Source organism: Danio rerio, chromosome 3 (genome assembly GCF_052040795.2).
Source record: "Danio rerio strain M-AB ecotype USA chromosome 3, GRCz13ab, whole genome shotgun sequence".
NCBI classification, from domain to species: Eukaryota; Metazoa; Chordata; class Actinopteri; order Cypriniformes; family Danionidae; genus Danio; species Danio rerio.
The window spans coordinates 16973526-17045614 of NC_141023.1; the positions used below are offsets into that span (position 1 = coordinate 16973526).

General features: G+C 36.0%; 3 protein-coding genes and 1 long non-coding RNA gene across 4 annotated transcripts in view; 3 read left to right on the plus strand and 1 right to left on the minus strand.

The window, feature by feature from the left end:
* The window catches only part of kcnh4a (potassium voltage-gated channel, subfamily H (eag-related), member 4a), a 53495-nt gene extending 48786 nt beyond the window's left edge, over nt 1-4709 (plus strand). The window contains exons 14-16 of the mRNA NM_001322433.1: nt 915-997; nt 2360-2436; nt 3840-4709. Coding sequence (NP_001309362.1) covers nt 915-997; nt 2360-2436; nt 3840-4709 — 1030 coding nt within the window. The remainder of the gene's footprint in view (nt 1-914; nt 998-2359; nt 2437-3839) is intronic.
* Nucleotides 4710-19400: 14691 nt separating this feature from the next.
* Nucleotides 19401-55735, plus strand: rab5c (RAB5C, member RAS oncogene family). The gene is given in 6 exon segments (NM_201501.1): nt 19401-19556; nt 38603-38947; nt 44318-44469; nt 51108-51230; nt 51796-51889; nt 54360-55735. Coding segments are annotated over 5 exon segments (666 nt in total). The 5' UTR covers nt 19401-19556; nt 38603-38778; the 3' UTR covers nt 54488-55735.
* Nucleotides 55736-57628: 1893 nt separating this feature from the next.
* Nucleotides 57629-72089, plus strand: part of kat2a (K(lysine) acetyltransferase 2A) — a 26387-nt gene continuing 11926 nt past the window's right edge. The window contains exons 1-7 of the mRNA NM_001423774.2: nt 57629-57944; nt 58816-58939; nt 63941-64086; nt 64183-64272; nt 67422-67603; nt 68742-68933; nt 69022-69128. Of these exons, the coding sequence (NP_001410703.1) occupies nt 57726-57944; nt 58816-58939; nt 63941-64086; nt 64183-64272; nt 67422-67603; nt 68742-68933; nt 69022-69128 (1060 nt within the window). The 5' untranslated portion in view covers nt 57629-57725. The remainder of the gene's footprint in view (nt 57945-58815; nt 58940-63940; nt 64087-64182; nt 64273-67421; nt 67604-68741; nt 68934-69021; nt 69129-72089) is intronic.
* LOC147845577 (uncharacterized) lies at nt 57662-62042 on the minus strand. Its single transcript, XR_015480620.1, has 3 exons — nt 61335-62042; nt 60510-60876; nt 57662-59965 (listed from the first exon to the last, which is right to left on the minus strand). It is a non-coding gene; the product is annotated as an uncharacterized LOC147845577 (long non-coding RNA).

Sequence of the window (72089 nt, forward strand, 5' to 3'; positions counted from 1 at the left end):
CCCACCTAAACAGAGCTGGACCCACTTTCCTGACTTTTTTCAAACAGAGGTGTGAAAACACCCTGCTGAGACAGGGGGGGTTTCATGGCCCTTTAATTTATCTAACATGTGCAAAACTGGAATATCGCATATAAGGTTTATGAATAAAGTACCGTTTTCATCCAATAAGTTGAAGAGAACACAATTGTCACAAATAGGTGGCAAATATTAATAAAAAATAAAAAGGGAATTGGCTCTGGAAGGAGAAGCTACTGTGAACCCTCTTTTTGTGGTAAATTACTAGCGCCTCAGAACCGCTTTGATGACAGACTTTGGCTTAGGGATATTAAAATGAGCAAAACAACATTCAGATGTTTTACAATGTTGTCAGACCAATGGTAATTAGGCAAGTTTGTTCTGTAGACAATCGAAAAAATATTGCTTAAGGAGGCTAATCATACCGGTCTTAAAATATATTAAATCAATTAAAAACTGCTTTTAATCTAACCGAAATAAAACAAAAAAAACTTTCTCAAGAAGAAAAAATATTATAGGAAATAATAAAGATTTTTTGCTCTGTTTAACATCATTTGGGAAATATCTGATGATATAAAATATATATAATAATTAAATATGTATAATAATATATTATATTTAAAAATATATAAAGAAATAATAATTTTGACTTCAGCTGTATGAAATTTATGGCAGGAAAAAAATGTAATGTGATTGAAATTTACAAACACCAATGCAACAATAGCAACACTTACAAGTGTATTTTGGATGTTTTCTTTACTGAAGAGACACACCAAAAGGCCGTATTTGCAATGAAACGACCTCTAGTAAGAGGAAACCATCTTATAAAAGTATTGTTGAAACTGAGAGCTGATTATGTTGTTTACTGACGCTCTAATGTCCTTGTGTCTGTCCTGTAGGGTCGTCGATGGCATTGAGGATAATGAACATGCCTTTCACTTTAATGTTGAGCACAGTGAATCTCCTAACACGGAGGTCAAGGGTGAGTTTTTTCTCTCTTTTTGTTAGATAAGTGTTTTGTGGTTTTGTTCACTGCTTCTCAAACATTTCCATGCAAACAAAGCTCCCTCGTCGTCTGCCAGAGTATTTAAAGTGAAATGAAAATAAGGTTTTTTAGATGTTAGTATCAGTATGTTAGTTTTAAGGATATCTATAAGCTAGTGTGCTCCAAAACAGTGACAAAATTCAAGTTTAGAAGATGTAAAAACATTTCAAAGTTTGCAGTTTGTCACTTCTGCTTCTCATCAAATCTTGCCAATGAAATGCCCTCTAGTATCTGATATGCCCCGCCCCCTTCTCATTTACCTTTCTCTTGATGTGCTTTGATGCTCCCCTCTCACTAGCAGAGCTGTGATTAAAAACAAATTACTATTGGCTGATTTTAAAAAAGGTTAAGGGCTACTATGTGTCCCACCCTCTCTTCATGTTTCGGTTGAGATTACAACAAATATTGAATAAAAAATGCACAATACAAAGCACTTCGTCACAATCACCTGTGATCTAATCATTGCAGCTCACTGGTAAAAACACAGATTGCTAAGAACTACAAAACTGCTGTTACATGGACTACCGTTGCAGTCATGCACCACACACATACACCTGTTCCGGATCCGGATTAATTACACTCACACAGCTGAAGCTGCTCAAAGACTGATTAGTTGGACTCTTCATACAGCACACATACACACAGACTTTGCTGAGTCTTGTTACACTCTTAGTAAACATTACAACGCATTTTCTTTGTCTTGCCTTTCGTGTTTGGACCTTGCTTTGTTTTGTTTGTTTTATGTTGTCTGCTGCCTTCCTTTTTGACTATCCGCCTTTACGACTCTGGATTTACATTTGTTTACCTCTGTGTTGACCATTGCTTGCCTGACCATCTCTGTTTACTAAACCTGCATTAGGATCTGCACTTCCCTTGTCAGCGTCACTTCACATTCATGTGACTTTTAAAACCATATTAAGTCTTAAAAAGTACTTTTTAAAGGTATGTTTTAATCAAGTTCAGAACTGCCTTTATTTAATTAACTGGTGTTTTTTCAGTTATTTTCGATTGTTATCAGTGTTTTGTTGTATTTCTATGGTTGAACACACTCATCATTATGCACATTTAAGCCATTAATTGTGCTCTTACTGACTCTAATTACACAAATACATTTGCACAAATTATTATTTGCAAACTGCAAAATAACTAATTGTTCCAGCAAATTTAGTCATTTTAGGCAATTATAAAAATAATTAGTAGTAATGTATGAAAATAACTGTCAGATCACAGTGGAGCTGATGTATATGATAATTATGTCTCTTGCTGGAACATGTTTTCTAATTGTTTTGGATCTTTTAGACCCATTTCAGGTTGGAGCAAACCTTCTCCTCGAGACCGAGGAGGTCAGACAGAGCCTCCGTCAACTCAATACTGAGGTATGAAGATACACCCACTGTAATTACTAGAATATATATATATATATATATATATATATATATATATATATATATATATATATATATATATATATATATATATATATATAGCTTCTTAAGGGATCTTAAACTGTATTATTTATTATTACTTCATTAAGATTTCTGAAGTAGTCTTATAATGTTAGCAAACATTTCACATTGAGATCCTTTCCTAATTTAGCAGTAACAGACAATTATCTGTCTGTTTTTTCCATCTCCTTGAAACATTGTTGTGATAGGTGTGTTTACACTAGTGTGCCTATTTTAATTTGTTTCGAAACACAATTTTTGAATGATGATCCTCCTCGTTGCGTGTTTTTGCAGTATTTCAGAAACCGTCTCTATCGCCACGACACAACCTAAAATGGTTGATATGTGACCATTCATGCTCACCAGGCACATTAGGGTTTTGCGATGTCGACCAATTTGGCATCGTAGGATGTCTAATGTGAAACATCGCGATGGACGATGACATCGTCATCGTAAGCAGCAATTAATTAAATATTTATGAATAATTTATTCTTTCATAACTAATTAATTATTTAAAGCCTACTGTTTCAGCTACCTGATCCACATGCTCTTTGTTTTACCCATAACCAATCCAAAAATAAATAAAGATAAGTTACACACAAATTACCACCTGTCAATCACTTTCTCCGCAGGACTTTGGCATGAATAGGCAGAGTGATCTGTGTTGTAATAATGGCGTTGACAAACTTGGTTGGTAAAAAAGGTGCACAACCAACCAACAGTATCTGAGGTTTCCCTAAAATACCTAAGTACAAGCGTGAAAGCGAAAGATTGAAGCAGTGTACTGATGCTGTGACACGTTACCTGATTCAAAAGACCAAAGAGTCGTTAGATAGAGACAAGATTAATTAAATATCACATTTAACAACCATAGTGAGATGTGATCCAGCGGTGCATCTTTGATAAACTGTCCAACGTGCACTGCTCTCTGCGGTTTTGTGCTCAAAGCACTTGCTTACTGCCTGAAGCTCAGACATGCACATACGCTGCAGCACATGACTGTGTGTGTGTGTGTGTGTGTGTGTGTGTGTGTGTGTGTGTGTGTGTGTGTGTGTGTGTGTGTGTGTGTGTGTGTGTGTGTGTGTGTGTGTGTGTGTGTGTGTGTGTGTGAATGACGGTTGGTTTTATGGGTGGGGTTTGCTGCCACATCTCTTTTTTAAAATTTACGTCTGAACTTGTACGAATTTGTACGAATTAGCCACTAAACTGACAAATCATAAAATAGTTACGTTTCCTCATGAGATCAGGCTAGTTCACCGGAAGCGCTGAAAATGAAAAGCCTTCTGCGTATACCCTATTCCCACTTCAAATTTTGACCTTTGATTCTCTTCCAGATGAACCACCTGAATCAGGAAGTGACCTCGCTGACCAAGGAGCTTCACGAAATGATGCAGTTCCTACACGCGCACGTGACCCAACCACACTTCCCGTCCTCTTTCACCCCCTTCGCATGTCACACATCATCCAACTGCACCAGCGTGGCCACTTCAACCACCGACTGGCCGTCTAGGCTGTCCTACAGCATGCCTTCGGGTCCTTGCCTTCAGGCGGAGCCTTCCCGCAGAGACTCATTCACACCCAGACACTCATGCATTTGCAGCGGGAGCCATCCCCAGGAAAGAGGCTCCATCCTCGGACAGGAAGGTGATTTAGAGCTCCTCAATCAAGCCCAAATCCCTCACTCAACATATTTCCCATGCTGCCCCGACCAGGAAAGAGTTGCAACGTTGGGTGTGGAGAATCAAGCAAGCCCATATCAGACTTCTAACACCACACCAAACTCTCCTTATCTAGGACACCGTCCTCCTCACGCTGCCTTGACATCATCTTTCCCATCCAGTGGTTTGGTTCCTCAGGTTAGAAGTGCAGTCGCCCCGAGTAATGCGTTGCCTACGAGCGCTCATAACATCCAAAGTCAATCGCATGGGTCCCTAAACGTTCAGATGATCTCTGAAATGCACCCCAGGGCAACACCTACACCCATCCATTTATCGGTTACGCCGACCGGTCCACCTCAGCCTCTCATTTCGGTCAGTTCCATTATGCATTCTGGGATTTGTAGTTCCAGCTTGCTACATTTCCCCGCAGGCCAGAGACAGAACGACCTGGTGGGATCAAGTCCGGTTCACACGCTTGAAAACATTGTGGTATCCACTGAAAATAATTCAGCACCTGTTGAGGAGCAAAACACAGTCGCTCAGTAGGATATCTTTAAAAGAGTATTTTAACATACTCTTTGTCTCCTGCATGGAACATAATGTCCTCCTTTATAGGGATAGTTCACCCAAAATGACCCATTTACTCATCACTTCAAATTTTTATGAGTTTCGTTCTTCCCTTAAACACAAAAGATGATATTTTGGAAAATGTTGAAATCCTGCACTGTAAAAAATGCTGGGTTCCACACAATTGGTTTGTGTTGGTGCAATATGAAAGAATTAAAGAGTCGTCCAGAGTGTATTTTTAAGAATTGTGTTTATAAGATGCAAAGCAATGTGTGCTCATGCTTCACTTGTAGAAAATCACATTATTTTTTCATATATCTTACTTCGATTATATAAAGCTACTCAGCTGACATGAAAACGACTGTCATATTTCTTAGTTCCTCTGAAAGGCCCGCCCTCAAGAGGCTCTGATTGGTCCTGACGTATTGTGCTTGTGCTTGTGCTGTGATTTGCTAATCTGCTCCACGTCACGTCCCCTAAAAGCCCACGCTTTTGCGCTGTGCAAACTGTCCAGTCAGAAATGAAGAGCACACGGCTCACGCCTGCTCTCTAAATAACAGCTGACAAGTTTTTTTCACATATATTCGGGACTGCATGTGTAAGTAATATAAAACGTCAAATCTCTCATATCTCTTAAAAGTTCATGATTTGAGATGTAGAATGCACAGAAAGCAGCCGCATAAAGAGACACTGCAGCGCTGCTGAAGATTGTGTGTGTTTACAGCGGTTTGACTGATAAACATTAATTTGTAGCTGAATTGTTAGCGGTGCCAAACAGCATTTCCTTTTGTTTACATCCTTGTTTACGTCCTCGCTACAGCAAAGTGTAAACGCTAAACTGTGCCTGTAGTTGATACATTTTAACAAATAAAAATACTTACAGATTGTGGCTCACAATCCACAGCTTCATCTGTTGGAGGAGTTTTAGCTGAATTCAGCACTGAACTGAGAGACATTCTGGGAGTTCATCTTTGTCAAATGCTAGCCATATATATATATATATATATATATATATATATATATATATATATATATATATATATATATATATATTTTATAATTTTCTGGAACATAATTCAAATTAAACTGTAAGCACTTCTCTATTTGTGTCCTGTCTTTTGAAACCCCAAATACAGAAACAGACGAAGCTCTGTAGAAATAGCAGCATTTGGACGGCATTTCAGCTTTCACTGCTTTAACATTACAGCGCCTCTGACCACGCCCCTTTACTGCGCAGAGTGTGTGCGCAAGATGTATGCACATAACTAGAAGCCCTTCTCACTAACCCGGATGTTTTTTGTTTTTTTGTTTTTTATTTTGTAGTCCCCAAACTTTGTTCACTGTAGGCTTTGCTAAGTTAACTCTATAAAAACCAATGTCTCCTTTGCATTGAACTTTGAGCGTCTTACATTCAGAGATGTTGTTTATATTCACACAGCTTCATCACACATCAACTAAAGTTTTAAATATGATGTCATAGTGGACCAGCCCTTTAAGTTTGCTTATTAGATTATAAATTTAAATAGATTGAACATCAAATAATCAAGTTGCCCCCCCCCCCCCCCCCCCCCAAAAAAAAGTAATTTTGTAGTATCAGCTAATTTTAAACAAGTAGTTTGAACAAATAACACCCCTAGTAGCAAAGAATTCTGGCCCAGATTTGGCAAAAAGCTGGCACAGCAGGCATTCATCCGGCACTGGCATACAGCATGTGGGCCAAACATGGCCCGGGTTTGGCAGAGGTGGCACCGTTTTTAAGGCGGCACACAAGATTTGGGCCAGATGAAAAATGTAGTATTTGGCCCAGATTTAAAAATTTGATAAGTGGGCCATGTGAGTTTGGCCAGTCTTGACCCACATTTAAAATACACTAAAATCATTTTTGAGTAAAGAAAAAAAAATTCTACCAATCAGGTCACTTTGAGAAAAAGCGTGCCCATAGTGTGCCTAAAGCGCATCACTCCATGGGTTTATCAATTTCATTGCAATCGTGACACACCAACCTATCTGGCCCAGTTCAGGCCCAGTTATGAGTTATTAACTTGGCTGAGACTTGGCCCAGATATGGTCTGTGTTTGGCCCTTGTCTGGAAGCCAGATTTGGTCCAGTCATGTACCGTAATTCACTGCGGCATGTGGGCCAGAGCTGGGCCAGAGAAATTTTGCTATGTGGGACACATCATTTATGGATGTGCCTCCATTGACTTCCATAGTATTTGTTTTTCTACTATGAAAGTCAAAGGTTACAGGTTTCCAGCATTCTTCAAAATATCTTCTTTTGTGTTCAATGGAAGAAAGGAACTCATAAAGGTTTAGAACCAATTGTCCATTTTTGGGTGAACTAACTCTTTGAGTCAAATGCAATGCATTGTGGGTGTATGTGGGTTATGCTAGATATGCACGAAATCGTGCAGAACTGTGCCTGTTGATTCAAAAAGGCCTCATTTTTTGGGATTAAAGTAGAACTTTAAGGTCTGTACGTGTCATGCTTAATTGTATTTAGGTTAAATCTGTTTCCACTTATTTCTTTTTAATTTATGTCTTTATTTTTTAACTCCACATGGCGTGATTGTTACATTGGCAGTTTCACAAGTGTAGGTTTGGTTGGTTTTAAGATGGTGTCCCTCGAGACTGAGTCATAGATGATGAAGAGCCAGAATTTCCAGGCTGTTATCACACTGATTCTTTCACAGAGCCTCTTTTTAAAACTCTTTCAGCTTGAGAAACTTCCAGATTAACCTACAGAATTGTTTTGTTTTACTTCTCTGACTTTTTTAAATGAGTTAAATGGCAAGTCCAACCAAAAATGTCAGTTCTGTTGCATCTATGTCGAACTTTCTTACAATAAAAGAATACATTTAAAGTAGTTTTTTCATACGGTTAAAGTTACCAGAACTGTTTGTTTACCAGCATCCTTTAAAATAACTTATTTTATACAGTAAACTATTAAAATATACCGTATAATGGAAGAATTTTCGATTTAGAAAGGCATATGCTTTTAAGTGTTTAACTTATGATTACACAGAGTATTTATATACGCATGTGCAGAGCTGTATGAATATATTTTTGTTGCTGAGCATCTTTTCTTTTTCATTGTCAGAATAATGTTTGGGGGAAAAATACTGGTTTATTCTTTCTCTACGAATGTCTTTTATGGGCTTCTTTCTTGCCTGCATTGTTAAATAAATCTTCCATTTACTTTATCTCTCAGCTGCTGCTTCTTCCTAAATGAAATGTCTTGCAATTGTAAAAATAATAATAATAAACTGACTTTTGAAAATGCCCTCTTTAGAGAATAAACCATAAATTTGCCTGCCATCCACTGCTTATTTAATGGCAGTAGATTTGATCAATTACATAAGAAACCAGGCTGTCTTAGATAGATAGATAGATAGATAGATAGATAGATAGATAGATAGATAGATAGATAGATAGATAGATAGATAGATAGATAGATAGATAGATAGATAGATAGATAGATAATGGATGGATGGATGGATGGATGGATGGATGGATGGATGGATGGATGGATGGATGGATGGATGGATGGATGGATGGATGGATGGATGGATGGATAGATAGATAGATAGATAGATAGATAGATAGATAGATAGATAGATAGATAGATAGATAGATAGATAGATAGATAGATAGATAGATAGATAGATAGATAGATAGATAGATGATGGATGGATGGATGGATGGATGGATGGATGGATGGATGGATGGATGGATGGATGGATAGATGGATAGATAGACAGATAGATAGATAGATAGATAGATAGATAGATAGATAGATAGATAGATAGATAGATAGATAGAAAAATAGATAGATAGACAGACAGACAGACAGACAGACAGACGAATGATAGATAGATAGACAGACAGACAGACAGACGATAGATAGATAGACAGACAGACAGACAGACAGATGATAGATAGATAGATTCAATTAACGTCCACTTCCAGTTGATGTCACCTATTTTCCCTTATACTAAAGAAGTCAATGGTGACCGTTCATATACATCTATACTTCAAAATGACACATCTATGTAAATGAATCATTAGTGAACCAAACTACTCCTTTAAAACTATATTAAGTTATACTTGTCCCTAGAAATGGTCCCGAATCAGCCTGGTAACTTTTTATTATTCAGATTGGAATGTATTTATTATCATGAGGAAACAAGAATCCCTGTACAATTGACAAATGTTTAAAGAAATCAAGTCTCTTAATGCACCTTCAAAAACCCCACACAACATCACAATAATAAAACTTTAGAAGTAAGAATGTAGATTATGTAAACATGCCAGCTAACGACTGCAGCGTTGGAATATGCATATAACCTCACATCCAGGCGGATCTGTGTTGCGCAGATCTTCTCCACAGAGATGTTTTCTTAGACGCCCACCATCTCGCTCTCTTTTGGTCTACAGTACATCAGGGCTACAGACACATCATTAGCCGCAGGAGGCGACCCACACACGTTGCTCGCTGGTGGGATAATCTTACTAACAACCTGTTATCTCTCAGCTCCTCCCCAGGACTCATGTCAACATTTCAGAACGGAGATCTATTTCTATATCTGTAAATCTGGCCGTCTTTTGTTTGAAGAGTACTGTAGCTGGACCACTAGATGATATGGTTAATGAATGATGTAGAATAATGAAATATATATGCCTAAATATTTGGGCCATAGTGGAAGATATGTGTTTTTTTTCAGGGGCTTTTGCATATTGGATGTGTAATTCTTTTAATATTGTGGGAGTGTGTGTGCGTATGTGTGCGTGCGTGTGTGTGTGTGTGTGTGTGTGGTGCATCTGGAAAGTATTATTATTATCTCCACTTTTTTTCCACCTTTTTTATGTTACAGCCTTATTCCAAAATGGATTAAATTAATTTGTTTCCTCAAAATTCTACACACAATACCCCATCATGACAATGTGAAAAAGGACTTTTTGAAATTGTTGCAAACTGAAAAGCTGTAAAATCACATGTACATACCTGTAAGTATTGACAGCCTTTGCTGTGAAGCTCTAAATTGAGCTCAGGTACATTCTGTTATCACTCAGCATTCTTGAGATGTTTCAGCAGCTTAATTTGAGTTCACCTGTGGTCAATTCAGTTGATTGGATATGATTTGAAAGGAATACACCTGTCTATTAAGGGTCCCAGGGTTGACAGTGCATGTCAAAGCACAAACCAAGCTAGAAGACAAAGGAATTGTCTATAGACCTCCGAGACAGGATTGTCTCCAGGCACAAGGCTGTGGAAGGTTACAGAAAAAGTTTTGCTGCTCTGAAAGTTCCAATGAGCACAGTGGTCTCCATCGTCCGTAAGTTCCTCGAGCTGGCCCGCCATCTAAGCTGAGTGATTAGAGGAGAAGGGCCTTAGTCAGGGAGGTGATCAATAAGCCGATGGTCACTCTGTCTGAACTCCAGCATTCTTCTGTGGAGAAAGTAGAATCTTGCAGAAGGACAACCATCTGTGCAGCAATCCACCAATCAGGCCAGTATGGTAGAGTGGCGAGATGAAAGCCATCCCCGCCTAAAATTTGCCAAAAGGCATCTGAAGGACTCTCAGACCAGACGTAACAATTTTCTGGTCTGATGAGACTAAAATTGAACTCTTTGGAGTGAATGCCAGGCGTTACGTTCGGAGAAAACCAGGCACCGCTCATCACCAGACTATTACATGGTGATAAAACATGGTGGTGGCAGCATCATGCTGTGGGGTTGTTCGGCAGCAGAAACTGGAAGACTAGTCAGGATGAGGATGAGTCAGGATGAGGGAAAGATGAATGCAGCAATGTACAGAGACATCCTGAATGACAACCTGCTTCAGAGTGCTTCTAACCTCAGACTGGGGTGACGGTTCATCTTCCAGCAGGACAATGACTAAAAGCACACCGCCAAAATATCAATTAAGTGGCTTCACAACGATCGGTGAATGTCTTTGAGAGCTCCAGCCAGAGCCCGGACCTAAATCCTATTGAACATCTCTGAAGAGATCTGAAAATGGCTGTACACCCTCGCTTGCCCTTCAACCTGATAGAGCTTGAGAGGTACTGCAAAGAGGAATGGGCAAACATTCCCAAAGACAGGTGTGCCAAGCTTGGCATCTCATTCAAAAAGATTTGAGGCTGTAATTGCTGCCAAAGGTGCATCAACAAAAAAAAATTTCACTTTGTAATTATGGGGTATTGTGTGAAGAATTTTGAGGAAATAATTTAATTTAATTCATTTAGGAATAAGGCTGTAACATTTAAAAAAATGTGGAAAAAGTGAAGCGCTATGAATACTTTCCAGATGCACTGTATATACAATGAATCAAGTGTGATATGCAAAATAAATGAGTGTGAGTTTCTTCCGTTGCACAAAATAAAAAAAACTAAGATTATATTTGCTGATAAAACAGTTATATGATAGTTTATATATTAGATGGCTGCCTAGTTACTAGCATGCCTTAAAACAGGGGTGTCCAACCTCGGTTCTGGAGGGGCAGTGTCCTGCTAAGTTTAGCTCCAACCCCAATTAAACACACCTGAACCAGCTAATCTATTTCTTTAGGTGTACAAGGCTACGTCCAAAACCGCATACTTCCATACTATATAGTACCCTAAAATCAGTATGCGAGCCGAGTAGTATGTCCGAATTCATAGAATTTGAAAATCAGTATGTGAGAAGTACCCGGATGACTTACAACTTCCGGCGAGATTCTGGAGTGCGCATCCCATGCATGCTGCGCTATCCTATGATGCCCCGCTAGCGAATTCATAAATGGGAGTAAAGCGACGCAATTGACGCAGGTAGGTCACGTGACCATGACAAAATGGCAGATGTATTACGTCCGAATTCCATTCATATTTTTCACGATCATACTGTATAGAAAGTACTTTTCTAACGACTGAGTAGTATGTTTAAATTCAAATGCAGTACCTACTGAGTAGTAGGCGGTTTCGGACGCAGCCCTAGAAACTTCCAGGAGGCATGTTGAAGAAAGTTGGAGCTAAACTATTCAGGACACTGGCCCTCCAGGACTGAGTTTGAACACCCCTGTTCTAGTATATCTAAGAGCTTGATTAGCTGCTTGATTTGTTTAATAGGGGTTGGAGCTAAACTCTCCAGGACATCGGGCTGTCCTGACATTTTATCCTACCCATCAGATTACGCTACCAACACTGTATTCAAATGGTTCTGAGGTTGGGGTTTAGGATTAGGTAGGTTAATGTGATAGCAAAGCTTCATATCACACTACCCCACATTCAAATTTACACTGGTAGCAAAATCTGATGGGTAGCATATTGTGTCATTAGAATGTGATACCTTTTTGAATGGGAAGTAGGACAATCTGATAAGGTAGGACAAATCTGCCTTCCAAGACTGAGTCTGGACACCTCTGTTCTAGTACTGTATATCTAGTAAGAACTTGATTAGCTGGTTCAGGTGTTTTTGGTTACGGTTAAGGCTAAACTCTCCTGGACCAATAGTATCTGCATGCAGCCTTTATGATGCAATCGCTGAGTAATGTCAGACACAATGCACTCAATGGAGTGAGTGACGGTACTGTGACGAGTACAGGGTTAGGGGTGGGGTTAGGTGAACCCATTAAAAAGCATTGGATGCAGCTCAGATTGCACTGCACCAGGTCTGCATCCAGACCCCTCTCTCCGTGAAACCAGCCCTCCAGTACTGAGTTTGGACACCACTGCCTTAAAGTATATACATTTCTTTTCAACAGAAGAAAGAACTTCAAACTTGAGGGTGAAAACTGTATTTTTTGTTGAGCTTAATATAGGCTGACACCTACTCAAATACTTCCTATTTAGAAACTAGTGGCTTTGTGGTAAATAACACAAAATATGCTGGGTTGTTGTAGCCCAATGTTGGATCAAATATGGAAACATTTCCAAATTCAACATTGGGTTATTTTTTTTTTCAATTAAATTGTAAAATTAAATTAATATTTTAACCTAATGTATGATTTTATATTTGACCCTACATTGGGTTATGACAACCCAGCATTTTTTTTATTGTAGTTGTAATAATTTAGCAATATTTGTATACATCTATATAATATCTATATAATATTTCAGTGTAGCTGGAACACTAGCTAATGTGGGAAAAATGCTGGGTTACCCAACATTTCTTTTTGTAAAATATAGATAAAGCTAGCTATTGAGTTAAAAAAGTGACAATTAAATTTAATTGAAAAATATTTTCTCAAGTTCTCACCGTAGTGTTTATCCATATTTCATCCAACGTTGGGTTACAACAACAAACCAGCCTTTTCTGAGTGGTCAGATTTAGAATATGATTCAAAGAAATGTTCTGCAGAATTCTATTAATTGGGCCACAAGGAAACAACGTTTCATTCAATTGTAGCTACTGTAGCCTACAGTATATTGGGTGCACATAATAACAGTTGCTGTCTCTGAGAGAAATGTAGCGCGGTTATTAACGGCATGAAACAGTTGTTGGGAGTATGACAGCATATGTGTTGTTCTCGCCACCTACGCACAACTTTAATGATCCTGCTCATGATTGTTCCACATACACCCCTGGGCGGTATAATTAGCAGGTTTATAGCATATAACACTCTGCAGAAACAATCTGATCTGATCTGACAGAATTAAGTGACGAAACAATAGTTATTGATGATTGAATAGCCCAACCTCTTTATGATTAATTTAATGGATTTTACTCTAAAAAACAACATGTAACACTCTAAGGTAATATTTTCTCCCCTGATTGTTTACATTTATACAGTTTATTGGTCTCAAAAATGTGTTTAAAAGACTAGTTAGTTCCCCCCAAAACTGAAAATTCTGTCATCATTTACTTGCAAATTTACTTGTATCAGACTAGTTTTTACAAACTTTTGATTGCTGAACATGACAATTTTTTCCCCTAAAAACTGGTAACAATTGACTTCCATGTTATTTGCTTTACTATAAAAGTGAGCGGTTACAGCTTTACATTTTACCCCACTGCGGAAGTGTTATATGGTTTTCCATTTTCTTTAGATTCTGAAGAAACTAAAAAATATTCAGAAATTATTCACAAACGATGTTGTTCTGTTGGCTTCATCGAACATGGACCTTTAGCATGCACTGGGGCGGTTTGTGGCCGAGTGTGACACGGCTGGGATGAGAATCAGCACCTCAGGTCCGAGGCCACCGTGCTCCACCGGAAAAAGATGGCTTGCCATCTCCAGGTTGGAGGAAAGTCCATATCCCAGGTGGAAGAGTCCAAGTATCTTGGGGTTTTGTTCATGAGTGAGGGTAGGATGGAACGTGAGATTGACAGGCCGATCAGTGCAGCAGCAGTAGTAATGCGGTCGATGTATTGATCCATTGTGGTAAAGAAGGAGCTGAGCCGAAAGCCAAAGGTCTCGATTTATCGGTCATCTTTGTTCCTACTCTATGGTCATGACCGAAATTAGTTATGAGATGCGGAGCTCTGTCACCCGGGAGGAGCTCTGAGTAGAGCTGCTGCTCCTCCACATCAAGAGAAGTCAGCTGAGGTGGCTCAGGCAACTGTTTCAGATGCCTCTTAGGTAGGTGTTCCAGGCATGTCCCACTGGCAGGAGGTCTCGGGGAAGACCCAGGAGGGACTATGTCTCTCGGCTGGCCTGAGAACACCTCGGGATCCCACGGAGGAGCTGAAGTAAGTGTCTGGGGAGAGGAAAGTCTGGGGTTCTGTGCTAAGACTACTGCCCCCGCAACCAGGCCCCGGAAAAACAGATGAAAATGAATGAATGAATGAATGAATGAAGAATAAAGAAGCCACTTGAGGGAGAGTCAGTAGTAAGTAAATACTCATTTTTGGATGATCGATCTCTTCAATGTGTAATTGTAGCCTAATTAAGGGATTCACCAAAAATGAACTATTGTACACACAAAAGGATATATATATATATATATATATATATATATATATATATATATATATATATATATATATATATATATATATATTTTTTTTTTTTTTTTTTTAAAGCTTATAGGAACTATTGATTTAAATTCCCCCATAGCGTGTAAAATGTTCAATTGTCACCAACATTTTTTTTCTGAATATCCTTTTTTTTTTCAACACAAAACTCATAAAGGTTAATAAGTATCTCAGGGCAAGTAAAAAAAAAATATATAAAAATAATAAAATATATATATATATATATATATATATATATATATATATATATATATATATATATATATATATATATATATATTATTTTATTTATTTATTTATTTTTTTTTACAGCTTACAGGAACTATTGATTTAAATTCACCCATAGCGTGTAAAATGTTCAATTGTCACCAACATTTTTTTTCTGAATATCCTTTTTTTTTCAACACAAAACTCATAAAGGTTAATAAGTATCTCAGGGCAAGTAAAAAAATATATATTTATAAAAAAAAAAAAAAAATATATATATATATATATATATATATATATATTATATATATATGTATATATATATATATATATATATATATATATATATATATATATATATATATATTTTTTTTTTTTTTTTTTTTTTTTGAACTCTATTCGTTTAAAGTGTAGCACAATACATCTTACAATTACTAAACACATTTTAGTTTCAAATGTTTTATCAAACAATTATTGGATATCTTCGAGTGAAAACACCAGTGCCTACCTTACAGAAACCGTGCAGTCAGCTGTTTGATGGATAAAAATGATGCATTAAAGATTTAATTAGCCTCTAGCGCCCCAGCTTGGTGATTACTGGTTATTACAGCATTTGAAATGTCTTTATTACCAAAGTATGCTTGCACAACAACGAATTTTAATAATGAACATTTTAATGTGCGCATGGTTAACTACATTGTAAAACCCAACAGTCAACTTTATCAAATGAAATGAGTGTAGTTAACTCAAAATTTACTGAAAGTTCATTCTACTCATGTGAAAGGAGCTTTGAACTCAGTGTTGAAGGTAATGAGTTCATTAAATACCTCATAACTTCAACTTAAATTAAGTAAGTTCACAGTAATCATATAAATTAGTTTTTTTTTTATTCAAATGGTTTGTAGCAATCAGTTTCCTCAATCGGTTTGAGTTGCCTTAACTTATTGGGTTTTACGGTACTCAGCTGGTTTGAGTTCTTCATTTATTGGGCTTTACTGTGCTGAAATTGCTTCGTTTACTCAAATGGATTAAGTTCACAGTACTCATTAGGATAAGTTTTTGAACTTAAATGGTTTGTTGCAATCGGTTTCCTCAAATGGCTTGAGTTACCTTAACATATTACGTTTTACAGTGTATAGAGTATGGAATCCCATTGCGGCCACTGAATAGAAAAATAACCTTTTATTTTAGGTTATTGACTTTCTAAGTCAGAATTCTTAGAAGAAAAGTCAGAATTCTAAGTATAAAGGCACTTTTTTTTTTTTAGAAGCAGAACAGGCTTCCATACAGTATGCATAATAATGTAATTAAATAATATGAAAAGGGTATAAACAAATATATAGGGAATAGAATTTTAAATAGAATTTTAAAAATGCATCACTAGAGTGTGCATTGGTTTGTCTATTTGGAACAATCAAATAAATACACTTCATTTTGGTAAGAAGGCACATTCTGGCCACTTTCCTGCAAATTAATGGTCAAAATAAAATTGAAAACAGTGAGTTGCTAGTAACTAGCTACTTCTAGCTGCTTTGAAAAACTAGCCTCAGTGACTAGTAAGCAAAGAAAAAAAAACTGACAACACAAGCTGAAACTTTGTGCAATGATGTCTGGGTTCTATTGATGACACGGGCGTGATAGCTACAGCTCTGTGGCCTTCAAGTCTGTGTTCTTGTTTTTTTATTTTCTTTTCCCAAACTGGAACGTTCAAAGCAAGAAGAGATAAGTCCAGGAGCCGGATTGTGGAGAGAGGAGTGTTAGCAGGTGTTGATCATGCGGTACATGACCTTGAGCCTAATGAACTAATCCTGTCTTCAGGCAGAGTTTGTTTTGGTTTGACAACAAATAAGGGACAGTTTTCCATCACAAGTCTTCAGAGTAGACTTAAATATTAGATGTCGTCATGCTTTTATAAACACTATTTTTCATTCAATTTAATTGATTAATCTTGTTTATTTAGGTTGTAGTTGTTAAAGAGATCAATCTATCAGAGATTTTTTTCAGTGGCTTTGGTGCATTTCTCACAACCCTATTTACGTTTGCACAACAATTCATGCATTTTTCAAAACATTTAGTATTAACTGCAAAACCTAGTTGATGACCTACAAAAGCGTGTCACTTTCTCAAAAAGTATTCGTGTCAATGAAAGAGTCAGAGTCATTACGATGAAAAATCCTGACACCATTCTTTATAAACAAGATAGTCAAATGGCTTTGTCGTGTTTTCATTATGACAGTTTACTCTGTAAGTTTTTTCCAACGTAAAAAAGTCAGACTTTGGTGACATGTCCTGAAACTGCTCAAGACAGCACTGTATACTATTTGCACAGCCATTTGAAAACTACAGTTAAGTTAGACATCACTGCATTTAGTGAGGTATCTGAGTACAAGACACTGAATATGTATGTTTCACAGTTTTACTGCATTTGCTTTTTACAATTCTAATTTATTCACAGCATTGAGCAAAATAATAAATACAGCCTTATTTACAACAAATATAAACTTCCTTTGGGTAGAGCTGTGCACAACTGTAAACTATATCTCAGTAAATATTGGAACTGAACCTACAACATACACAGGTCTGTAAATCATTCATCAAATTGTTCAATTTAGAAGACATTTTCAGGGAATTTTTTTTTTTTTTGTACAAAATGTGCTTGACAGATTTTGACAACTAGTTCAACATTTTTGTACGTAATGACTCAAGTAATGAAATGAGGACTATTAGTTTTATATGGGATGACTATTCAGCATTTACAAGATTATTTAATGTTGACTGACGTGACATAAGCAGATGATAATGTTATAAACAGCAGAGAGTTTTATGAAAGAAATTGATGCATGTCCAAAAGCATTTGCAATTTGTTGGAAGGAATGAGAAACTGCTACTATGATGTGCACAAATGACTCATTGTTTTGAAAAATGCATTAACTGTTGTGCAAATGTAAATAGTGTTGTGAGAAATGCACCAAAGCCACTGAGAAAAACTGTAAGAAAAATGTGCATGATATTAGAAAAGATTTATTTCATTTCCTGTTAGTCCTAAATGTAAAGAAGTGCACTTTAAAATTATGAATCATATTTATCCTACAAAAGAATTTTTTAAGGTTTAAACTGGTGACCAGTTTTGTAATTTAGATATTGAACACTTGTTTATCCAATGTGAGGTACAAAGACTTTGTGACAAAGTATTAGTTTGGATACAATAGAAAATATCTGTAAGACTTGTCTTCTCATGGGAAATTATTAAGTTTGGCCTAATACTTAAAAATATCTTAAACTTTCAGAAATAAAGGTACGCAAGCTGTCACTGGGGTGGTACCTTTTCAAAAGGTACATATTTGTACTTAAAGGGTCCATATTGGTACCTCAAAAGTGTATATTAGTACTTAAAAATTTTAGGAGGAACACTTTTGTACTTTTTGGGTACTAATTTTTACCCTGAAGGTATTAAAATGGACCTTTTAGGTACAAATTTGTACTTGAAAAGTTACCATCCCAGTGAACTTGTGTACCTTTATTTCTGAGTGTATATAATGAATCATTTGATATTATTATTATTAAAATTCTATATTCATAAATGTAAATTCTTCAAAATTCAAGAATAGTGGTGTTTAAAGAAGAATTTGTGATATATTTGAAGACGTTAAAAGAGATGAAAAGCCAAAAAGCAGGAAACTTATTTTCATCATTAGTGGATTTTCATATTTAGAGAACTTTAACTCCCCTGCCACATATTTTTCTTTTTCATTTATTTTTTGTAAATTTTTGTTATTTTACTTGTTTATATAGACAAATTACCGGTTTGTAAACATTCAGGATGCCCACGCAGCGAGATTGCAGAAACGGCATCGCTAGCATTTACGGCGAGGGAATGACATCCGATGCGGTACAGAGTTTGTTGTTGTCTTGGAGATGAGTTATATTGATTACATATTTTATATATTATTTACATAATGCCTTCAGTGTATTATAACAGCTTGTCACCCAGTGATAAGCTCAATTAATGGGCAAAATGAATGTTAAAGTGATCGGCGTTATCTGACAGGTCCATTAGCAATAGCACCCTCCCAATGGATATTGGATACACCAAAATGGCCAAGCTTCCACCCCGAAATATACAACTATCTCATTGAAACTCCAAGTGATTTTATAAAAGAGAAGTATTATTATTAATGAGGATGGAAAGATTGTGAATGTATCTAAATTGACTGTAATCTGTCTTTTGTGTAATTCTAGAAAGTATTATTGCCTTTCTGTTACTGTTAAATCATTGTTTATAAAAAAAAGTCCAGCAAGGATACAGTATTTGCATGTTGCAATGGACAGAGATAGTATGTAAATACGACTAAAGTGGGTTACAAATACATACAAATGGACTTACTATGAACATATTTTATAATTTAAATTATACTTGCAAGCATACATACTATGGTTTATGAATGAGTAACCTCACTTTTATTGGCCGCCATCACGTATGTCAAAAACCAACCTCCTCCTCCGTCGTCGGAAGAAGGCGGATCACGGAAGTTCGTCCCTCAAAGCGGAAGTGAAGGCCAAGGCCCGTAGACTGGAGACTCTTCGGGCGGCAGGAGGGGAATTTTCTCTCAGTCTGACAGCCAGGGATTTGACAAGAAAGTGAAACCCGCCGCGCTCCTTTCTCAAGGTAACCGCTGTTTGTTTCAGCTACTGATTTGTTTATGCGGATAGCAGGTGGTGGTTGACGTTAGCGGTACCGAGGAGCTGTCAATACTGTTAGCCGCTGCTCCAGAGCCGCTCCTCTGGATGTTTCCCTCAGCCACATACAAAACAGAAATGATTCAGGCCTCTCTGTCAAATTTAAGATGCAAATCAAAAGTACAGTTTAACGGAGGCGTCATGTAATGTTAGTGGTGTGTGTAACTAGCATGAAATATGTGTGTTTGATACATCAGCTGTGAAGTTTGACCAGGCTTCCTTGTTTTCATGGCTTATCATTTGACCGTTGTGATGCAGAGCCCGACACGCATCTCTGATTAAAAGGTAACGCTTCTCCTATTCTTTTATCGCTCGAGGAAACTTTTCCGAAGCCCTTCCCGTTTGTTTTATCAGCGTACGTTAAGCAAGCACGTTCCCCGGCGTCAGTCGTGGTCAGATCTCGTAGGAGGAGGTGCAGAGAGATCAGAAGTGAAAGATGTCGGACTTACTTGATGAGGAAGTCAATAATAATGTGGCCTGAGGAGGCTTGATTGACAGGTCAGCGAGATGAGTCATCACTTAAGAGCGCGCTTACATTGAAGACAAGACACTGCAGATGAATAGAAGGAAAACATTTGCTAAAAAGCCATCATCCTGCTACTCCCACACTGGTTTGAATCTGCATTAAGGATTACACAAGGGTTCCCACGAGTCATGGGATTTCTGGAATGTCATGAAATTTGAAAAGGTCTATTTCAGACTGGGCATGGGCTGGTATAAGATTCTGACGGTATGATAACCTTAGATTAAAATATCACAGTTTCACGGTTTTGAAAGACTTAAAACATTTTGGAGCAGTAAACGTGTCGGGCTATATTATTCAAATGATTAATTGACTTCTGCTGTCTTTATCAGTTTCAAAAACATTGATTTCTTTAAATTTTAAAACGGCATCTTTGGATATCTTTTCTGCTGGAGATACTGTTGCCCAAAAAAAAAAAAAAAAAGTAAATAAAAAATTCGTACATATACCTTAGGAATGGTATTGCAAAACATTCTGACAGTTTTAAAACCTTAGCTTTTCCAAACCACGAAATACCTTGAAAACGGTTATTGTCCTATGCATATTTGTAATTAGAGTTGGGCCGATAGACGATGCCATCGTAGATGGCCGACAGGTACCACGATGCTGAGCCGGCACCGCGATCCATCGACCCGCCCCCATTGCAAATCCGTTTGTGAAAAATACACACTCGGGCCCTGTTCACACTATCAGGTCTTAGTTTTTAAATGGCATTTTAGAACGAAAACGATCCACATCCACTCTGGCGTTTCACCTAGCATTTCTGAGCAGCCCTCCTTCCATACTATAAAAGCGCACATGACGTGACCACACACACACACACACACACACACACACACACACACACACACTGTCATGCGCTCGAGACAGCGGGTCCAGGCAGCCAGCGGGTCAGTAGACTGGTTCAGTCTTTCACTTTCACGCTTGTACTTAGTAATTTTAGCGGAAACCTCAGATACTGTTGGTTGGTTGCTGTTGGTTGAGCAACTTTTTTACTAACCAAGTTTGTCGACGCATTTATAACGACACAGATCACTCTGCCTATTTACGCCTGTTCACGAGTCCCGCGGACGAAGTGATTGACAGGTGGTAATTATGTGTGTAACTTATCTTTATTCATTTACTGTATGATTTGTTTATGGGTTAAACAAAGACCATGTGGATCAGGTAGTTAAAACGGTAGGCTACAAATAATTAATTTGTCATGAATTAATTAATTGTTCATAATTAATTGACTGCTGACAATAACCCCTTTCACACATACAGACCTTTCCGGAAAATTACTGGCAATTTTCCGGAAAGGTCTGTATGTGTGAACAGGTCCTTTTTAAAAATACCGGTAAATTCGTTCTGGCTATTTTCCGGAAAGAGAAGTTGTAACATTACCGGCAATTTGCCGGAATGCTGCGCTGTGTGAATGCAGAAGGAAGATTGACGGAATAAGCGCGTGCACGTCTAGAACGTGCTGACGTGAGACGTCTGCTTTAGCCAATCACAACTGTCAGACGCATTTACGTCCGCGCGGTTTATGAGAATAAAAGCCTTTGAATATTTTTCCAGACACATTTAACTGCTGAAGTTAGTCAGATCACGTTTATATGTTCTTCTTAATGTCAACTGTGTAAATAATCATCGATGAGATGCTTATGACAAGCCGTTGTTTGTTTACCTTCAAGCTTTGCGTGTGCCTGCGAAACAGCCTGTGAGCGCCAGCACACGCACATATTATGAACATCTCGACATGCGAAAATGATCCTGCGAAAGTTGTTCACTATACTGATCATCCACAGAGTTTGTAATTTAGTCAAATGTTTACAAACACAAGCGCAGCCGTTTAAAGCTCATTTGTGGTGAATGATGTCAGAATTTACCAGTATTTTGGAATGGATGTGTGAATGCTCTTTTCCGGAAAATTTCCGTAACGTCCTCGCCTGTGTGAACAGCGCTTTTTTGAATATACCGGTAAAGTCGTTCCGGAAATTTTCCGGACATTTACCGGTATCACTGTGTGAAAGGGGCTAATGACGATGATGCCATCGTCCATTGCGATGTTTCACATTAGACATCGTACGATGCCAAATTGGTTGACATCACCCAACCCTACTTGTAATACTGCGCTCACAGCATTTATCATTGAAAAAACGCCATCGGTAGATCTGTGTAAAAGGCCTGCCACAACAGCTGGAAAAAATCCTAGGGGAACACTGTTATGACATGTCAGTTTAATTGTAGTACACAGCATTTACACTTAAAAGCATGCATGATGTTGAATCACAAACTCACAGTATTCACAAGCGAGGAAGTTTACAGGAATTTGGTCTGTCACAGTTATCGAGTAATTGTATAATTCTTAATAATTGCATAGTTATTGTGTAATTGTTTGATCTTAAATTATTTTATTTGATGTAATCAAATCAATTATGCAAGATAATTATTGATGAGTTATTGAAATCTAGAAACACACACACACACACACACACAAATTAAATTCAAGGAGTAAAGTGCAAAACAGTCAAAACTGCACAAATTTTTACTGTTCACAAAGCTTATTGGTGTCAGGCCAAAGATTTTTAGTGCTTAAAGATTAAAGTTTAACACACAGTTAATGACATAGGACAAAGAGACACTTATTATTATCTGTGCATACACAAAGACAATCAATATGTATTATATTATATTATATTATATTATATTATATTATATTATATTATATTATATTATATTATATTATATTATATTATATTATATTATATTATATTCAGGTTTTGCTTGGTGATAAAGCCAAGATGTAGAGTGAGAAAGAAAATCATATAAGTTTATGTTTTGTTGTTTTATGGATGTCATGTCATTTATGTTTTGTTATTGTCTTTTGTTATTATGCAATTATCTATTATCTATCTAATGAATACATACACTTGCAATATATTAAAGTATGAATGTCAGTTCTTCCAAATTTAAAACAAAGTGTCATTTAGATACATCTTGGCAAAAAAGGAAAACAAAAAAAAAGGGTGGCATGTTTTTTGGTGGCATGTTCATTTTTAGACAACATAATATCTCTATTTTTAATGTCAGAAGAGTTAAGAAATCAAGATTTAGAAGGATAATATGTCGGTTATGCACATTTTCCTTTGTCCTTTGATGCATCTTGTATAACACCTGTTCACTGTCCTGTTGCACATAGTGAACTTTTGGTCAGCAGAGGCACTTGATGCACACATGACTTCAGAAAACTGCTTTCTTTAGCACTGTTTTACAGTCTCGTAATGTCACTATCTCTGAGAGATAGGATAGACCATTATAGGATAAATCATTTTCAAAAACAATTGAGAAAATGGGCTGGCTTATTACCAAAACCTGTATCGTTTCAAACTAATGAACATGTCAGTCAAAGCCACCATGTTACTGTAATGTCCTGTAATGCAAGCTCAAAGGCTTAAACTAAATCACAAGACATGGGCATATTCCGCTCAAATATTTTACCATATATTAACAAATTTAACGTATATTGTACAGTCCGAGATAAAATCTCATATGTGAATTTGTTTCTTATTTTGATCTCTTGTTTAGATCTACAACTTCAGAAGGTGATTTGTTTTTGTATATGCGCTTCAGTTACAGTTTGTTGTTTTCTTGCTTTGGCTGTGACTGCAGGTGAGCAAACAGGAACAGAATATTACTTTCATCTCCTAGTTCTGCTCCGGAGCACATAGTGGCTTTTCCCAGCATGCATTGTAACTGCTTAAGGCATTTTAGGTCATCAAGAATGCCGTTTTTGTGTTTGTTCCATTAAAGCAATCACGTTAAAATTTCTTTGCTTATTGGATTTAAATGGCCACCACTAAATATTGTTCCTATCATGGATGACTCATGTGAGTGCTATTTAAACTGAGGTGTAAACAAGCTCTTTTTTTTGTACTTTATTTGCATTTATGATTATGACTCATGTCAGTTATATTGTTTTACAGGGTTCACTTAAAGCTGAAGACCAGATTTATAAAAGAGAAGGCAGGAACGCATTTTTTTTTTACAGTTTTGATTCTGTAGCATTATCATTTTAACTTGTTATCTGTAGCTGTATTATTGTAGTATGGAAATTGGTTGGTTTTTAATTATTATAGTTATTACAATAATTGAAAGATTATAAATGGTTATTCAAAGTTCCAGTATTCATGAAACCCTGAGAAAGTCTTAGCGAGGCTGAAAATATGTAATATATTGGCTATTATATTCACTAAAAAGAGTGAAGCTTGTATAAAATGTTGGTGCACATTTGGATTTAAACATCAGACAAGAAAAATGTAATATAATAATAATTATTAAAAACAATATCACAATTTTGGAAAACTTTGGCTGCTAAAGCCTGATTTATAATTTTGTGATTGTCGTGCAACAAGGTGTATACCTTGCACATAGCTTATGCCATTGTGAGCATTTATACTTCTGCATTCTGTCTTAGCTGCTCTGGGAGTACCAATGCTGAAATGCTTGTAGGCAGTGTTTTGGGTCTTCACAAGAAATGCATGCAATGATACTTTAGAAGTAGCTTAAACTCGCACTCAGGGAAGAAATAGACGGAACTGCCAAACGCTCAACAATTTTAATTGTAAAGTAAAAACAAAACAAAAGTATCCATCTGGAGTTTTTTCGTACGACTCCACACTTTTTTTTGGCTTGTGGCCCTGTCCACATTTGTCACCACTATCCGCTTGTTAAGTGTGACGTCACATAAAGCGGCTTCCGGGTCCAAGCACCAAATCAAACTGTATGAAGAGGCTCATCAAATTATATTAAAAAGAATTATTAGCCCCCTGAATTATTAACCCCCCCTGTATATTTTTCCCCCTATTTCTGTTTAACGGAGAGAAGATTTCTTCAACACATTTCTAAACGTAAAGTTTTAATAACTCATTTCTAATAACTGATTAATAATTTTGGCTTTAACTGTATATATATTTATCCATGCCTATTATCAGATGGCCAGAAAGTGATACATTTTTTATAAATAGTTCAAAAATTGGTGACTGTGATGCAGCAAATTCTGAGACTGTAGTGTACATTATGATTTAATATAAAATTCACTTTAATGTGTGATATTTAAAGGTGCTCATCGATAGGCCTACACTGAATCTGCGCGTGCAGAATTCCACAGATTTTCTGCAGATTTTTAGCCCATCATTGATTCTGTTTATTTACTTGAGTAAATGTGTGTTAATCTATTTTCATTCAGTGTTTAAATTAATTATAGTAATATTATTGACTAATATGAAAATGTTCATCTGATTTATGTACAGTGCAGTTTGTGCAGTAATATTTTCTGTCTTTTTGTAGAGATATTGTATGAGAGACTTGCGCTGTTTACCAAATAAAGTGAATATATTTGGATTTGCATTGTAAACATTAAATAAATGTTTAAAAGATATTATTTTTTACTTCACAAAATCCAAAATATACAAATGTAACTTAAATATTAAGAAGTGCTGTATACTGTAAAAAATGTTGGGTTCCACACAATTTCCTTCATGTTGTCCCAACAAAAATAAATTATGGTAACTTCATCGTTCTTACAAATTTAAGTAGACTGAACATAAAACAGTTCAGTTGTCGCCGAAAAACTGGTGTTTTGTGAATTGTGTTGTTTCAACTGACTTTAAATAAATAGTTTGAACAAGCAGCAAAAATCATTTTTTAAATGTAATGGTACATAAAAAAAAATGTATTATTCTATTCAATTCATCTTTATTTATATAGCCTGTTTACAATGTAGATTCTGTCAAAGCAGTTTAACATAGAAGCTCTAGTAAATTGAAACTGCGTCAGTCCAGATTTAAGAGTTGAAGTTCAGTTTAGTTCAGTTCGGTGTGGTTTAATTTTCACTGCTGAAAGTTCAAACACTGAAGAGTAAATTCATCAATGCATAGCTCCACAAGTCCCAAACCAAGCAAGCCAGTGGTGATAATGGCAAGTAACAAACTTCATTAATTGATAAAAGTGAAGGGAAAAAAACCTTGAGGCAAACCAGACTCGCAACAATTTCTCCAAACGTGTTGTGCAGAGCTGCCTTGGCACCGGAAGCTGGAGAATGCTGGATGTCATCGTGGAGAATCTGCAGGTGTGAAAAGGTCACAGGCTGGCCCACAGGATCAATGCAGTGACTCGTCTGTCACTGGTGTCTTTTAGGAATGAGTCTCATGCTCTCCACTCCTCCATGACCACCACAACATCTTCAGGATACGGCCTGGTCCAGGATTATGTAGACCTCTAGAATCGTCTAGTAGTCATCATTTCCTTATAGATCTTTGATCACATTAATGGCGCTGCACAATCTCTAAAGACCTCCAGATGAGTATCCTCAGGTGGAAAAAGAAACAAAATAATTAGCGTAGCTAAAGTTCATATTTAAACTATTACTATCGCAAACTATAACTATTCCAATTTAGATTTTGGAATGCGGAAAAAAACATGTTTACTTAGGAAATATAATCCAACAAATGGCTAAATAACCCAAATTAAATGGTTAAAAAATGAATGTTTAAAACTGATGCTGAAAAATTTCTTCATAAAAATTACTTAAATTAAATGAATTTGCTGCTTGTTCAAACTACTTACTTAAAACAAACCGAAACAACACAAATCTTGAGTTTTTTTGGAGGAAACTTAATTGTTTTATGTTCAGTCCACTTCAATTTGTAAAAACTAATTAGCTGATTTAATTCCTTCATGTTGTCCCAGGACAAATCGATTGTGGAATCCAGCATTTTTTACAGTGTAATAAACAAGAAACAATTGGAGCACAAAGAAGGTTGCATGCCTGCGTAAAGACAGAGATGAGGGAAAAAAAGACATTGTTTGATGAAGTGCACACGTTTTATTGTAAGACGCGTATAAAAGCATCTGCTAATTTCTATTATTAATGAATGCAGCTGTTGAGCATGGCAGTTTGCCCTTTGAGGCGTTGGGCAGGGTGTGGATGCGCTGTTATCTGTGCGTTTGCTCTGCAGAATCGCAAAGACAACTGAGATAGACAGACGGACAGAGCGTCCTCTGAGTCTGTAACACCCTTTCAGACATTTGTATAATGATGACACTTGAGCTCTCGTGATGGAGATGCCTGCTATTTCCTTCCAGCTGGTCAGTTTCCTGGAAGGCATTTCCTATTTCTACATTGGCTTCGTTTACTTTGACTTTTTTGTTTCTGTCAAAAACTCTAATTGTACATGAAGTAAATATAGTAATTCAATAAGACAACAAAAGTGAAGGGGATTCCGTGAAGGACATGTTATGCGCATTCACCATATAAAAGGGAATGTACTGTTAATCATGTAGCAGGGTTTTGCCTTAGCTTTTTCATTGCAGATCCTCCCTTCATGTGAATTCTGTTTGCTGAGCGGTGGGGGACGAGTATTATTGTGCTGCATCTTGTGGGATTTACCGTGAAATTGCTTATTCAGAATCACATTTATGTGAACTGGATGTGAGCCATGATGATTGGAATGCTGGTGACAGCGGTTCAGACACATGTACACACAGGTGCCTGCATGGTGGCTTTACCAAAAGATGACAGGAAGTGAGTCAGTGGCTCTTCTTCTGATAGTGTTCAAATCCAATACAGGGGAATTGCAGCGGTTCTCTGTGGAGAACTTCTGCCGAAGTTCACTTAGCAATTATCTGGTATTTGGTCACTTGGTTTTAGTTTCTGATGGTGAAAGCAAGCCAGCCTTCCACCATGGTGTCTGATGTCATGAGTGACATGGTTTTCTCCACTATAAATACAGCTTTCCTTTCGATTTCTGTTTTCTTAAAGGCATGGTTCATTCACAAATGTACATTTACTTATGAGTTACTCGCCCTTGAGTTGGTCCAAATTTACACAGTTGAAGTCAGATTTATTAGCCCTTCTGTTTTTTTTTTTTTTTTCCAAATATTTTCCAAATGATGTTTAAGACAGCAAGGAATTTTTCACAGTATTTCCTATAATTCTTCTTCTTCTGGAGAAAGTCTTATTTGTTTTATTTTGGCTAGAATGAAAGCAGTTAAAAAATTTTTTTTTACCATTTTAAGATCAGATTTTTTTTGCCACTGTCTACAGATCAAACCATTGTTGTACAATTAATTAAATAAAGTTGACTAATGAACCTAATTAAGCCTTTAAATGTCACGCAAGGCTGAATACTAGTATAAATAGTATATGATAACAAAATTAGGGCTCCATGATATTGGAAAAAAACGGACAATGCGATATTTTTATTTTCTGCAGTGTATAGTGTGAAATATTTACAATTTGGAAAGCTTTTATTGGGAAGACTCCATAAGTGCCTGAATCTGTCGTAAAATGTAATAAACAACTTGCAAGCGTGGAAAAATGCTATAGAGCAAACGTAAAAGGGAAAATTATAGTGCTTAATGTTTTTCAGAGTAGCCGATGGTATACTGGAACAAAAAATGTGTAAATCAAATGTAAAATAACACTGCAAACACTTTACTGTATAACAATTCAATGAAATTATTCTTTATTAAAGTAAAAAAAAATTATTACAATTAGTCCGATTCAAAAATACACATCCAATTTATGAGTTCGAAACACGAATCAAAAATACACAAATCCAACTCGTAAATTCAAAACACGATTCGTAAATACACAAATCCAACTCATAAATTCAAAACACGATTCGTAAATACACAAATCCAACTCATAAATTCAAAACACGATTCGTAAATACACAAATCCAACTTATAAATTCAAAACACGATTCGTAAATGCACAAATCCAACTCATAAATTCAAAACACGATTCGTAAATACACAAATCCAACTCATAAATTCAAAACATGATTCGTAAATGCACAAATCCAATTCTTTTGATGGTTATCTATGATTTGTACTTGTAAATTCGCAATTTTTGTATTTTATTTTTGAATTGTGTTTTGAATTTACTAATTGCATTTTGTAAACGTGAATTGTGCTGTGCATGTATTGATTTTATTTTGTAAATGTATTATTTTTGAGACTGATTTGGTTCCATACTTGGGCCTTAAAACATACAAATTATAAAGGTTCACTCTATTATGGTTAAACTCTACAGTATAATCCCAGCTCAACACTGCATATCCTCAATGTGACCATTGCGGGTGCACACATTATGGTATCGATGCTGAAACAATCTATTGTGCAGCCTTTGACAGAATTATCTTTTCTTTTGCCGAACTATCCCTTTAAGGTGCATTGGCCCATTGCTAATGGTCCTGTTCAAATCAGTAAAGCAGAACATATGAAAATCACATCAATATTTCATAAACATGCTCTCAGTATCTCCACTCCCTGTCTGATGCTGTTATTCCCATATTTTGATCCTTCCTCTGCTTCGTTGTGGGAATTACTCTGTAGTGGGATGATTTACGGTTGAGTAACGTTTTTCTGTTGCTTTTGATGACAATAAAAAAAAAAATTAAAGGCATGTATCTAGACATTAAAAGGAACCTATTATGCAAAAAATACTTTTATATGGGGTTTAAACAGTTGTCTGACAACAATCTGTGAATATAAGCAGCTTCTAATAGGGCTCGAGTATAGGCAAAATCATAATCACGATTATTTTGGTCATAATTGTTATCACAATTATTTAAAACGATTATCAGTTGAAGTCAAAATTATTCGCCCTTCTGTGATGCCATTCTTTTCTTATTTTATTTTTTTATATATAAATATTTCCCAAATTATATTTAACAGAGGAATTTTTCAAAGTATTTCCTATAATATTTTTTCTTCTGGAGAAAGGCTTACTTGTTTTATTTCAGCTTGTATAAAAGCAGGTTTAAATATTTTCAAACCAATTTTAATAGCTCGATATTTTTAGCCCCCTTAAGCAATATATAGATATTTTTGATTGTCTGCAGTAGAAACTACTGTTATAAAATGACTTGCATAATTACCCTAATTAAGCCTTTGAATGGCACTTTAAGCTTAATACTAGTATCTTGAAAAATATCTAGTAAAGTATAATGTACTGTAATCATAGCAAAGATAAAAGAAATCAGTTATTAGAAAGGAGTTATTAAATCTGTTTTGTTTAAACTGTGCTTTAAGCATCTTCACTGTAAGAAAAAAACTTTAGCTACAAAAGTCCTTCAGTCCAGAGCAGTGAGTGATTTTGTCCTTTTGTTGTTTGATTAATAATAAAAGCATGCGGCAGCAGGAGTATTGCGCGCTGTCTCTTTAAGAATAGTGCGGTTGTTCAGATATGGTTTCTCTTATACATGTCTTTTGATTCTCAACTTGTTTGTTTATTACACAAACGGGGGTCAATATGAATAACCACTAAACACCGCGCTCTGACACAAATGTGCATGTATTTGATCATTAAATCGCTCACATTAAGATGGCGTTAGATGTGTGTAATCTGCTCAACTCCAAAACTGTCCGAGGCTAAGCACGGTGAGCACACACAACAGCACATGTTCTTTCACGCTTTTAAAAATATGAATGATGCGCATCCCGTGCTGCAAAAGTTACATTACAGTACATGCCTTTAGTAATGTTCAGGTGAAACTGGGCTTTGCAGAGCAACAAATGTGTGCAACTGGAAAGGGGTGGTATATGATGCAATAATCGGTTATCTCGATTAATGGTTTCTCATAATCGTTAGATGGCAATATTGAAATCGAAACCGGTTTTTAGATCAGTTGCACAGCTGTAGCTTCTAATAGTAAAAATTCATTAAATTAAGAAACACTGCAGAAACACTTTGATGGACATTCTTCCTTTGTACGTGTCATCAGAGGAGAGAAAGCCCCTCTCATTAGTGATGATCTCTCATTTGCATAGGATGTCTTCGAATCAGCCACTATGCTGACACACAGGCATTTGTTGACTTTTGAAAAAGAGGACAATCTCATTTGAATTTTAAAGCCACAGTCACCAAAATGGCGCAATGAGGATCAAAGCCTAAAAGGGGCAGTTTCAAAGACTTAAAAAACTTTTCTTTTTTTTTTTTCAGTATTTTGAGCTGACACTCTACATACGCACTTTAGGGAAATCAGAAACTTGCTTTTCTTCTTGTAAAAAGGCCCCCTTTAAATTTCCAACAGTAGTTACAGTGGCATTGACTAGCAGTAAAACAGATGTCTGATATATCATTTTGTTATTAGCAAATGCTCTTAACTTTGATTTATAGATTTGATTTATATTTTAAATGTTTTATTAAAACAATAATAATTTTAGTATAAAGCTATTTTTTTATGTTGATTGCATGTATATTCTTTTTAAACCTTTTCTATTATAGTTTTTTTTTTTAATTTTTTAGTATTATCTGTTTATTTATCTAATAAAGTGTTGCAATCTATTACATTTTTATTAGGGCTGCACAATATATTGTTTCAGCATCCATATCGCAATGTACATGTCCACATTGGTCACATCGCAGTGTTGAGTTGGGATTATTTTTTGATCTGCACCACCAAATTATAACTATAAGAGTGAAAGTTTATCATTGGCATGTATTTTAAAGGCATTTCAAGATCATTTGGCCACAAAAAGTTTTTGTAACTTTAATGAAGAATAGTTTGACTGAAATATTATCACAAGGACAACTGCACAGTGTTGTTTTACATGTAACATTTAATTATTCAATTTCTATTCCTGAATGCTCATTTAAACTGTTTATTATGAATTATTGTACTTTTTTTCTTTGTTCTGTTGTGAATATGTTTGCTTACTATTTGTTTATTATATTTTATACATTATCCACACCCTTATGGAATCACCCCAGTCCATCTAAATGAATGATTTCTTTCCAGAGATATTTAAGCCATCTGGTGAAATTGTATTCATATCACAATTTATATTGCAGGAGAGCAAAATATAGCAATGCCAGATTTTTCGCATTGTTTTCGCATTCGTAAAAACAGCTGAGATTGAGAGTTCCTTATATTAAAAATGAAACATGCTTGCAAAATTCATTGAGACAGAAATACTCCGTCCATTTAATTTCTTTTAGCTGTATTATCAGGTTCTGGTGTGCTTGGGGCATGCTTTTTGCCATGCTTGCTCTGTTACTCTCTAGGTTTTCACCACTTTCTCTGTGCATGGCATGGCTGAAAGGCATGAGAAGGCACCGTTTGCAGAAATATGTGTGAGAGAGTGATTCTAAACCTCCATCACATGCTTTGGATTAGCCTGAACCTCAAGACCTGATGCTGGCAGCGACATCTCACTTCCTGATTTTTTTTTTTATTTCCCTCTACGTACCACTTAGATTTTTTATGTACAGTTAAAGTCTAAATTATTATTAAATTATTAATCTTTTTCAAATATTTCCTAAATGATGTTTAACAGAGCAAGGAATTTTTCACAGTATTTCCTATAATATTTTTTTTCTTCTGGAGAAAGTCTTTGTTTTATTTTGACTAGAATAAAAGCAGTTTTTAATTTTTTAAAAACCATTTGAAGATCAGTATTATTAGCCCCCTTAAGCAATATATATATATATATAATAAATTGCCTAAAGAACAAACCATCATTATACAATGACTTGCCTAATTACCCTAACTTGCCTGCTTAACTTAATTAAGCCTTTAAATGTTACTTTAAGCTGAATATCTTGAAAAATATCTATTTAAATATTATCATCATGGCAAAGATAAAAGAAAACAGTTATTAGAAATTAGTTCAACTGTATATATTGCAGCTGTAAATCCAAGCTCAAACTCTTTCAGCCTATATTTTAAAGTCCATTGGAATTTGCTACTAAATATTCACCCACAGTATGCAGCTTCATCCGTTTGTTTATTGACATCTATCTTCTGTTTTCTCCTGCTGCTCATTACTGGCTCTATTGCAACAGAAAGGAAACCCAGGCTCTGTCTTTAACAAGCTGAAATAATGACCTCCGTCTGAGTAGCTGATCTATCTTGTTGCTTTTTTCTTTTTATTTGTTCTGTTTCTTTGTCTTTATTTGTTTAGTATGGTTGTGTAATAGTGCAATAAAACGACAATTGTTATTTTAACAATGTTTATGCTGACATTGAGTATCCAAAAGTGTTGAATGCACTATGATGTCCGTCTGAATTTACTTTAAAGGATTCTTTTTTTGTTAAATGTTGTCAGAATGTGTTTATGCATGGTCACAGATGTGATAATGAGTTTGTGATATTGCATTATAGACAAACATTTAATGTGTTTGTTTTATTAAACACCAATGAAAATTGTCCCTATACCAAAACTGGAACAATGCGTTAGTGTGTCAGAGAGCAACTCGGTATTGTTATGTTCCTGAATTAAATTTCAGTACAAATTATTTAAGGCAATGATTCAGTGATCCATTCATAAAGAAAGGCACTTGCTTTGTTTCCAAGTGAATCTGCCACTTTGGGCACATCGGTTGTGTGAATTATTCAATGTGTCATATTTGATTTAATCGCTACAGGCATAAACCAGCCAATGTACACACACAAAAACACACTCAACAAGATGTTTTTAAATATTGTTTTGGGGAAAATTCAGGTTTTTTATTTTTATTTATTTAAACTTTTTTATTTAAATTTTAGTTTGGATTTTATTAAATTAAATTTAAATTTTATTTAATTTTATTTTTGTTTTATTTATAATATTTATTTTGTTTCAGAAATCACTGAAAATACACTTATTTTCTTTAGCTTTTAATCATTTGTTGTGAGTTTATGTATTTTGGTTCTGGTACGTTGGCATGTGTTATGTGTTTTCATGTACAGCACTTTGGTACCCATTGTGGTTTGTTGCATTTTAGTTTGGTTTTATTTAATTTAATTTTAATATTATTTAATTTTATTTTTGTTTTATTCGATTATTTCAGTTGTATTATTTAAATTTCATTCAATTTAAATGTATTTTATTTAATTTTGTTTTTAGATTTAATCAATTTTATTTACATTTTTATTTTAATTTTTTATTTATTTAAATTTCATTTTAGTTTTAAGTTTTATTATTTGTTTAAATTAAAATTATTCTATTTTGTTTTTATTTTACTTTATTAGTTTTTATTCAATTTTATTTTATTTTAATTTAATTTGTTAATTAAAATTTAAGTTTACAGTTTTTCAATTTTATTTAAATTTATTTTAGTTTTTATTATAGTTTTATTCTATTTTATTTACATTTTAGTATAAATTAATTTAATTTAAATGTAATTTTTAGTTGTCTTCAGTTTCATTCAATTTTGTTTGCATTTAAATTCTTTTATTTAATTTTTTATTTAGGCTACATTTTATTTAAAATGATTATTATTTTTTTAATTATACTAATAGACAGCACAATTTTTGTAATGTTCTTTGCATGTGCTGTCTGTATTTGGCTGCAGAGTTCAGATGCACTAAACTCTCTAATAAACAAACATAACCCTAAAACCTAGTTTCAACAAAAATATGTTGTTCAAGAAAATATTGTTTACCAATCTGCCAGTGTGTATATATAAAAAATGAAACTTCACACAGCCCCATTGTCCTCCATTAGTTTTGTCCTAAGCTGAGCCTTGCGCTCCTCTTTTGTGGCTTTCCAAATAACAAGCATACACATAAAAACCCTCAAAACAAAACAGATCCTGACCTGTTTTCAGCATCTTATCAGTCGACATGGAGCAGATAAATTAGTATCACTGATAAACGGAATGTTTTTGGGGAAGTAGGTTAATGCACGTATGACATGACACTGTGATATTTACCTCCTGTGTTTTCCTATTGAAGCTTTTAACTGTAATTGCGACTCAGTGTGGGTGGAATTTGTTGTGTTGGCAGTGAGTTTTATTGAAGCATTATGGGGTGGCTGGTTAATGGTTAGTGCGCTGGATTGGTGTGATACTGTAGCTGTGAACGACCTGTAATGAGTACGTCCTTTCTGTTCACTCAGCCCGGGGTTTCATAAAATGGCCTTGTTATATCTGCTTGGGATTCAGGGTTGGGGGAAATGCATTACAAGGAACACGAGTTACATAATAATATTATTTTTCCAAGTAAAGCATTACTTAAAAAAAATCAAGTAATATTTGAGTGTTTTTTTAATGTAGTGCGAGTTACTTTAGTTTAATTAAATAAATTACTGAATTAAAATGAAAGTGGTCAAAATAAGAAGAAAAAAATCCTGCAAGTTCTGAAAGAAATCAATTCTCAGCCAGGTAAGGAAAAGTAACGCAAAGGTTACACAATGCATTACTTACTAGGGCTGCACAATATATTATTTTAGCAATGTTATTACAATAGTCACATAGCTGGATCTGTAAGGTTGAGTCTTACTAATTACAGTTGACCAGGAGAAACAAAATGCATGTCATTTGTAGAGTTTAACCATAATAGAGTAAAAGTTGATCATTTTTCATGTGTTTTTTAAGTCCTGTGACTGAGCATTTGAAAAGAGTTTAGGGGTGCTTTCACATCTAGACTTTTGTTCTGGAACCTGGCACGTTTCCCTCATTAGCGCAGTTTATTTGACATATGTGAAATCGGCAAACATGCTCGCATCCACACCAAAACAATCTATCCAAGATCGCCTGAATGAGAGGGTCTCTGCTCGATTGAAACGAACTCTGGCGATTGTAGTGAGAAAGCAATATGAACTAATGAACCAGGCTATATCACAGTGTATTATGGATATATTGGCATATATGGCTATATGAAGAGAGAAATATGAGTAGGGTGGGATGTCATTCCTACTGGTAATTGTTCGTTTCATGTCAAATACGAAAGTAAAAGCCTGCTGAACTACTAATTAGAGCTGTTTATCCGTTAGGAAAATTGACTGAACTGCAGTCTTGGTCTATCTGTGATGTAAAGCCTATATAATTCTCTCTATAATGTAAAGCCTATAATGCATAATTCTAGCCAAGGCTAAGTATAAGAAAGTCTTACCTCTGATTTATATCTGGTGACGATGTCTGTGGGTGTCACCATTCAAAATTAAAGCTCAGCTTTTCGCTCATAATGTCTTATTGCTCATCGTCATATATTAAAATAAGGATGCATGACAGCTGAGCGGGACTGAAAAATAAACCGTGGAACTCTAACCACTGTGAGAAGTTTACTCGCACATAACTTGTTTTAGCTATTCTAGTCCGTTTAGAAACTTTGCAGTGTGAAATTGAACCGCACCAAGAACAAAAATAAACCTTGTAACAATTTGTAAAAAGAGGTGTGAAAGCACCCTAAAACATTTGAGCACGAGAAACTGCAAAAAATACACACACCAAAAACTTTTCTTAGAATTTTTTTTGTCTTGTTTTTAGTCCAAATCTCAAAATTTCAAACTGAAAAAATGATTGTTTTGCTTCCCCCTTTGGCAGATTATTTTGCTTGTTTTAAGGAAACGCTTACTCAACTTCGACTTATGATCTCCGAAAGTAAAAACAAAACATTTATTTTTTACTCGATTTATGTGTTTTTGTTTTAGATATTTGGTCTAGAAATGAGACAAAAACTCTAAGTTAGAAAAGCATTTTTTGCAGTTGGATTAATTTCATTTCTCTGCCAGAAAACTGTTAGACTCCCCAGAAAAAAAAATTCAAATAGAGCTATCCAAACCACAAATAAATAAATACAAAACTGGTGGAAATATTTGTATTGCTATATACATCACAGAAAAACAAATATAAAATAGTGCTCATTTAGTAAAGGCACAGCTAAACAGATGTGTTTTAAGTCTTGATTTGAATGTGCCTAATGTCGGAGCACATCTGATCATTTCTGGAAGCTGATTCCATCAGCGAGGCATTTAGTAACTGAAGACAGATTTACCCTGCTTTGACTGAACTCTTGGAATTTCTAGTTTGCTTGATCCTAATCATCTGAGTGATCTGTTAGGTTTGTATTCAGTGAGCGTATCTGTAATGTATTGAGTTCCTAGACCAGGGGTCACCAAACTTGTACCTGGAGGGCCAGTGTCTTGCAGATTTTAGCTCCAACCCTAATCAAACACACCTGAACAAGCTAATCTTAGTCTTACTTGGTATACTTGAAACACCCAGGCAGGTGTGTTGAGGCAAGTGTGAGCCAAACCCTGCAGGGACACTCTCCAGGACCGAGATTGGTGACCCCTGTCCTAGACCATTTAGTGATTTATAAACAAGTAGTAATACTTTGAAATCTATTCTGAATGTAACTGGGAGCCAGTGTAAAGACCTGAGGACAGGTGTACTGTGCTCTGATTTTCTGGTTCTGGTCAGAATCTTGCCGCAGCGTTCTGAATGAGCTGCAACTGACTGTCTTTTTGGGAAGGCCAGTGAGTAGTCCATTACAGTAATCCACCCTAATGGTGATAAAAGCATAACCAAGCCTCTCTAAGTCAGTGGTCACCAAACTTGTTCCTGGAGGGCCGGTGTCCTGCAGATTTTAGCTCCAACCCTAATCAATCACACCTGAACAAGCTAATCAAGGTCTTACTAGGTATACTTGAAACATCCAGGCAAGTGTGTTGAAGCAAGTTAAGGCTGATTTATACTTCTGCGTCAAGCACCGGCGTATGCTACGGCGCTGACGCATAGCCCTTCGCCGTGGCCATCGACGTCGCTGACGTGGACCTCTCATAAAATGTAACTACACGTCGCAACAACGCGTAGCGCAAGCTCTGTGTATGGTCGGCTTGGTAGCGCTGACGAGTCTGGGCGGGACCGAGAGCCGCGCGAATGGCGCGAGCGATTGTTTACAAGTGTGGAGTCCCGTGAAGGAGCTCCAGATGGAAAGTTTTGTTCTGTGTTTACCTCAGTTAAAGTTGTTGCACGTCCACCGGTTCCTGCCTCAAAATGAGCGAGTTTGAGTCACTTGTACAACCAGGAAGTGTTCAGGAAAACCAAAACAGAAGTAAAGAAACTCTACACAGAGGAACATTTACACCTCACTGCCAACTAGCGTTTCGGAAGTGTTAATGCAGCAGACCAACAGAGACAGCGCGCAGAAGTATAAATGCACAGCTGCGCGCGTTGCCTGCGCCATGAGTTACGCCGGTCACTTGACGCAGAAGTATAAACCAGGCTTTAGAGCTAAACCCTGCAGGGACACCGGCCCTCCAGGACCAGGATTGGTGACCCCTGCTATAAGTATTCACTGGAAACAAAGCTTCTAATTCTTGCAATGTTTTTGAGATGTTAGTATGCTGATTTAGTTACTGTTTTGACATGACTATTGAAACTCTGACTCCATTATCTAAATCAATTTTACACATATAAAAAATAATTATAACCTAAATAGATTGTTGAATGTTTTATGATATGCTGTAATAAATTTGAACGTGCATTGTTTTTCTTATTGTTTACAATGTATACATAGACATTACATGAAACATTAGGTCATGAAAATTGACTTGAAAGTCCTGGAAAAGTCCTGGAATTTTAGTAGTAAAAATGTGTATGAACCCTGTAATACGGTCATGTTGACGGAACACAAATCGGTTGTGTGAAACAGCTTTTCTTAGTGTGTTTTTGTTTCTCCTGTTTCCTCTAGGTTTATCCATCCAGCAGGAGCCGCCTCTCCATCCTTTTCTCACTTTCTTTCCCTGATTCTCTGTCTCTCTCTCTCCTGAACTCTGCTGATCCTGGTTCAGGAAAGCTTGTCGAATCCATCGAGTCCCCCTCTCAGATCCAGTCAGCCTCTCCTCTCCTGTTGTCCAGCCTGTTGGCATGGCGGGGCGAGGTGGACCAGCGCGGACCAACGGTGCCGCCCCCGTCGGGAACAAAATCTGCCAGTTTAAGCTTGTGTTGCTGGGAGAGTCTGCAGTAGGCAAGTCCAGCCTGGTGCTGCGCTTCGTCAAAGGCCAGTTTCACGAGTACCAGGAGAGCACCATTGGAGGTGAGCTGGAGTGTGTTCGTGAACTTGCCTAATTCAGTATTGCAGACTTTCCTCACACTTTTTAAAATATTTAAAATAAAATTTGCAGAACAAATATGCATACAGCAAATTAATTAGTCTTAATTTGACAGTTTTATTTTAGTTCTTATTTTTTTTAATTTAATTTTAGTTTTTAGTTTTATTCAATTTTTTTAGTTTATTTATTTATTTTTTATTTATATTTAAATTTTTCTTTAATTTATTTTTATCCAATGTATTTTATTTATTTAAAGTAATTTTTATTTAAATGAAATGAAATTAATTTAAATAAATAAAATAAATTGAATAAAACTAAAAACAAAAAACAAAATTATTTAAATTTAAATAAAATAAAGCTACAATAAAATAATTTAAATTTAGTTTTACAGGCTTCTTTGAATTGAACATTAAAGTTTTTATTGAAAATATTTTGCTACATTTCAAATATCTTTTAAGTAAGTGCATTCTAAATTGGGTTAGGGTTATGTCGCCTTTAAAGTATAACACACACAAGCTTGTTTTAAAACATGGTAAACTTGTGGTAGTGAGATTGTGTTGAACGCTCAAAATAGGCCAAATGCTCTGTATAGATGTGGTTGTGTGGGGAGAGGGCTGGGCTTTTTTAAAAGCAGACAAGCTGGTTCTTACTCTCTAATCACCTGACTAACACATGAGTTATACTGGAGAATAAAACGCACACACACGCGCTTCTGCATGTGCACACATCTGATCTCATAACAAAGCACGTGCGTTTGCTGTGCACACAGTTTCAAATGGTATTCTTCTTTATGGTTAAAAGGTAGATTTCTTGTTTTTCACTTTTTAAAAAGAATTTTAGACAGTATTTGGATGGTAATTGCTTTTCTTAGGGTAATGAAGGGGATTTTCACCATTTACAGGGGGTAGTTGGTGACTTTATTGCCGTCGAAAAATGTCAGTGTTTTTCATTACCATTTACCATTTTCGATATTGTGGGGAACAAATTTCGCAACATTGAAGTAAAAAGGGAAAAAATATAACTAAACCATATAATGCTTATCGGGCATTTATCTGCATTTATCTTTAAATGATATTTTTCAAGGTATTGTATCCAAGTTGGAAATTCCAGTATCGTCACAACACGACTTAATAGTCTCGTAACATCTGATTGAGCATGTGAATAATCGTGTGAGATGTGCAATTTTGGGTTTGTAGGGTTACAAACTTAGGCGTCCACAGTGATTTAACTCATGATTTCAGATGAAGATAATTTCACAGAGGAGCAATGGCGATTTTTTTTTTTTTTTTTTTTTTTTTGGTAACACTTTGATACTTACTCTCAGGGCCATTTATATCGAATTAGATTGTTAGCCACACCATGTTGGTGTTTCGTAACATCTAATTTTTCAGATGTCGTTAGCCTAACGCTCAACCCCCAACCTGGAGGACCAGGATACACACAACCACTACTAACAATTTAGCTTTAGCCCACCTATAGCGCATGTCTTTAGACTTAGAAACTAGAGCACCCGGAGTAAACTCGCATGATCACCTGAGGAACCCACTCGAACTGGATGAAGTTGAGTTAATAAAGCATTTATTAACATACAAAGTCACTATCATATATGCCTGAATAATAAGATATAATATATAAATGTTAATTTGAACAGTTTATTAATCATTTACTTACACATTAAAAGGGATCGCAAAACTATTCTTAAATAATTGGTTAATAAATAGTGTAATACTTAATTTAATAATGAAAGATTAATCATTAACAAGGTATGAAAATGCAATCATTAAACACATTATACATGTGCTTGTCAAGAGAATACAGCATTTGTAGATGTATCTATTAATGTAGAATAAATCCTTAACAAACAATGAATTAACTATTTGCTAGTGCTTATTAAATGATTCATAGTGTGTAGTTATAAAAAATAACAATAATATTAAGTTAATCTTAAAAAAAATTGTTTAAACTTCATTGACTAAGTTATGTAACATAAAACATTTGATTTATTGATTTATTGATTTATTTTTGTTATATAATTTTTTACAGTGCGAGCTAAAGAGTTCAGAGAGGAAGGAGTTTGGTCACCGTAAGGAAAAGGAAACCATCAACAATGGGATTTCCTGAGTGTGTGTGTGTGCTATTGTGTCCCTCAGTTTTTTTTTATGTTGTTAGTGTCCGTTCTTTTAAGTGAATTAGATTACGGGCATTCATATATTAGGGTTTAGTCATATAATTAGTAAGATATTCTAGGATAAAATCAGACATAAGGAGGGAAAAGTGCTGGGAATGAGATTTGATATGGGCCGGATACCGCTGTCTTGCAAAGGGCTGACAATAAGAGAAATCCTCAGCACTTTTTTTTCCCCCCCTTCTACATATTTTCCTTCAATGCCATCATCATCCTGTCGTCAGTGAGCTGGTCAAAGATCACAGTGTTTAGTGGTGTGAAGAAATGAATGCGAGCTGCAAACATGTGATCGTGCCGCCTGACTCAGCACAAAGTTTTAGGCCGAAGGGATTAGAACCTTATTTTGTGGATCTACTCACTTCCTGTATGTGCCATTTTGATGTGTTTGAGAAATCTACATTATATTATGAACAGTTTCAGTGTTTAAATGTTTCTGTGTGGTTTCTAAACTGTTAGTGGTTGTTAGCATGTTTTGTTGGGTGTTTGGAAGTGTATCATCTCATATCTAATGAGGATATATGTGTACAGTGCAGTTCCTTAAATTTTAGGTCAGCAATTTTAATTGAAATTACACTTTAACTATTTTCAATCTTAATATAATATAACATAACATAACATATAACATAACATAACATAACATAACATAACATAACATAACACAACATAACATAATATAATATAATATAATATAATATAATATAATATAATATAATATAATATCTGTGTTTGCAAAGCTGATAGTGTTATTAACACCACCAGTGGCATTTAATAGGTGACGCATAGATGAATATGTAAATAAATTCCCTGTTTCTCTCATATCAGGTAAGCAAATAAAATGAGAAAAAAATAAATAGCATCTGATCTTAGAAATATTTATATACATGCGAGGCATAATTTTCATTCTTCAACACCATTAAATCTTTTTTTATGTCAGTATATTATAAAATGGAATTATACTCGCCATCATTACTTGTAACCTCAGTTTTAGTGCTACTTTTGATCTATTTGGTGCATTCTGTCTAATTAAAATAATTATTATAAAATATAGTATTTAAAATATTTTATAGGACATGGTCACCCACTGAAGCGAAGCAGGGCTGTGTCTGGTCAGTACCTAAATGGGGAGACCATGTGGGAAATCTATCTATATCTGCTGGAAGAGCTGCTAGTGAGGCCAGCAGGGTCTGTGTGGGCCTAATGCCCCAGTATAGTGAAGGGGACGCTAGGACGCTATACTGCTCAGTGAAAACCATTTTTTGGATGAGACGTTAAACCGAGGTCCTGACTCTCTGCGGTTATTAAAAATCCCAGGATGTCCTTCGAAAAGAGTACGGGTATAACCACAGTATCCTGGCCTCTGTCCATCATGGCCTGGTTTATACTTGACGCGTCCGCTAATTTGCTTGAGTGCGTGCGGGAAATGTGACTTCATCGATGTGTTTGCAGAGATTTGATTTGTTTATGCACAGTATAATTACGGCAAATTTTTTTTTTTATTTAAATTTTTTTTTTGAGACTCGAGCGAACAGTGCGTGCGGTGCTGCGCTTAATTTGAGTTGAATGTAAAACACTTTAAAATGATTTTGTATGAAACGGGTATGACAGTACAGACATCTTTGTAAACCGTCCATGCATGATAATAGGAATAACCAGATGACCAATCATTCTTGGCTAGAAACTGCAACAACAGTGGGAAAGGAGGAAAGTTTTTTTCTTTTTTTTTTTTAAAGTTTAGAAAAATTTGAAGGATAAGTTTGTTAAAGCAAAAACAAAATTCCATGGCAAAAATGGAGACCCGCGTGGTTTTAATAAACAATTGCAGAATATGTTTTTCCATCATTCATAGGTTTTACACTGATGTATATCTAACAATTTTGAACTTAATTATTGAATTTAATTATATATTACAATTTTTATTATTATTAATATGACTTAATTCTGGATACTTCCTACTTCTGTTTATCCATCCAATTTTATGGTTAGTTTCTTTTGACTGCCCCTTGAAATTTTAAAGAATATCACAATGGCGAACGCATCAAGTATAAAAGCCTTGTCCGTTTCGTGAGGTGTGTGCGCAGTTAGCAGAGGTCCACGGCGCCAGGTGAAAGCATAAATCAGGCTTAACAATCCTGATATCATAATTGGCTTCTTCATCACTCTGTGTCCTCTCTATCAAAAAGGTGGTGTGCAGTTTGGCGCCTGTTGCATCAACCAGGTGGATGAGGAGATTTCCTCCAACACATTATGAAGCACTTTTAGTGCCGAAAAGTTACTATTATTAACACTAGTGAATTAGCGGATGTAATGATGTTTGCTTTAGTGTTAATGCAAATGCAGACTTCTTTCATGAAACTGAATTTTCTGGAGTTGAAACATACTAATGAAAACGCAGTGCTTCTAGTGATTAGAGTTTTGAGGTGTAAAAGGTATCTGAGGCATTTTGAGCTTTCGACCACTTCTACAGGGAGTAGAAAACACATGATTAAACCCTCCTGTGCACAAATCCAAAAAAGACCACCTGCTTTCCACCTACCGATCCAATTCTGAAACATTATACAGTTTGCAGTAGCACACTAGCCATATGGGATTTAACCTTTACTGTCTGATATTGCATTTTGATTTGCAGGTAAAAAAAAAAGTTTTCTTACCAGCCCTAAAATATATTTTTGCAGCTGTCATGTAATGTAACATGCAGATGTGGCAATAAACAAACAAACAAAAATCCAAGGAATCAGGAAAGTGAACAAAAAAACAAAAAGACAGCTAAAAAGTATTAAAGTTATTCAAATGCGATCAGATCACTCAGAAAGCATCCTGTTTCAGGTGTAAACATTCTATTTGTTAAATTCTGCTCTACTAAACTGGAGTATGCAAAATATACTGTGCAAAATTTTAAGCGGAAAAACTGCCATTGCCTTCCATTAGTATTTTTTGTTTCTATTATGAATGTCAACTGCTGTTTCATTTCCTTCAGCATTCTTAAGAATATCTTGTTTTGTGTTCGCAGAAGACAGACATTTACAGGCGTTTACACCACTTGAAAGTTGATAAATAAGGAAATGCACTCTCTCTTTAAATAGCTCCGCAATAAGGAAGCGCTAACAGTAACATTTTGGATCGTATAAACTGATTGACATCATGTCCTAAATATTTCTGTTTCTTTTTTCAGCTGCTTTCCTCACACAGACACTCTGCTTGGACGATACGACAGTAAAGTTTGAGATCTGGGACACGGCCGGACAGGAGCGGTATCACAGTTTGGCCCCTATGTATTACAGAGGAGCCCAGGCAGCCATCGTCGTCTACGACATTACTAACACAGTACGTGGTCGCATAATTTAGAAAATCAAAACTTGTAAATCAGAGTTTGATCATATGTGTGTTTGTCTTGGTTATTAGGATGTCTGTGGGGTCTTAAATTCACTCAGATATTGTGTCAATCATTTTAAACAGGTTTTAATTTTTCTATGCCCAAGTAAAGCTACGTAATCAGGCTGACAGCCATCACCAATAATCCATCTCAAAACTTTTTTTTTTATATTTTAAGATTAATTTTTTTATATATATTTTAAAAGTATTTTTTGTATTTTATATATAATTTTTATACATTTTGAAACTATATTTTATTAGGGATGCACCGATCCCGATACTTAGATTGGATATCGGTTCGATACTGTATATTTTTGCCGGGTCGGGTATCGGCCAGCTGGCACCGATCCAAATCCGATCTTGCGTGTGCGCTATATTCTGTGTAATTTATAAGCCAACAAAAGCCACGAAGGTAGCCTGTTATAGGGCACTAGAAAGTTGTCATGTAGGCCTAATATATATTAAACTATCTGAAGCCATTCTATAGCTTAATGTGAAGCACAGATGAATATTCAAGTGCTTAAATTCATGTTTAATTCAGCTCTTCCTGCCGCTGCGCCTGTCAATCATTCTCCATTCATTCACAATGCAAACTGCGTGTCTCGTTTATGACAACACGAAAAATGTTCTCCAAGACTATTTGTTCCTGTTAATATAAGTAATCAGTGGAGAAATGCATTTAGTCTTGCATTAAATGGCTTCATTTTGACCTGCAACATGGAGTTCATTGCTGTTTCTAAATCATGTTGTGCTGTGTCTGTTAGCTCAGCAGATCACAATCGCAACACTGGAGTATAGAGGGTTATTAGCTGCTCTTCACACACAAAGTAGGCCTACCTGAAACTTTAAATTAGAAAAGGCTTAATAATACATTGGACAGATCCTCAAAGCACTGATTTCTCCCCTTTGTGCTGCTGTTTTGGAAGTGTTCACAAATACAGGAGGGCTGCACGCTGTGTCTCAGTGATGCATTAAGCGCTTCATTCATGCACCGGCTGCGCAGATGCGACATGCGTTGCTTTGTAAAATTATTCTTACAATAAGTTTCTGTTCTCTCATCCTTCCAACTAAATTTATTCTTCTGAGGGGAATACTTTAAGTGCTGCAAATAGTTTGTAAAGCCTGGCTCATTGTGGTCAGAGTAGCTGATTATATTAAGAAAAGTGAAACTGACGAGCGCAATATGGATTGTCATTAACAGGAATATAGGCTACTCTGAAACTGTGAAAATTTTACTGTAATTTTATTGATATTAATATATTATTTTATATTAATATATTAATATAATACATTATAAATATATTTATTTAACAGACCTCTTTGTTAGTTTGTGCGATGAAGCATATAAGCGGACCTTGTTTTATATAAGCATATATAAATCCTATATAAGCGGACCTCAGATAATCTTGTTTATTTTTTAGATAACTGACCAACAAAATATACATTAAAATAACCAACAACTTAGTTTCAAAAAGAAAATTTTTCAGACATGCTTTCAGTTTCACCGTCTCACTCTCGGGTAGTTTAGGGGAGGGAATGTTTATTAAGGAAAACTGGCCTCAGACAGATAAGTTTAGTCTGCATCAAACCTGCAAAAAAAAATAAGGCTTTGCTAAAAGGCTGGTTATTTTACCAACGATTAGTGTCATTAGTGGTAGTCTATTACAGATTTCAAAGGAAAATCTGAAAATTAAAAAAAGGAACATAAGCTGGACCACAACAGATCAATGTCATAAGGAATGCTCAAAAAATGTAGCCTAGTTTACACCAAGCATCATAATTTTCATAGGTCTGTTATTTTTTGCTAAAGAAGATATATTATTTCAGTTTATGAGAATTATAAAAACTGTATTATGTAAAAAAAATATATATATATATATATATATATATATATATATATATATATAATATATATATATTAAGGGTGAAGCCGAACCCGAATACGGTTTTCGGAAAGGCACGAATAGCGTGTTTTTACGAATACTTATTTCGAACAAATACTTGAAAAATTATTTGTATTCGGGAGCAAGAAAAGCATTATATCAAAAAGCAGCGTTTCCTCCTGAGACCACAGTGCGTGAGTGAGAGAGAGAGAGACGCTCAGTCGGAGGGCGGGGCAGAGGTAAAAGGTCTCTCTCTGGCACAAGCTTCTCCACAGCAGCAGACTGAGAAGGCTCGGCTGAGCGAAAAAAATACTTCTCTGCATCACTATTTTTGTTAAATAGATTTTTGTACCTTAATTGGGTTCCAGATGCAGTTTATAAACTTGTAGCAGAGTTTGTTCGGGATTTTCCATTACGCTGCATTTTTGAAGTTTGCAATCGGGTGCTCTGTTTACGCAACGTTAGCTCTGTAAGCGCGGTAATTTAGACAATAGACTGTTGACAGAGTAACGTTAACATTCGTTTATAAAGGTTAAAACTATGCTTTTGCAGTTGTGTCGAATAGTATGCACTTATGGGAGTTATATGGTACGTCTAAATAACTCTTTTGCAGACAGCAAGATATATGCTATAGGCTAGTTAACCTTAGCATAGCTTCCCGTCACTTTTTATTAACTTGAAACCTCAAATACATTTGGGCACCATGAAAAAGAGTGAGACTGCTGCTGAGCCATTTCTTAGTCCTCCACCAGTAAAAAAAAAATAAAACTTCATGTTCTTTGTGGAAGCATCTTACAGTCAGTGGTGCTGCAGATAAAACTAACTGATACTGTATAATGTGTGCAAAAGTGAAATCAGCAGAGGCAGAGATATTAAACATCTGTCAACATCTTCTATGCATAATCATTCATTTTCTTTTCGGCTTAGTCCCTTTATCAATCTGGGGTTGCCACGGTGGAATGAACCACCAATTTATCCAGCATATGTTTTACGCAGTGGCTGCCCTTCCAGCTGCTACCCAGCACTGGGAAACATCCATACACTCTCTTTCACACACATACAATAGGGACAATTTAGCTTACCCAATTCACCTGTATTGCATTTGTTTGGACTGTGGGGGAAACCGGAGCACCCGGAGGAAACCCACGCCAACATGGGGAGAACCCAGTCGAGGCTCGAACCAGCAACCTTCTTGCTGTGAGGCGACAGTGCTACTCACTGTGCCACCGCGCAACCTTCTATGTAATGTATTATCACATGCACTAAAAGCATCCTCTCCTGATACTGTCCATGAACCCCCCAAAAGCATCAATCCCCTCAATCAGCACAGCTATGTACTGCTAAATCCTCCACAAGCACCAAACCATCAACACAGCCACATTCTGCCCCAGCAAGTCAGTTTCAAACATAAAAAAGAAAAAAAAAACAACTTTGTGTCTGTTTTGTGGCAGGCAGATGATAATAGCAGGGCTGTATCTTTTAGTATTATATAGAATACTTTTGTTCTGCCAGATCTCCCAGGCAGGGTTTTATTTAGATTTATTTAGCTTTTTATTATTATTATTATTATTATTTTTTTTTTTTAAAAGCACAGTATTGGCATCGAATCTGTATTGGTCCATACTCAGAATTTTGGTATTGGATCGATTCCAAAAAATGATATCAGCGCATCCCTATATTTTATTTGTTTTTATATTTTATATGTAATTTGTAAAAAAATATTTTTTACATTGTATTATATATATATATATATATATATATATATATATATATATATATATATATATATATATATATATATATATATATATATATATATATAATTTATTTTATTTATTTATTTATTTTTGCAGCGAGAGAGAGAGAGAGATATTAGACATTTTATCAGCAAATTATACACTGTTAGATATTTTTATAGCAAATTCTCTTAATTGATGAGGTAAAGAAAACTTAAGCATCACATCCCTATTCAAGATCTTTCTTTAATAAAATCTTTAGTGTGTTTAGCTTCTTATAAGTCTAAAATTTCACTCATAATGACCTAAAAGGGTCCTAAACCTGCAGAACCCCTGGTTATATGAGATCTCAGTTGCAATGTGACTTTGGCTGACATCACCGTTTTAAGCAGGAAAGGTCTGAATACTAAGGCTTCACCTGACTGACTTCTGGGGTTAATTATTATTCTGCAGGACACAATCAGACCTTTGCTCAAAGTCAAGGGTGGCTGCGCAGTTGCTGGTAGCAAACTTTAAGGGATAGTTCACAAATTAAATGATAATGACAAGAAAACTCAAGAATTGTTTCAGCTTATTTTAAATAAGTCGTTTGAGCAAACAGCAAATATCATTTTTTGTGTAAATAAACAGCAATTTAGATTTAAAAAATGACGTTTGCTGTTTGTTTAATGTACTTAAAATAAGCTGGAATAACACAATTCTTGTGGTTTTTGAGGGGACAATTTAATAGTTTTAAGTTCAATTCAGTTGAATTTGTGAACACTAATAAGATAGCTTAATTACTTCATGTTGTCCCAACACAAATCGATTTTAGGGAAGCCAGCATTTTTATAGTCTACTTGGGGACTGTAATGCATGTCAATGGCGATCATTCCTTTGAAAGTTAAAAATGTAATACACAAGTAAAATTCAATGTATTGCCTGGAGCCACAGGAATAAAACAAAGTTTTCTAAAGCAAAACAGTCAGTCTGTTTATGAACATTAACATAATTTACATTAGTGGTGTAACGGATCTCAAATCTCACGGTTCGGATCACACTACAGTTTTTGAGTCACAGATTGGACAATTTTTCAGCAAAAAAGGGAGGGGACTAATACATTTGCTTTCCATTTATACAAATATATTACTGCAAAACCCATTGGTTTTAACAAAAATAATATAGAACCTGTAAATCTATTAAAAATTTAATAAAAAAAGAACCAGCTAAAAAAAAAAGGAAAATATTGAACTCAAAAAAATTATCTTTGCTACTGTTGCTGGTAATGCTAAATATAGCAATCTAACATCTTGCACAACTTATACTGTTTATTTCCAATTGATGAGTCAACAGTTCACACTTTCATTATAAGTGGATCACCTTTGAAAACCTATTCAGTGACATAATCTTAATGGTTGTTTGTCGCCACCTATTGGTTAAACACTGTAATTACTACAACATTCACAACGTCAAGTTCCATTAAACGGTGGTTTTAATCTTTACCATAAACATCAGTGTTTATATCTGAACTATAAACTGTTCTCTCAGAACTTCTGTGTTATTTAATGGTTTGTAACTAACTGAAAGTGTAAAAACTGAACCGCTTATAATCAAAGGCAGATTTAAAAGCAGCGCTTTGAAGGATTAATATGCAAATCATTATTATCATTTATCATTCATGTTGCGCGGGTTTGAAGTGAGATCACGATCTTTTAATGTTTCATTGTGCAGCTTTACACTGAATGTATTAATGCAGGCTAAACAAACAGTGACAGAAAACACCTTTAATTAATATCCTAAAAAAGAGTTTAGGTCCCACCACAACTTTTTCTGTCGTCATTATATTTTACAGGGAAGCCAAAATGCTTTCATACACGTGATTTAAAAGACTCAGGAGGCGATCTCTTTCTCTGCAATTGTTATAAATGTTGGATTAACCTACAAGTTCAAAAAAGATGTTAATCCGCAGATCACTTTTGTTTCGAACTGTGGGTCAACAACTGTGATCCGTTACACCCCTAATTTACATACATTAGCTTAAATGGGTAGTTTAATAATGTAGAAACATATGACTTTTGTTGTTTTAAAAATTCCTAAATCTTTTTATGACAGTTTTTCACATGGTGTCCAAAGATCCTTAAAGTCTTAAATTCCATAGTATGAAAGCAGTAGTATATAGTATAAAAATAAATTAAAATGCAATTATTTAAAATGTCTGAAATCTGTGTTTTAAATGTCTCAAAAATGCAATCGAACCGATCCCGTGAAGAAAATTTTGTTTCCTTTTTGATATGTACCGAAAATCTCTATTTGAAAAGTCTATTTGTCACCTAGAATAAAATAGGCTGACCCCAATAAAATACATGTCCTGGGGATTTCACTTATGAAGTGGTCAGAGTAGCTTGTTATGACTGTTGAGAACTGTTATGCTTTTTTAATATGTATGTTTTAAATATTAAAATAAGGGCTGCATGGTGGCACAGTGGGTAGCACAATCGCCTCACAGCAAGAAGGTCACTGGTTCAGGCCTTGGCCGGGTCAGTTGGCCATTCTCTGTGGAGTTTGCATGTTTTCCCTGTGTCTGCGTGGGTTTCCTCCGGGTGCTCCGGTTTCCCCCACAGTCCAAAGACGAGGTGTATAGGTGAATTGGGTGGGCTAAATTGTCTGTAGTGTATGTGTGTGAATGAGTTTCCCAGTGATGGATTGCAGCTGGAAGGGCATCTGCTGTGGAAAACATATGCTGAATAATTTGGCGGTTCAATCCGCTGTGGCGACCCCAGATAAATAAAGGAATTAAGCCAAAAAGAAAATGAATGAATGAATAAAATTAAATGAAAATAAATTACTTTATTTTCATGATTATTTGATTGAATAGAAAGTTTGAAGGAAATCATTTCTTTAACTAGAAATTTATTGTATAATTACAGTGTATATAATAATATATTTCGAAATTCTTAACTTTTTATTCATTATCTTTTCCCCTCTCTTTCAGGACACATTTACTAGAGCAAAGAACTGGGTGAAGGAGCTGCAGCGCCAGGCCAGTCCAAATATCGTTATTGCTCTGGCAGGCAACAAAGCAGATCTGGCCAACAAGAGAGCCGTTGACTTTCAGGTAAACTTTTAAAACCAAACCGACCTGTATGGCTTCTAAAATTATTATTATTATTATTATTATTATTATTATATGGTTTCCAAAAATTTTTAAAGTCTTAAAACATCGTAAATTTTAACTTACTTACTTATTAGGCCTTAAAAGTTCTACATTTACTGAAAAAAATGTCTCATAGGACTTAAATCCTTTTAAACAAGTCTTAATTTGTATTTGTTCATGTCTCCAATTACCAACAATCCATCTGTAAAATTAACCCAAACTCTATTTACCAATATGTTTATTTTTTTCAATGTCAAAAAATGTTAAAAAAAGTGCATGCATACAACTAGGCTTTGCTTGTTTTAACACATTATTTAAAATATGTGGCAAAGAAATAACTAATTACCGAAAAACCAAAAACCTCTTATCTGCATTATCAACTGGCCTATTAGAAAAATATCTTAGTGTTTAGTTCTGTATAAGTCTGAAATTGCATTCATAAAGGTCTAAAAGGGCTTAAATTTGACTTTGTGAAGCCTGCAGAAACCCTGTATTATTTTAAACACATGCTCATGTTCCCTTATAGGAGGCCCAGGCATACGCAGATGACAACAGCCTACTCTTCATGGAGACGTCTGCAAAGACCGCCATGAACGTCAATGAGATCTTCATGGCTATCGGTACGATTACTTCTCTTTTACTGACTCTCTTTAACAAAAACAAACCAAAAAAACTTTTTAAACAGCAACTTGACACTAGTTTCACTCACAGCAAAAACAATAAACCACACCTAATCACTCAAATATTGCTCAGGGCTCAACGGTTTGAAGGTTTCACTTTTGTTTATAGATAAATGTATTTTGAAGTGTGTGTGATAAAAGAAAATGGGTAAGTACAAGCCTTCAAAAGACTTATTATTCAGAATGCGTATGTGAATGATTAATAAACTAATCAAATCAACATACACTAACTCATTCTGAATGATCTTAAAAATCCCCAACTACTCCTAAATACAAATGATTTGTAAATAATGTGATACTTAATTTAGTCATGAAAAAATAATCATTAAAAAAGTATAAAAGTACAATTATTAAAAAAATGTTTCTTTTTTTGTTGCCCAGAATATATTTTAGAACTGTAATCACAAAACCATGATATTTTTATCCAAGGTAATCATGCTATTTTTATCCTAGGTAATCATACTGTCAAAATATTGCCCATGCCTATTCAAAATGCATGTAGAAAAGCTATAAAAAAGAACTACAGAATATTCCTTTACGTCCTTTCATTTGCCTATATATAATAATGTAATACTATTAGGGATGTAACAATATTGTAAATACCGTCATACCGCAATAGTAATTTTTTTCAATATTACCGTAGGCGCATGACTTAATAAAACTATATTTCTGAGAAAAGTTTGCTTAGGGAATGAAGTGAACGGGAGGTAGCGGGAACTACAATTCCTATCAGCCTAGGTGTGGCCATCATCCTTTGCAGTTTGTTGTTAGTACAGATCCAGTAATGCGGAAATGGAGTGTGTTGCTAGTAGAGGGGAAGAAAAAGAACTGGAAATGATCGAACCTAAAGCGGGTTTTAAATCGGATGTGTGGAAGCATTTCGGTTTCTTTCTAAAAAGATACGAAAAACGAGAAAAGGTGGCAGACAAAGAAAAAAAACGGGGAATACGACTAAAAACAGTCATGGGGACTGAAGAACACAGCACACTTGTTAGATAGATGCAGACATTAGCCCCTTTCACACATACAGACCTTTCAGGTTGTATGTGTGAACAGGTCCTTTTTGAAAATACCGGTAAATTCGTTTTGGCTATTTTCCGGAAAGAGAAGTTGTAACATTACCGGCAATTTGCCGGAATGCTGCGCTGTGTGAATGCAGAAGGAAGATTGCCGTAATAAGCGCGTGCACGTCTAGAACGTGCTGACGTGAAACGTCTGCTTTAGCCAATCACAACAGTCTGACGCATTTACATCCGCGCGGTTTGTGAGAATAAAAGTCTTTGAATATTTTTCCAGACACATTTAGCTGCTAGAAGTTAATCAGATCACGTTTATATGTTCTTCTTAATGCCAACTGTGTAAATAATCATCGATGAGATGCTTATGATAAGCCGTTGTTTGTTTACCTTCAAGCTTTGCGTGTGCCTGCGAAACAGCCTGTGAGCGCCTGCACACGCACATATTATGAACATCTCGACATGCGAAAGTGATCCTGCGAAAGTTGTTCACAATATTGATCATCCACAGAGTTTGTAATTTAGTCAAATGTTTACAAATACAAGCGCAGCCGTTTAAAGCTCATTTGTGGTGAATGATGTCAGAATTTACCGGTATTTTGGAATTGATGTGTGAATGCTCTTTTCCGGAAAAATTCTGTAACATGCTCGCCTGTGTGAACAGCGCTTTTTTGAATATACCGCTTAAGTCGTTCCGGAAATTTTCCAGATATTTACCAGTATCACTGTGTGAAAGGGGCTATTGACTTGTACCGCAAAGAGACCTCTATCTCACTCATGGCTTGTCCTCTCAAGTGTTGGAAAGACAATGCACAGCGTTACCCACTGCGGTCAACCTTGGCTAAATCATATCTCTCTGTCCCAGAAACCTCAGTCCCAAGTGAGAGGGTTTTTTTCTGTTGCAGGGGACATTGTAAATGCCCTGAGATCGCAGCTTTTGCCAGATTATATTTATATGATAATTTTCCTTAAAAAAAACCCATCTCTGAGTGAGTGATTAAATGTTTAATATGATGAGTTTTCAACAATACTAAATTGAAACGGTTTTTTTTCTACATAGCTTTATAGTTTTTTGTTATTAACATTGAAAAATTGAAGTTCCTGTTTCAAAACTTACAGATAGATGGCTAATTTGTATGTCATTGATATATTCAGTGCTAAGGTAAATAAGTACTTTTGACACTTTTTTCGAGTTTTGTTCATTAGTTTTGTTTTCCTGTAAATTACTCAATAAATACCGTACCGTGCCATTCATACCGAGGTATTACCGTATCGTGAAATTCTAATACCGTTACATCCCTAAATACTATATGTAATAATTATAATATATAATAATGAGTTTATTAGAATATATGACCAAAACACCCATCTTCTATGTTGGTTAACTCTTTTAGCCAAGAAGCTTCCGAAAAGCGAGCCGCAGGGTGGAGCGGGCAGCGGGGGACGGGCCCGAGGAGGGGTGGACTTACAGGAGACGGCGCCTCAGGGAAGAAGCGGCCAGTGCTGTGGAGGCGGAAACTAACCAGTGGACCAATCAGCTGGCAGATGCACCCGAGGACTGATTCAGACACACACAAAAAAAAACACACACACACACACAGTATGAATCCATAGTGTGAGACCCATTCACTTACGACCCAGCTCTTAAAAAAAAATATGGCCAGCGAGACTGTACTATACAGCCTCAGAACTGGAAACGGGCCACCCTTGTAAATCAACATTAATGTTGCCCTCCCAAACAAATACACACACGCGCGCGCATACACATTGAAACTACAACATGTGTGTCTCTGCCATCTATGGTGAGTTATTTGATTCGTCCTATGTAGAAATGAAACGGACACGTGATCTGATCTAATCGCACTTAAAAAACAAACCAAACGACAACAAAAGAGAAGAAATTCCAGACTGCTGCTGGTGGAAAAGCAAGTTGTCTCTCTCTCCCTTGTATTTTTCTCATGTGTATGACAAATTTATTTAACTCGCACTCCCTTTTGGTGGATGCATACTGCCAGTATTGAGTTGCATCTTTCTTCTCCTCGTTCACATCTCTGCTATTTGTCAGAGATGAAGAGAAAAGGTCGAAGAATGAGAAAGCAGGCCATTTTTTTTTTTCTTTCTCCCATCTCCACCAGGCCGTTCTGTAGATTCTGTATTATTTCTATTGTATTAGTCTCTCAGACGTTCCACTACTCCAGCACAGATGAGATCCAGTATATGATTTGATAGGCTTAGATGACTTCTTTTTCTAATCATTTTACATATATCTTGTATATCGAAATGCATTAACAGGTGGCATAACTCCATTGTGTTGTTGTTTCCTTCTTTCCTTTACATTAATGAAATACTTTTTTGAAATCAGACTCAGAGAAAATGAATACAAATTCCTCTGACCAAAATCACAAATATTTACGAGGGGGGGGAAGATATGTTTTCTGTACTTGTATTTTGTTTTTTTCTGTGAATAACGATCCCAAATCAATAGTCGGTTCAGCACCTTCGTAAGAATTGACTTGTTTTTGTACCTTGAGGTCTCTTTGAGTGCACTGGGTATTTCTTTGTCCTCTGACAACACATGTCATTTACCGTCAGTATGGCTCCCTCCTGTTGTTCATGGAAGGACATCTTATCTCGACTGGTGTTTTTTTTCCCAGCATCGCTTGTGAACTAGCATAACTAATGTGAACGGTGACACTCGGACGTCTCCAGCAGGCGCTGAGGAACGAGGGAAGCAATGGACAAACAAATAAACGGAAAAAAACCCACAAACCTAATAGAGCTTGTAATTTTACCAATAAAGGAGGGGAAGGTCTACTTTCTGACTGTTGTGTTATTTATGAACTCATTTTCTTTTCAGCTTAGTTTCTTTATTAATCCGGGGTCACCACAGCGGGATGAACCACCAATTTATCTACCATATGTTTTACGCAGCGAATGCCCTTCCAGCTGCAAGCCATCACTGGGAAACATTTACACACATACACTATGGATGATTTAGCCTCCCCAGTTCACCTATACCACATGTCTTTGGACTTGGTGGGGAAACCGGAGCACATGTTAACTCGCACAAACATGGGGAGAAGATGCAAACTTCACACAGAAATGCTAACTGATCCAGCCGAGGCTCAAACCAGTGACCTTATTGCTGTAAGTGCTACCCACTATGCCACCAGGACACCTCTTATATATTAATATCCGTGCTAATTCAGAGGTATTTTCCCTTTCCTGCTATGAATATAGTGAGTCCAGGAGAATATTTGCAGTTTTAAACTTTAATGCACTTCTTAAATGTTGGTGAAAGAGTCGGTGCTTTTGTTTATAGTCTTTTTTTTGGCACTAAATGTTATTCATAGTCAGTCATGATTAAGTTATCATGCAAGTAGAAGTTTCTATGATTTTATGAATATAGATGGTGTAATTTTTTATGCAATTTTTACATCAGCATGTTGTTATTATGTAATGTGACAAACGTATTGTTGTCTGATGAGTCCACCTTCACTGTCATTCCCACACCCGGGAGAGTTTCGGTGTGGAGAAGCCCCAAAACAAGCATCCCACCCAGACTGTTGCATGCCCAGAGTGAAGCATAGGGGGTGGATCATAGATGGTTTGGGCTTCAATATCAAGGCATTCCCCAGGTCTAATACTTGTGCTTGATGGGTGCATCACTGCCAAGGTCAACCGAACTATTTTGGAGGATCATGTCCACCCAGTTATTTGAACGTTGTATCCTGAAGGTGGTGTATCAGGATGATAATGCACCAATACACACTGCAGGACTGGTGACAAAGTTAAACATCTCCCATGGCCTGCACAGTCACCCATCCTAAATATTACTGAGCCACTTTGGGGTTGTTTTGGAGGAGTGAGTCAGTTGTATGTCATTTCCAAAATGAATTGATGTTGTATTTGTTGCAAAAGGAGGCCCTACACCATACTAATGAATTATCAGTTTCATTGTCCAACCCTTCACACATGCACACACATTTTACTCAAACATAATTTTATTATTATTATTATTATTAGACATTAAAATGGTGCCGTTGAAACATCAAAACACATTCTGCTAATTAACATAAATGCACTGATATAAATATATGTTTTATGAATACATGTATAAGTGATTTGGTACAACAATAACCAGCGTTAAACCAGCGTTTTTGGCCATTTCCAGCCTGGTCTTAGCTGGTCAGGCTGGAAAATGACCCGCTGAAACCAGCTAAACCCAGCCTTAAGTATAAGTTTAAGTTGGACAGAGTTGGCTTTGGGCTCCCACCCAGGTTTAGCTGGTTTTAGCTGGTCATTCCCAGCCTGACCAGCTATGACCAGGCTGGAAATGGCCGAAACCCCTCCATAACCAGCCTGGCCAACCAGGTAAAACCAGCCTAGACTGGTTTAAGCAGTTTTTTCCAGCAGGGAAGTGTTTAATGGGATAGTTCACACAAAAAAAATGAACCTTTACCTTTCAAATGTTTCCAAACATTTAGAAGTTTGATAAAACAGGATATTGTGAAGAAAGACGAAAAACCTGCATTGACTAACAATTGAGGGTGTCGGCGAACTGTCTCTTTAATGCCCCCCAGTGGAAAGTTGTAGCGTTTAATTACGAACTACTGCATACTACATTTCCCAGCATCCCCTCATTGTCGAAAACCATCACAAAACTTTATTCAAGCCGCCCGGTTTGGAAACGAGCACGGAGATCCGTAGGGGGGAAGTGAGTGAGCACGGAGATCCGTAGGGGAAGTGTGGCTGCTGTTATGGCGGACCCGGCGGCACAGAGCTCCGCGCAGCCCCGGCTTCAGCAAGCGCAGTCCAGCGGCCCGACCGGCTCCAACTCGAACCCCGGAGCCGGGAGCAGCGACCCGGCCCGACCGGGCCTAAGCCAACAGCAATGGTCCAGCCAGAAGAAAGCCCAAGTCCGTTCGTTTCCGCGGGCGAAAAAGCTGGAGAAACTCGGAGTGTTTTCATCCTGCAAGGTAACCGAGAGCTCGCCTCATAACAATGGAGAGACAGAGAGAGAAACCGGGCCTGACATGTGTCACATCTTCATCCACACTCACGATTTTTTTTTTACCTCTTACTAATGCTGTTTATGTAAGAATAATACTCATAAACTTAAACATGACATACCGCAGGGTAAACATGAGGCACTGCAGGTTTAATTGGGAAAACAATTTACTAACATTTTTCACCATACATCCACATTTATTGCTATTTTTTAGTTTTACTTAAAGCTTTTCTTTAATGTTGTGTTTAAATGTGCAAATTAGACAATATATAATTAAGCAGACATTCATTTGCATGCATTTCTAGCTCGAAAATCTAAAAATTGCGTTAAAGAGATTAAAATTTACTCACTATTTACTATTGAGGTAAAGTTGGTTTTAAATTATCGGTACATTCGTTTAATGACATGCTCCCTGTATTGTTTACCATGGTACTTTAAATGTTTGGTCTGAAAACACATTTTTTCTTTTTCCACTCCACCATGACTTTAAATTCTATACTGTACATTATTTCTGTTAAATGACAAGACTTTTGTCTAAGCAAAGTCAGACCTTACTGTCCTAATGAAATACAAATACAACAAGGCATGATCATAGTTTATTTAGGAAAATAACTAATCTACAGACCTTTGCCTTTCATATAAGCCACTTTTGATACAAAATGATCAACTAGAAGTCAGGTTATTATTTGCTGTTCCTAAACTTGGATAGATGACAAGACTTTTGTCAGGTAGTGTATTTTATCCTTTTATCACCACTGCATAAACTTGCCACTCTGAATGTTTTGATTGTGTTATTCTGATGTTTAGCGTCTGATTCCTCTGCACTCTTCTTATCTCAGGCGAATGATGCTTGCAAGTGCAATGGCTGGAAAAACCCCAATCCACCAACAGCGGCTCGTATGGAGCTCCAGCAGCAGGCCGCCAGTCTGACGGAGACCTGCCGAAGCTGTGGACACTCTTTGGGTAGGAAGAATCAGACCTGGGGCCTCTACCGTGAAGCTGGATTAGCTGACTAGCCAGTTAAATGTTGGTTTAGTTTGCACCAATCTTGGGTTTTTAGTAATATGAAGGCAGCTCAACATTAATCACTAGTGTTTGCCATGGTATTAAAGGGCAGCAAAGCTAAGATGAGCTACCTTTATGGTATCTAAATTCAGAATTTGTTACAAACTAAACTGAAAGTCAACTGGTTAGCCAGCTAATCTAAGGGTGTACTCACACTATGTACAGTTGCCTTGAACATGTGCCGAAGTACGCTTGTCCCCTTCCCTCTCCCCCAATGGCCTGCACATACATTGTATCCGAGCCGGAGATGCTTACGTCATCGATGATGCGACTGTTCAGTTTAACAGAAGAGAAACGCTCTCGCTCAGCACAGTAGAGATTCCTTTATATCGTTATATAATTTTAGTCGTTTGAGATGCAGTGACACACAGTCAAATAATTCGCCGAACAGATCAGCCACTTTTGACGCTCATAAACAGTCATAAATTCCTTGTGCTGCAGGTATTAGGAGGTTTGCTGAAGGTGCAGCTGATGTGCAGTGAGGGGTTTAAGTCTTTTTATAAACTACGACAGTTTGCATTCATTGAACCGTAAGAATGTTTATTAAACACATATGAAACAATTCCATAAAAGTCACGTCATGTCTTCAGTTTCGGGCTCAGGTGTACTTGCACTCACACTACAAGTGTACTGCACCTAAGCCCAAGAGAAGCACTTTGGCACACCTCTTCCAAACGGGCCAGGGCTGGCCAACTGAACCGCACCTGAGCCCGATTCAGAACACGCAGACATCTAAAAACGAACCGGGAAATGGGCCTGGACACGGTTCAGATAGCAGTGTGAGTACGCCTGAAGCCAAATTACATGATACAGGTCCATGAAGCTTTGTTTGCTATCAAGAAGAAGACTGGTGATAAGTTTTAGCAGGGATTAGGGCTGCACAAAATTAGAAAAATCCAACATTGCAATATATATATTTTTTTCCTGTGATATATGTACAGTTGAAGTCAGAATTATTAGCCCCCTTTTGATTTGATTAGATTTTGTTTTATATTTCCCAAATGATGTTTAACAGCAAGGAAATTTTCACAGTATGTCTGATAATATTTTTACGTCTGGAGAAAATCTTATTTGTTTTATTTCGGCTAGATTAAAAGCAGTTACTAATTAAAAAAAAAAAAAAAACATTTTTGGGACAAAATTATTAGCCCCTTTAAGCAATTTTTTTTTCAATAATCTACAGAACAAACCATTGTTATACAATAACTTGCCTAATTACCCTAACCTGCTTAGTTAACCTTATTAACCTAGTTAAGCCTTTAAATGTCACTTTAAGCTGTATAGAAATGTCTTGAAAAATTTCAAGTAAAATATTATTTACTGTCATCATGTCAAAGATAAAATAAATACGTTATTAGAAATAAGTTTTTAAAACTATTATGCTTAGAAATGTGAAATCTATTAAACAGAAATTAGCGAAAAAAATAAACAGGGGCGCTATTAATTCAGGGGGGCTAATAATTTTGACTTCAATTGTATGTATTGCGATTATATTTTATCTATTCAGTTTTACCAAATGACTTGACGAATGAATTTGTGGTTCAATTCTCACTATTAACAAACCTTTAACTATGACATTTATGACTATGATGTCTGGATGAACAGCCTCAAAGCCAAGACGAACAAAATCTGCCATGTCTTGTTGTTTACGAGGCTGTCTAAAAGCGCGAGTGGTCTTACTTTCTCCAGAGAGCTCGCGATCACTCGCCGCACGTCTATATTTAATATAACGAACTTGAGCTGATGATGTTAACACGCGCATGATTATTGAAGTGCTTCTGACATCCTTTCAGAAACAGACAAACAGGAGAGGGAAGCAAGATAAAACAAAGAAGCTTGAAAAAAACATAGTAGCAAATGATTCTTTTAGCAACCTAAAACAAACAAACTGCCATGTTTAACTATTATCATCACCTTCTGAACTATTGTGAACCTAGAATGTTACAGGTTACATGTGCTGGTGAAGATTAAAGACACATATGAGTAGGGATGGTACTGAAACTTGGTATTTTATCGGTATCAATGCTACATTATAAAAGACAGAAATATCAACAAGCTCTGACGTTAACGGTTCTGCTATCTGTACTGGAGAATCATTGCTGAATAAACATTACTTAAAGTAGCATAATGTAACTGACCAACCTTTTCTTATTTACGATATTTGATATTCGTCTGCACAGTCAGCAATCTCATGAGAAATGCTCGTGTTTCTGGTGAGCGCGTCAAGTATAAAAGCCTTCACAGTTATCGGCTGTGCGCTCGAACTCTGGAGGCTCGCGCTAAGCGCACACACAGCTCGTGACACAGACTCGCGCTCACACAGCTCGTAAGCTTGCGGAGTAAACCAGAAAACCAGGCGTGTGGATAGCAAAATGCCCGTTGCAACAAATGCAGCAAGTTATTTTCTTGTATAAGCGGAAACACAAGCAATCTGGCTAAGTGAAAGTATCTTTAAAAAGTGCATTAACTGCAATGAAACGTTTTGACTGCCTAGCTACTAATGGTAACGTTACATCATCCACATCGTTATGTCAGTAGACAATCACAAAAATTATTATGATATTAATGGTTAAATAAACACACATTCGGTTACAATGAAAACAATATTTTTTCTGCAGTAGCCTAAATAAATACTAAACTTTAAAAATGCTTATACATCAGCTGTATAAATATGAATAGCCTAATAATAAACCTTGCTTATTAAAAAATTAGTAAAAAAACGCTTAATTTTGCAATGCAAGTTGCCCCAAAAATGTATTAAAATCACAGTTAACTCCCAAAACATTGTTAACTCATTTATGTGAATGTGTTAATGAAAAATCATAAGCATTATCACATTTAACTGCATTTTGCCACTCAAAGAGGCTATTTACAACTGCAGCGAGCCCAATAAACCAAGTAATATCCCGACTTATGCCAGAAAAGTCAAACATGTTGATTTTCTCCAGAAGAGTGGTTGAAAACGGAGTCATTTTCCTTCAAACCACTGTACATTCTTTTATATATACATATATATATATATATACATATAAGAGTTATAATCAAATCATGTTCATAGAAAGGTTAGAAATGAACATTTATACACAAGTATTTATGTGCATAAAGCTTCTGTTTTGTGAGAAGTACTTCTCGTATGATATGTGAACAACCTGTAAAGCTTTACTATAGACATGTTCTCGAGCGAGAATGACGTCAGCTGTCATACACCACGCCCATTTGGTACCATTGGTACCCTTTTGGCATTGGAAACGCAAGTCTGGTAACGGTGACCCATACCGTACCACTTAGTTTCTTCCTGCACTTTTTGGTATTTGCAGTGCAGTTGCAGACCTCAATCTCGGAACATTTGTTTTCTGCCACCTGTTCGTGAGCTGCACGTTGCTGTGTTTCCCTTCAATGACAGAAATAGATAAAACAGTCAAAAAGCTTTTTAAAGCACCGCTGAACAGTGCCATCATAAACATTGAAGGCTGAAAATGAATTTGTCAGTAAGTCACAAAAGTAGCTCTCAATCGCTAGACTTCCCAAACACCAACAACAGTTTAGATTCAAAACTGCAGTTCATGTGTTCCAGAACAGAATTCTGTTCATGACATCACACATTCTGCTGAGCTTCACTGAGTGACTGTTCTGAACTATGAGACGCTGCAAATGCTCACATTCATATAGCAGTGGTGCAAATGACACGCGTTTCCAAACACTCCCTCTTCCCCCTTACCTGTTGTGAACATTTAAACATTCTATAATATGTGGTCTTAATCTTTGTGCAACATTAACAATTTTGTCCTTCATTTTAAAAAATAATAATAAATCATTTAAAAAGATTTATTGACTTCTTACTCATTTATTTTCATGAATCAAATTTTCCAGGAGGCACTAAATAATGGGTAACACTTTATAACAACTACACACTATGAACCATTTATTAAGCATTAGCAAATAGTGAATTCATTATCTGTTAAGCATTAACTCTACATTAATAGACATTAGTAAGCAGTTTATAACTGCAGCTTCAAATGCTGTACTATTGACTTATAACCACATTTAAAATGTGCTTATTAATTTTACTTTCATACTTTAATGATTTATTTTTCATTACTAAATGAAGTATTGCATTATTTACAAACCAGTTATTAAAGCATAGTTAGTTGTTTTTTTAAGATCATTCCGGATGAGTTAGTACATGATTTATAAATTATTTGAATGAACATTTATAATTGTTATTATTAAGGCATATACTAATAGTTAATTTGTATGTTAAGATATGCTTTACTAATTCCTTATAAATGACAATTAAAGGCTCAGTTAAATTCTAAACAGGAAAAATGACAAAAACGACTTCATTCAATCCTGTTCGCTTGAAGATACACAAATGAAACAGTACTTTGAATGAAAGATTAATCTTTGTAACCTTATCTAAAATAAAATTAATGTACAGTTTAAACATTATATTGTTAAATTATTATATTGATGTTGTTTTATAAAGTTTTATGTTTTATTTTGTCACTGCTGTTATGAACTTTACAGTAATTAAATTTTTTAGATACGATTGCAAATAGTATTGTTCATTTGATACTGAGCCTTTAATTGTCATTTATAAGGGATTTATAATGCATGAATAATCCTCACTTTAGATTAGGTCACAAATTGTTTCTTTGAATTAATTTTCCAAAATCTGAGGTAAATAATCTATTATTGATCCAAATTCTTAAAAAAAAGATATCCCAGCTCAAACAATTTCAAGATTAAGCAAAGCACAACAATACATTTACTTTCCGTTTATTGTAGGCCACGAAAATGTGTCTTCTAGCTAATCGATCACTGGAAAATCAACATCTTTTTAGGGAAATCGACATCTGGTTAAGCGTGGGATGTTCTTCTGTGTGTGTTTCTTTTTAGCGGAGCATGTGTCCCACCTGGAAAACGTGTCTGAGGAGGAGATTAACCGGCTGTTGGGGATGGTGGTGGATGTGGAGAATCTCTTCATGTCTGTCCATAAAGAAGAAGACACGGACACCAAGCAAGTCTACTTTTATTTGTTTAAGGTAAAGGCGTTTTTCTCGTTTTTGAAGAACTTAAGCTTTATCTGTCAGCTGAATATTGAAAAAGGTTCATCTCTGTTGTTGTGTTGCTTTTCTTAGCTGCTGAGGAAGTGTATTCTGCAGATGGGGAAACCAGTGGTGGAGGGCTCTCTCGGTAGCCCTCCTTTCGAAAAACCCAACATAGAGCAGGTATGTCCATGTCCATGTGTGAGTTCATTTGAAATGATACAATATCACTTGTTTGTAATACATATACCTACATCGCTCTCTTTCTCTTTCTACTTGCTTAGTGTTTATGTGTCTCTTTCTCAAAAATCTAATAATAAAATTATTGTTAAATTATTAATATTTTTTTCTTTCCCTTTAAAAGATCAACTTGTATGTCAAATTCTGTCAAAATACTGGTCTTTTCAAATCATTATCTGTTTAAACAAACAAAGTATTAGCCGTAAGGAAGAAATTTAACCCATGCTCATTCTGGAAACATTACCCCGCAGACGTTTCTGGAGACCGCGATTTCCGTGGCCGGAGGTACGTAGGGGCGTGTTTTTTTTTTTTTTTTCGAGCGAACGCTACGGGGCAGTGTGACGCCACTCCGCTCCTCCTCTTTGCTCTCGCCGGCTGACGGCTCACCTCCATGTGGAGAGCTTTCCCGCCGCAACCAGTTTGTCTTAGCTCGCAGCATTACGTCGGCGGAGCGGAGGCCTGGAGGGAGAAGGTGCCGGGCATGGCGACGACGGGGATCGAGTCCGGGGAAGAGTGGTTCCAGAAATCAGGTAAGATGAAAAATAAAATTCAAAAAAATAAAAACAAACGAGTTCGCGACGGGGCGAGATCCGAAAACGCGGTCAAAATCAGACAAAGGCTTTTGCTTTTTTTCTGGACGGCTTCTGCAAATCGTCGCTTGGGTTTAGGGAAGGAGGAGGAGGAGTCGATCGTTCAGTCGTTTAGCCAGTCAGTCGGATGGACAGCCGCCTCAGCGCCTCTCGCGGCCTCTCGCGGATTCGCGAAAACAAAAACTGCTCGAATACGTACCTCCCGGAACATATTTCGCGGTCTCCAGAAACGTCCGCGGGGCTACGTTTCCACAATGAGCCCGGGTTGAAGAAATTTCTTTAAAATTATAGCATTTATTAGAATTAATCCATAACATCAACATTACACTGACCTAAATAATATGAAGCTTTATTTTCATCTGTATACACTTGTTAAGTTGTGATTATAGAGTACTGTATCAGGGCGTAAGCCTGTGAACTGTGAACATGATCGTTTATAACAACATTTTAACCTTATCACACATTAAAATCAATCTCTTTTAAAATCGTGAAGTACACGGTCTGTGGACTCACCACAGAAACCTATATTATAACAATTTATGCAAAAAAAAAAAAAAAAGGTACCTCTTTCTGGCCTTCTGATATGAGCCATACCAGCAAACAATTTTGTTTCTAATAGACATCTAAACGTAGACAGCTTGGCTAAAACAAAGGTAAACTTGGGCTGTCAGTGAAAATCTAATAGACATCTAAGAATTGCTCAAAACTAGACTAGTCATCAAACAGACAGATTAGACAGACTTTATATGTGTTGTCATTCATTTCTGTTTATTGATTACTAGTCTAGTGTTTTCCTATTCTAATGCTGTGTTCACACCAGACATGGCATGCATGGATAGATCGTTCTATTAGTGCTTAAATCACTAAGCTTTTCACTCATCATAGCACACATGCTGCTGATGATGTGACCATAAAACGGATTTGATTTAAATAGACGCATCAACATTTTGAGTTTACTCCCTTCATTTACGCGCCAATTCCACTTCATTCACACATCAAATTTACTTCACAGCAGACACAAATTCGTGTCCCGGGCAGGGTTTCTGTCTGCCCAGTGACTCTAGCTTCATTGCTAAATGGCAAACATTGATTTAATTGGGAGAATAGCTGTGTTTATGTGCTTTAGGAAGGCTGAAAAACAGCGTTAATTCGTTTTGAGTCCCCTAGATCCTTTTAGAGGTGCATCCAGCTGTTTACTTTTACTCAGAATTGCGACTTTATAACTCAGAATTCTGAATTTATAATTAAATTATTTATTTTTTTATAATTTATTATTATTATTATTATAAAAAATATATATATATCATTGGCGATGCAGTGGCGCAGTGGGTAGCACGTTCGCCTCACAACAAGAAGGTTGCTGGGCCGCTGGTTCGATCCTCGGCTCAGTTGGTGTTTCTATGTGGAGTTTGCATGTTCTCCCTGCGTTCGCGTGGGTTTCCTCCGGGTACTCCGGTTTCCCCCACAGTCCAAAGACATGCGGTACAGGTGAATTGGGTAGGCTAAATTGTCCGTAGTGTATGAGTGTGTGTGTGTATGTGTGGATGTTTCCCAGAGATGGGTTGCGGCTGGAAGGGCATCCGCTGCGTAAAAACTTGCTGGAAAAGTTGGCGGTTCATTCCGCTGTGGCGACCCCAGATTAAAAAAGGGACTAAGCCGACAAGAAAATGAATGAAGGAAAATTTGGCATTCAGTGGCGGGAACAGGCTTCCATAGGGGGCACATTAATAGCATGCAAAACCAATTAAAAAAACCCATATAAAAAAAGGCATCTATCACTGCAAAAAAACACATTTGGTGTGATCAGGGCCAGTTGCTAGTGTTTTTCTTTTGGTCTCACTAAAATTGGAATTAAGAATTGTGCAATATGTTAGAATGCTACGTGGCATCATTTATAAAAATGTTAATAAAGGTTCAAAATAAGAATAATTTTGTTTTACTGGGCCAGTAAAAATTTTGTTTGGGCAAGTGAAAATATGAACAACTGTCCTAACTGGACAATATTTAATAAAGAGCCATGTTTGCCATTTTAACTTGGCAAATGCAGAAACGAAGACATGCATAAATGTTGTCATTTAAATTTATATTGTAGCAATATTTCTCCATTAAATATCGGTCATTGTTAAGGTATCATATCAAATTTAGAAATTCCTGTATTGTGGCTCCACTAGTGTGTTGTATATAAGGAAGCTGGCCAGTTCACAAGTAAAGCCTTCTGCTGATTCCAGTCTTTAAAATATATAGATAGTTCACCTAAAAACGAACATTTCCTAACCATTACTTGCACTAAAGTGGTTTTAAACTTTGATTAATTTCATTCTGCAGTTAAAAAAGGTTCAGAATTTTTCAAGACTTCTATAGGTAGGAACTAAAAAAAATACTATGGAAGTCAATTATTTTTTCAGATTGTCTTCCTCGGTGTTTAAATATCTTATTAATAATATTCATATTAATCTCATTAATCTAATATGTTCTCTTAAAACCTGTCTTTGTTTGTTTCAGGGGGTGTTGAACTTTGTTCAGTATAAGTTCAGTCATTTGGCTCCTAAAGAGAGGCAGACCATGTATGAGCTCAGTAAGATGTTTCTCCTCTGTCTGAACTACTGGAAGCTGGAGACACCGTCACAGTTTCGGCAGAGGGCTCAGAAAGAGGACGCAGCGGCATACAAAGTCGATTATACTAGGTGCTTGTGTTACTGTGTTCTATTCTAAATGCACGTTTGTAGGATGTGTAAATATAAACACACACACACACACGTAAGGTATAGAACAGAGTGTGATCTCATTTCCTCTATGTTGTATGTATTTACTATGTGAAAATGTTTAGGATTTATTTCATATGAAGTCATTTACTGTTATTACATTATCAAGTACATCTAATGTGTGACCAAAAAAGATGGTCAGTTTACTATTTTGAAATTAGGTTTGCAAATGTACAGTGGGTACGGAAAGTATTCAGACCCCCTTAAGTCACAGCAAACGGTCTTAATACTTAGGACAATGTGATATTATGTTTTCCTTTTTTGATAAATCTACAAAAATGTCAGTAATTCTGTGTTTTCTTGTCAATATGGAGTACTGTGTTTACATTAATGAGGGAAAATTTACTTAAATGATTTTAGCAAATGGCTGCAATATAACAAAGAGTGAAAAATTTAAGGCCGTCTGAATAATTTCCTTACCCATTGTACATCTATCACAACAAATGTCAAACTGAGTTTTCTTTTCCTTTTGCAAAAATTAATGTACACATTTTTAAAAAATAATCAATAATTTAGAACAGTTAAATTGTTTATATTGTTTTATAATGATTTACTCCCCAAACTTATTGCAGCTTCCGACCCAGAATATTATATTCTTTTGAAATATAAAAAAAATACAGAAATATCTATTTAATGCATAAAAATATGTTGTTTTGAAGTTTATTCATCAGAAAATCCCAAAAGAAAAGTTTGTTTCCACAGAAATATTAAGCTTTATTAATTACATAAAGCTTTAACATTTAATAACAGTGTTAGTTAAGCACAACATAAGCATATTGAAAGGAAATTTTATGTGGATCATGTTACACTGAAGGCAGCTGAAAATTTACAACATAGGAATAAGTTCAATTGTAAATAAAATATAGGGAATTAGAAAACAATTTCCATTTGTAATGCTTTTTCATAATATTTATGTATTTACCATCTGTGAGGATTAGAGACTTTCAAACACAATAAAATATCAAATTTGAGTCTATCTTAATCTGAATATACAGAGTCATTAATCTAATTACTGTTCATTTGTTTTATTACTATTATTTCTGTGTGTGTGTGTTTTCAGGTGGCTGTGTTACTGTCACGTTCCTCAGAGCAATGACAGCTTGCCACGGTATGAGACCTGTCAGGTGTTCGGCCGCAGTTTGCTGAAGTCCATCTTCACTGTCACCCGCAGACAGTTACTGGAGAAGTTCAGAGTGGAGAAAGACAAACTGCCGCCAGAGAAACGCACCCTCATCCTCACACATTTTCCAAAGTAAGACACGTTACCATGTTATCAATACAAACTTCAAAACTATCACTCTCTCATATCCTGAGTGTGTGTGTGTGTGTGTTTGTGTTAGGTTTCTTTCCATGTTGGAAGAGGAAATCTATGGAGAAAACTCTCCCATCTGGGAGGCAGACTTCACCATGCCAGCCTCAGAGGGCACACAACTGGGCCATCAAACAGGTGTGTGTTTTTATGGAGCCAGATCAGTTTCAAAAATAATACATTTACAAAATTAATTTAAAACTTGCACAGCACAATTCACATTCACAAAATCCAATTTGTAAATTCAAAGCACAATTCACAAATACTACTCATAAAGATAAATATAACTCGCATTCATAAAGATAAATATAACTCGCAAATCATAAATATTTTTTACAGGATGAATTGGATTTATCTGTTAATAAATCGTGTTTTAAATTTGAATACACAAATTGCATTTGTGTATTTTTGAATCGTATTCGAATTACGAATTAGATTAGTGAATTTACGAATCATGCTTTGAACTTATGAACTGGTTTTTGTGTAATTACAAATCATGCTTTGAACTTATGAACTGGATTTGTGTGTTTACAAATCGTGTTTTGAACTTACGATATGGATTTGTGTATTTTTGAATCGTCCTTTGAACTTATGAACTGGATTTGTGTATTTACGAATCGTGTTTTGAACTTACGATATGGATTTGTGTATTTTTGAATCGTGCTTTGAACTTACAAATTGGATTTGTGTATTTTGCAAATCGTGCTTTGAACTTATGAGTTGGATTTGCGTATTTATTAATCGTTTCAAATGTATGAACAGGATTTGGGTGTATACGAATTGTTTTGTATTTTGAATCGGATTTATGTATTTAGAACAAAAAATTTGTGTTTTGATCTTGCGAATTAGATTTTATAAATGTGACTTTTGTTGTGGAAGTATGAATAATATTTTGTAAATATATTATTTTTGAAATTTGATCTGGCTCTATAGTTTTTGGTGGTTCCAGGGTAAAAGTATTGTAATCGATTGTAATTATCGGCAGTATTTTTTGAGACTTTTTTCAACATTCATGCCAAAGTGATTTTTCACTGGCAATGAAATGAGTGAATGTGCAAAATTACTCTTGACGTTACACACCACAAAAAAAAAAAAAAAACTCCAGTAAACATAGTGTCGCTGCACAATGACGCTCGCTTATTACACAGAAGAAGATAGCACCCTCATGCTTTTAACTGGTCTTTATTGCACAGGGTTTTCCACTTCTGTTTTCCCCCCTTCACTACAACACAAATACCTGTTTAAAAAAGTTACAAGCTAAGAAAGAAAATGAAGTGGAATGAAACTCACTATTGAATCCTTCTTGATAATTCCTGTGTGCTCTTCTACACCTTTTTTTACTTGAGTGCTACCAAGTCAGGTTTTTACTGTAACTACAGCAGCTCAGGACATGGAACAAAAGTGCCAATATCATTCAGGGCTCGAAATTGCGACCATTTTGGTCGCATATGCGCCCGAAAATTAATCTATGCGACCTCATAATATATATGGGAGCATTAGTGCGACTGCAGATAATGGTTGTAGTGCGACCTGTTTTGATTTTTTGTAAAAACGTGCTGAATCGCTCTTCCCTGCCGCTATATTGGTTCATATTAGCTGTCAATCACTCAAGGTATTCCGCTGTCAGATGACATGGAAGGAGCTTTTATGACCACAGGAAATGCAAACGGCTGAAGAGTGAAAACTTAACTTAAAGCACACAGGTTTGCAAACCCCACCTAAAGTTGAGGCGCAGATGAGAGCGATCATGACACGTCACGTGGTGAGTAATGATCCACCAGCTGAGATCAATCGAGTACGCGCTTCTTAGAGAAGGCGCCCGAATCTCCATGCTTTGCATTCACTGCGTGTTCAGCGCAAATGTCCGCTAAAAGTCAAATCTAATACTGTACATATCATCGCCAAAGAAGCTCGCCTTTACTAAGTACAAAACAGCAGTACAAAATAAATATTTCTTACTGCAATGCTTCATTTTTGTTTAATGCAAACTATACAATTATTTTTCATAAAGTAACAGACTTTTTATAGCAGATAATTCATGCACATTCAAGGCAGTATCATAATGAGAAATGGAATTCATTGTTACTATTGTCATTTTTTATCATCATTAATATTCTATGGCCTAATTATTAGACATTCATTTTGGAATTATTGCACACAAATATCAATGTCTTTGCAGCATTAGTTAGATAGTTGTTTCTGGTTTTTGTCAGTCCTATTAATGTTGTTTTAAAGTACAATAAATCCCTTAAAAAACAATTTGCAGCTGTGCTCATTCATTTTTGGTGGGTGCTCCTAAATTTTTTCTGGTGCTCCTAAAAATTTTTTGGTGCTCCTAAATATTTGAAGTTGGGAGCACCGGTGCTACCAAGTAAAAAAGTTAATTTCGAGCCCTGTCATTGGCTCAGGTTTTTTTCTAATTATAAAAAATAATAATAATTTATAATGCCTGATGTTTTTTGCTTTGAGATGCACGCTCACATTATCGACCTTTATTTCAGTCACAAAGTGTTAAATGTTCACAATAAACCGCCCAATATGCACAAGTCTTTAAAGCAGGGGTGTCAAAAATACAGCCAACAAAACCATCGAATCAGTCAGAAGCCGCCTTTCCACTGCACACGACATTTGGAAACAACTGTCGGAATACACCCCCTTGTGGCAGTCGCACAGTATTTTCAGTTCTGACTTGGACTATGGGAGAGAAGCTGTTCTCGCAGTGTCCGAAATAATAAGGGAGTGGAAAAGCAAGAGCTTATATTCTCTGTGCATTCACCATGGTTGAATGAATGAATGAATGAATACTAGAAACTCATACACCGCTAAAAATATTGGAGGGAATGTGGAGACAACATAAAAATATATATTTTTATTACTTAATTACTTACATTTATCAACAGAATTTTATTTTTATTTTTTAATATACACTTAATATACACATAGTCTCAGGAGTTCAAATAAGTCAACGGATCCGCATCTCAATTCGGATCTGATTATTCCGCACAGAGATACCGAGATAATCTGAACTCCACGCAGCTTCCGGACTACTCTCCATTGGAAATGAATGACTTCCAGTCTGTCGCTTGTCATTTGTCGTGT